The 72,089-nt window shown below is 44.1% G+C and overlaps 2 protein-coding genes across 7 annotated transcripts; both read left to right on the top strand.

The window, feature by feature from the left end:
- LOC8072907 (pentatricopeptide repeat-containing protein At2g13600) lies at positions 16,591–24,427 on the top strand. 6 transcript variants are annotated; one of them, XM_021448646.1, is made up of 5 exons: positions 16,591–19,008; positions 19,321–21,893; positions 22,083–22,634; positions 23,237–23,383; positions 24,007–24,427. In XM_021448646.1, the coding sequence occupies exon 1, from the start codon at positions 16,602–16,604 to the stop codon at positions 18,795–18,797; it is 2,196 nt and encodes a 731-aa protein (XP_021304321.1). In that variant the 5' UTR covers positions 16,591–16,601; the 3' UTR covers positions 18,798–19,008; positions 19,321–21,893; positions 22,083–22,634; positions 23,237–23,383; positions 24,007–24,427. The 6 variants fall into 6 exon arrangements, with proteins under 6 accessions (XP_021304321.1, XP_021304318.1, XP_021304320.1 ...); XM_021448643.1 differs by having other exon boundaries at positions 23,237–23,370; XM_021448645.1 differs by having other exon boundaries at positions 19,321–19,390; positions 19,576–21,893; positions 23,237–24,427.
- On the top strand, positions 52,165–55,728 carry LOC8072909 (70 kDa peptidyl-prolyl isomerase). The gene is made up of 11 exons (XM_002436928.2): positions 52,165–52,653; positions 52,949–53,035; positions 53,128–53,388; positions 53,478–53,552; positions 53,636–53,716; positions 53,818–54,012; positions 54,121–54,386; positions 54,478–54,603; positions 54,688–54,834; positions 54,907–55,034; positions 55,210–55,728. The coding sequence occupies exons 1-11, from the start codon at positions 52,410–52,412 to the stop codon at positions 55,376–55,378; spliced, it is 1,779 nt and encodes a 592-aa protein (XP_002436973.1). The 5' UTR covers positions 52,165–52,409; the 3' UTR covers positions 55,379–55,728.

Below are 72,089 nucleotides of genomic sequence, written 5' to 3' on the forward strand. Positions count from 1 at the left end.
TTAGGAGACCTTACTTCGTGTCTACTGTAGACGTCCTCAGGACTCCACATAGGCAGGTAGTCCTCCTTCCGCTCCAATTCATCGCTCAGGACGTGCTTGTGTCAAATCCGACAGCGATGATGAGTGATTTCTCTTTTCTTCTCTTTCTTTTTGGTGCTTGATGCCAAAGGGAGAGAAAATTAGATGGGTCAATCAATCAATTTTCGATGCCTTATCACTACGCTTCGTATCTTATCCGTTTGTGAGTAGGTCATTAGCATGAGAGTTAGAGGGACGTTGAAAGCTCTATTTTATGTGTATGGCTACTTATTCACCTCTATATGCTTCGCATATGAACATGTATTTGAGGTTACTTGTTTAGTTAATTTTATCTATGCTAGATATTGTGTTACCTGCTTAGTTTCTGCTGTGTAAACCTGATTATGTTCTGACTGGTGGGAGTAGGGTGGCAGTGCCACCCTTCTAGGCTGATAGTGCCACCCTATGCCCCAATAGCCAGACTTTGTGTTGTTTGACCTATCATGTGCATCATGTTTATTCCTGTGACACCTTGCCCGGCACCCCACAACAGGCATGGATGTAGGAGGAGGCCCCATCACACCTAAAAATGTGAAAATTGGCTTCAAGAGCCAATTATGAGAATTCAAACCTCCATTCACATTTTCACGTGGAGGTTCCTACACCCATAACTCGAAAATCTCAGTTTTCGTTTATATCTTTTGTGAGCTCTAATTGGGTTATCATCAATCACCAAAAAGGGGGAGATTGTAAAGTGAAATCAAGCCCTATTGTGGGTTTTGGTGTTAATGACCACCGAATTAGAGGACTAATGAGATTTATCAAGATGACAAGCAGGGAGACAAAAATTAAGGATGATATACAGGTTGCAGGTACCCCCAATTACAAAAGTTGGCTTGTCTCAACTCAAGGAGGTTTAATTTCTTTTATTTTACATATTGAGTTTAGGAAAAGTTGTACTATTAAGAGGGACTCGAGAATAGTTGGTCAACTGTGCAACCAGATGCTCATTCTCCTGAAATAACATCCTCTTTCCTAGCCCAAACCGCCAATAAAATATCTCTTCACCTTTCCTATTTTGGCTAGGGCGGTAGTGCCACCCTCTAAGGGCGGCAGTGTCACCCATTATTGACCGTTGGGACCCAAGGGGCACTTATACCTCTAAGTCTAGCCCATAACGGTCATCTGCTTCCTCAGTCGACACAACTCATAGACAGACAGATGAGAGCTCTCTCTTAACCTCTATTGTTGCTCCTCCATCCCTCAAGAAAATCCTTGATTCCAACCATCAAATCTTGAAAGAAAAGGCAGCGAAACTCATTTGGGGAGTAGATCCACTGATCCCCAAAGTATAAGAGCATTTGGTTTACGTTTGGCCAATGGTTCTAGGGTTTGTTACTCTTGGAGCTTGCTTCTAGCTAGCTAGGCATCGCCCTTGAGCTTTCCCTCTTGTGTGGCAGCCTTGTGAGATTTGTAACCTCATTCTTATAGCTAGGAAATCACCCCTTACCTCAAGAGTTCACTCTCTTGATGTGAGAACGAGGGTAGGACAAGCCTTTGTGGCAAGCCTAAGCCTTTTCTTGCTTCCTCAACAACATGGACTTAGGCAAACCTTGGTGGTGAGCTGAACAATGGGATAAATCACTATGTATTTTGTGTTCTTACAGATTGACTCTTGTGTCTAACCCTTCCTAGGGTTTGGAGGCTCTATCTATTGTGTGGCGAGTTTTCTATGGTATCTAGTCTTCGAGCTAGACTTTATCTTGGTTTTGCAGGATTGTGTAGTTGTTACATTCAGTTTACTTTCTGCAAAAATATCTTTCCAGTTTGAGCTTTATTTGAAGGCCGACAGTGCTGTACTATGACTTGACAGGATTTGGAGTTGAATTTTTATAGGCCTATTCACCCCCTCTCTAGGCCTCCTTTACCTTGTAGGAGATCCTACAACATACACCACTACAAAGAAGCACATTTGACAACTCATATTTGAGACAGTGGCATATATCTACCGAAAAAATGCCACTGCAAATGGCCTTCACGAATCAGAACTCTACATTTTCACTAGGGTTAATACTAGGCTCATGTGCAACATATACAAAATTAGTGCCAGGCAACCATGCACTTAGCAAACTGTAGCACACAATGCAATCCGTAGTTGCACATCCACCTTCAACCTTCCTACCAGTCCTATACTCAGTACAAGTGTCAAACAAACAACATATTGGAGCTATGTAATTTCAATTGCAATACCCAAGTACTTGAGTTGTTCACCTCTCCTTAGTCAGTAGTTTGCCCATAGGAATGTGTCTATCCACTCCCTGACTACTAAAAACTCACTACCACTATTGAGGGCCACCAAATCTGACGGAGTATACCCCCATGGCACACATGGCTCTGAAGTCACAAGTAATTATCAAGAGCAAAACATTATATGATGATTTGGGATTGCTTCTCCCTTCTAAAATATGGCACTTTGTCCAAAACATGCCACTTTTCTTCAACACCCCAAATATGTGTTCCATGATATTGCGAAGCTACACATGAATTCTGTTAAATGTTTCCTCATGCCCTAAACTCATCATGTCTGCCCCCTTAAACTGCTCCATGGTACCTTGTGTTCCGGTAAGGCATCATGTAACCAACCTCCAACTTGTATCTGGCGTCTCCCAAGTAGTAGCGCCCAACATCAATTCACGACATTACATAGCAATACAATCAAACACCCATATGTTTATTGTCTATTTAATTTCCAATTGTTGCTTCATGTGGAGGGGGATGTGGGAACCATGGACATGTCTAGCAGTCTAGCAGAACCGCCACGTCATGACACACCCCCGCCTTACCGGCACCAACAAATGTAAAACGACTATCCATATCAACAATGGCACACACATTAATTGTAACATCACCACTCCTATTAAAAAAGTCCCTCTTTGCGTCCTAGTTCACCTCAACTTCTATATGAGTTCCATTGATTGCACCAATGCACCCATCAAACCATGGGGTATACTATCTAAGTTTTTGGCTCACTAAACAAAAATTACTATCTGCTGGTGCTAATATTGCTTGTACCCAGCAGAACATCACTTCTGCAACTTGGCTAATCTTCCTACTAATAGTATATAATGACCGTTCAAATCTGTATTTGCAATTTCTAGTTGCGGATTGGTGGGCACAAAAACATACCTAAAGTTTCAATGGAATCACAATTCTTTGTACTAGGTAGCCTATATGGAATTAATATGTTATGCAAATTCATGAAAGCATCAGGGGACATGCGAAAGTTCTCATGGCAAGCGACAATGTTATGCAGCATCTAGGCCATCCATTGTTTGCCTGTAAGCTTAGGTATTGGGCAATGAAGGTGTATCGAACTACTCTCTTGCCCTAGGATGAACTTCATTTTAGTGAGCATTGCCACTGCTAATACCCAATCCATTAGCTACGCTTCCTCACCCAAACTGTCCGTTGACGAAGAGTCCTCTGAACTGCTCGTCTGCATGTACACATAGCAGAAAGAGTGCAAACAAATGAGTCATTACATGTTGAAGCAGTGCATTGAAATGACAAGGCTTATGTGAAGCGTGAGGTACGTACATCATTAGAAGACAATGGAAGCCTGGTTGCTGATGGTCCTACTAACCTGTGTAACAAATATATGAATTGTAAGAATGTGCAATGCAAACTGAGCAAGATGGCAATGTTAACAAACATCAAGCAGGAACAGGAATCTAGATTGAAGTATAGGAAAAAAGTAGTTCTCACCTTTAACATGTGTTCCAGCAAGCATATTTGCACAGGCTATATTTTGACAGTTTAATTCACAAGCAAACAATGATGGATATACGAGTTCTCAACAAATGTACTTATTAACAAACATTACACATCTGATGCTGATAAATAAACAAGCTCAAGTGAGGGGCAAACTACAAAGTAAACATGCTCATGTTGACAAATACATAACCAAAAAAGCTCATGCATGGAAAATAAAGAAGTAAACATGCTCATGACAGAAAATAAGACAAACTTCAGCGACAATAGGCCAACTGATGCGCCTGGTCACTTCGTTTTCATTGCAAAGTTCCATGACACCTTCACCCATTGCTTATGGCCCTCTTTAGTTTTCAAACCAAGAAAAGCACGCCGGTGGCTAGTGATATGACCATGCCAGCAAGCAAGATGTCACAAGCTCCAAGTCAAGCTACAACCATTCAAGTTTTACCTACACCGACACCAGCCCAAGTCATCGATGGACCGGTTACACGTAGTCGTGCAAAGAAGCTACAACAAGAGGTCCACGCGCTACTTTGTGAGATTCATTTTAACATTAATGAGAATTATATACTACCTAAGTGTTCTACCTTGATTGTACTCAGGTATATAGAAGAAGAGAAGGATGAATCGGACCCTGAAGAACGAACCAGTGCAAGTCCTAGAAGACACATCAAAAACGGACCAGTGGAAGTCAAAAACGGACCAGTCCAAAGAAATCTTCATAACTTTTTAATCACAAAAGATATGAAGGCTCATGAGGACTTGTTGAAAAGCTTGTCGAGTCTACTTTCCAATGAATCTAGTGGCGACCAGTTTGGATGCCCCATATTGCCTGCAGACTAAAATTAGTACAGACTGCTCAGAAGGTCAACAGTCTGCCGTGACAGAATGTTGGTGCAACTTGCCATGCAAAACTGTACCAATCTACAACGTTTCGAGGTACATGGCATACATTGCTGGAAAGCCCTTCGAGTCTAGTTTCACAACCAAGAAACGGTTTGTCATTTGGACTTCCCAATAAAAAGTTATGGTCAGTTTATTGGAAACTGCTCTGGAGGCCAACAGTCACGCGAAGCCAGTTCGGGAATCCATTCCGAGGGGTCCTTTCACATTGCCGTCACCCAGAAACTCTATTTCGTTTTCATACCTATCTAGGAGGGTTGTTCCTAGTATAAATATCCCCTACCTCTAAGCTATCAGGAACCTTTGATCATTTGATAAACTACATGATATTGCAGCCACGCTGCTGAGTGCCTTACTCAACCTTTGTTCTTCCTTGTTCTTCTTGGACTTGTGAAGTGAATCCTCTCGGTTCCCCTACTTCGTGCTCTACGGCTTCCGTTCGGCTGCGCCGTATTGTGTTGATTAGTTCTGGATTGTGGTTCTGCGGTCGTTCGGAGATCGAGTCGAAGTCTTCGTGGTTTCGGTGCCTCTCTCCCCGTCGCTTGGTTGCATCCAACCTTTGTCAGGTATAAAGCTAGTTACCCGCTGTTCGCAGTAAGTTATCCTTGTTCTTTTGATCTACTGTCGTGAAGATCGGGCCACACTCGTGCCGTTTCATATTGGTAACCTATCAACTGGAATCAAAGCTTTCGTTGTCACGGTAGGTCTCACAATCATCCACATATCTACCTTTAGTTTATCTATCGTTTGCTACTGTTTTGTTCATCACCTATAGTCCACTGAAAAAGCCACAAAAAAAATCATAGAGCCCTTTGAACGGTACTGTTATCTTGTGTTTTTTTTTGTGTTCATCAAGTTGCTAGTCACCCTCTTTACATATATTGTGTCATGTTTCATTTGTTATCCGCACCCCTGTTAGTATAAAAAAAGAGTCCAAAAAATCAGAAAAAAAAAATCAGAGAAAGAGACAAAAAAAAGAAGAACAGAAAGATCCGAAAAAAAAGTAAAAGAAGAGGAGAGGGTAGTATTGCGGTTTGCTCACTGAAAATTCAGTTTACACATTCAGATTCTTGGTGATTTATATTCCAGCAACATTACATCTTGTGAGCACATCAAATCATTTGATTTTCAGTACCGTGGCCTCCCTTGTTTAGCCACCTATAGCTCCACCTAAAACTGAAACCAGGACATTCGACTCGTAATCCTTGCGACCTCGGAATCACTTCTGTTGAGCCGCTACACTAGCACAATTCACTGTCCTTGAGAACAGGAAAGAGCATTGGTAAGTAAGAGGTGAGGTTGTGTGATTCCACAAATTTACCCATTCCACTATATTTTGCCTTAAGTGCTAACATGACAGGATCCAACTCAAGTATTTATGGTAATCGTCATGGAGAAGAACCCCCTGTTGCACGGGCTGAGTTGCGCCAAATGGCAGACTCACTCTTGCAGACCATGGAGAGAATGCTTGATGCACGCATACCTCCGGATGGGCAGAGGGCTCCTCGGCATCAATCTGATGAATCTGGTGCTGAAAATTCTAATGGAGGACATGACCGTTTCAGAGATGGTCGTGGTGGTGGTAGGCGGGCTGGTCATCATGGCCAAAATGGAGGACGAGCTCATGGACGTGGTCGTGGCCATCGAGTTCATTTTGATGATGAAGAATTTGATAACTTTGGTCACGAAGAGGGGTCTGATGAGAATCCCTTTGCAAATGATGGGCTGCATAGGCGGCACCATTATCATCGGCGGCATGCTGATCATGGAGATAGAGAGCATCATCATGGACGTCGTAATAGGGAAGAACCGGACAGCATTGCTCGTGTCAAGTTGAGTATCCCAAAATTCACTGGAAGAGAGGATGCAAATGCATATCTTGAGTGGGCTGAGCAGTGTGATCAAATTTTTAGAGTGTATAATCTCTCTGATCAAAGGTGTGTCAATCTTGCTTCAGTGGAGTTCTCTGGTTATGCTCTGACTTGGTGGAATCAGATACAAGAGAATCAACTTGTGTTGGGCCGTGAACATATCAACACATGGGAAGAGATGAAACCAGTGATGAGAAGGCGATTTGTACCATCAAGCTATCAGCGTGACCTTCGCAATAGGTAACAAATGTTGAAGCAAGGAAAAAGATCGGTTGATGAGTACTATAAGGAGATGGAGCTGCTGTTAGTGCGGACTGGAATTAGAGAGGATCCAGAGTCAAAAATGGCAAGATTTTTGGGTGGTTTCAATGAGGAAATTGCTGGTTTTGTTGAGATGTTTCCATACCATACTTTGCAAGACCTTGTTGATCAAGCTATGCGTACTGAAAGAAAAAATCAGCAAGAGACACATGGAAAATCTTATGCAAGTCATTCTATTGCAGCCCCATGGCGCAAGCAGCAGTCCAGCACTTCTTTTGGTGGGGGACGGTCCCAAGGTGCTGCAGCTCGGCCCTCTTCATCTAATGCTCCTTCAAAGATGGTGGTTTCTACAGCATCATCCCCTGTATATCAGCAGCGACCTACTACAAGTGTAGCAGCCCCAACTGTTGTTTCCTCAGCTACTACTTCCTCTGCACGTAGTAGAGAAATTGTGTGCCACAAGTGCCATGGTCGTGGACATATTGCTGCACAATGTCCTAGTAGGAGGACCATGATTGTGAATGAGAATGGTGAATGGGAATCTGAAAGTGATCGAGAGGAAGAAGGTCCAAGATATGATGAGGATCATGAGAACCATGATAATGAGATCCAACTCGATGAAGGTGATAACAACTGCTTTATTTCTCTTCGTGTGCTTAGTGTTACTGCTGCAAAGGAAGAGAATGGGCAGCGACACAATCTTTTCCACACTCGAGGCATGATCAAAGAGAAGTTGTGTAGAATTATTGTTGACAATGGCAGCTGCAACAATATTGCTAGCCAAGAATTGGTTGATAGAATGGAGCTAAAACAAAGGCGTCATCCTAATCCATACAAGATGCAGTGGCTGAATGATTGTGGTGCGCTGCGTGTGAGCCATGTTGTGACAGTTCCTTTCTCTATTGGGAGGTATAATGATCATGTGGAGTGTGATGTGGTGCCTATGCAAGCATGCCAGCTGCTGCTAGGTAGACCATGGTTATATGATCGTGATGTTCAGATCTTTGGAAGAACCAACAAGCTGGTTTTCATGTACAAAGGAGAGCGAATTTCTTTGCTCCCTTTGACACCGGAGGAGATTTTGAATGATGATCTAAAAAGAAAACAGCGAGAGAGCGAGAACCACTTGCGAGTGACCCACAAAAATAGTGAGAGAGTGTTTCCAAAGCCAAATAAAACCCCACAGCCACAAATGACCAAGACAAAGGGAAAAGAGGGATTAGTTATGATGGTTAGGAAAGGGGATTGAAAAGAATTGAGTGAACCCAATGCCACATTCGTTGTACTCCTGTACAAGAAAAATTTTCTTTCCCCTAACGACTTATCCTCTACTTTGCCAAGTGTTATTTTTAATGTGTTACAGGAATATGAGGATGTCTTTCCAGAGGAGGTACCACCAGGGCTGCCACCCAAGAGAGGAATTGAACATCAAATTGACCTTGTTTCCGGTGCTTCACTTCCAAACCGAGCTGCATACCGCGCCAATCCGGAGGAAACAAGAGAAATTCAGCAACAAGTGGAAGAATTGATGAGAAAAGGGTATGTGCAGGAAAGTCTTTCACCTTGTGCAGTCCCTGTTCTTTTAGTTCCAAAAAAAGATGGTTCATGGAGAATGTGTGTTGACTGTAGAGCTATTAATAACATCACAGTAAGATATAGGCATCCCATTCCTAGACTTGATGATATGCTTGATGAACTTAGTGGTGCAACAATTTTCACTAAAATTGACTTGAGAAGTGGCTATCACCAAATAAGAATGAGAGAAGGAGATGAGTGGAAGACAGCTTTTAAAACCAAGTTTGGGTTGTATGAATGGTTGGTAATGCCCTTTGGATTGACTAATGCACCAAGTACCTTTATGAGATTGATGAATCATGTGCTTAGATCTTTCATTGGCAAGTTTGTTGTGGTTTACTTTGATGATATATTAATTTACAGCAAGTCTCTTGATGAACATGTTGAGCATATCCAAAGTGTGCTTGCTGTCCTACGTGAGCAAAAATTGTATGCTAACCTTGACAAGTGCACATTTTGCACCGACAAGGTAGTCTTTCTTGGTTTTGTTGTTTCAGGACATGGTGTGGAGGTGGATGAGGATAAGATCAAAGCTGTTCGTGAGTGGATGCCTCCACAGAATGCAAGTCAAGTGTGTAGCTTCCTTGGACTTGCTGGTTTCTACCGGCGATTTGTGAAAGATTTCAGCACCATTGCTGCTCCAATCAATGAGTTGACAAAGAAAGGAGTGCCTTTTAATTGGGGAGAAGCACAAGAGAAGGCATTTGAAGAACTGAAGATGAAGTTGACAACAGCCCCACTTCTTGCACTTCCAGATTTCGGTAAGACATTTGAAATTGAATGTGATGCAAGTGGTATAGGAATTGGTGGCGTTCTCATGCAAGAAAGGAGGCCGATTGCATACTTCAGTGAAAAGCTAAGTGGTCCAACTCTGAATTACTCAGTTTATGATAAAGAATTATATGCTCTTGTTAGAAGCTTGGAAACTTGGCAACACTACCTTTTGCCTAAAGAATTTGTGATACATTCAGACCATGAATCTTTGAAACATCTTAAAGGCCAGCTAAAACTGAACCGAAGACATGCAAAATGGAGTGAGTTCATTGAGTCCTTTCCTTATGTTGTCAAGTACAAGAAAGGGAAAGATAACATTGTAGCTGATGCTTTGTCTCGATGTCATACTTTGCTTTCACGACTTGATACTAGAATTCTTGGATTAGAAAGTATAAAAGAACTATATGTTAAGGATTCATATTTTGCTGAACCATATTCCAAGTGTTGTGGCAGCAAGGGATGGGAAAAATTCCATTTGCATGAGGGTTTCTTATTTCGAGCTAATAAACTTTGCATTCCAGATTGCTCTGTTCGCATTTTGCTATTGCAGGAAGCTCATGCAGGAGGACTTATGGGCCATTTTGGTGCAAAGAAAACAGAACAAGTGCTGACTGACCATTTCTTTTGGCCTAAGATGAGAAGAGATGTGGAGAGGCATGTTCTTCGCTGTGAAACCTGCCATAAAGCTAAGTCCCGTTTGAATCCTCATGGTTTATACACTCCTCTACCTATCCCTAGTGTCCCTTGGGAGGACATTTCTATGGACTTTGTCCTTGGTTTACCACGAACCAAGAGGGGAAAGGATTCCATATTTGTTGTGGTTGATAGATTTAGCAAAATGGCACACTTTATTCCCTGTCATAAGAGCGATGATGCTTCACACATTGCTGAATTGTTTTTCAGAGAAATTGTGCGTCTACATGGAGTGCCACGTACCATCGTGTCTGATCGTGACACCAAGTTTTTGAGTTACTTTTGGAAAACCTTGTGGGGAAAACTGGGGACAAGGCTGCTGTTCTCCACAACGTGTCATCCTCAAACGGATGGACAAACTGAAGTTGTGAACCGCACATTATCAACATTGCTGCGAGCTATCCTAAAGAAGAATCTGAAATTGTGGGAAGAAAGCTTGCCTCATGTGGAGTTTGCATACAACAGGGCAGTACATTCGACCACAAAATTTTGTCCATTTGAGATTGTCTATGGGTTCAAACCTACTGCTCCCATCGATCTTTTGCCTTTGCCTATGCAGGAACGTGTGAACTTTGATGCAAGCAAGCGAGCAGAATTTGTCAAGAAGCTTCATGATCAAGCTAAAGCAAACATTGAGAAGATGACCAAGTTATATGAGAAGCACGCCAACAAGGGTCGTAAGAAGATGTTATTTGAACCGGGAGACTTGGTTTGGGTACACCTGCGCAAGGATCGCTTTCCTGAACAACGCAAGAGCAAGCTGCAACCCCGAGCCGATGGTCCATTCAAAGTGCTTCGCAAGATCAATGACAATGCTTATGAAATTGATCTTCCAAGTACTTATGGTGTGAGTACAAGTTTCAATGTCTCCGACCTTTCTCCATTCTTTGGATTGGAAGAGTCGAGGACGACTCTTTTTGAAGGGGGGAGGATGATATGACCATGCCAGCAAGCAAGATGTCACAAGCTCCAAGTCAAGCTACAACCACTCAAGTTTTACCTACACCGACACCAGCCCAAGTCATCGATGGACCGGTTACACGTAGTCGTGCAAAGAAGCTACAACAAGAGGTCCACGCGCTACTTTGTGAGATTCATTTTAACATTAATGAGAATTATATACTACCTAAGTGTTCTACCTTGATTGTACTCAGGTATATAGAAGAAGAGAAGGATGAATCGGACCCTGAAGAACGAACCAGTGCAAGTCCTAGAAGACACATCAAAAACGGACCAGTGGAAGTCAAAAACGGACCAGTGCGAAGAAATCTTTATAACTTTTTAATCACAAAAGATATGAAGGCTCATGAGGACTTGTTGGAAAGCTTGTCGAGTCTACTTTCCAATGAACCTAGTGGCGACCAGTTTGGATGCTCCATATTGCCTGCAGACCAAAATTAGTACAGACTGCTCAGAAGGTCAACAGTCTGCCGTGACAGAATGTTGGTGCAACTTGCCGTGCAAAACTGTACCAATCTACAACGTTTCGAGGTACATGGCATACATTGCTGGAAAGCCCTTCGAGTCTAGTTTCACAACCAAGAAACGGTTTGTCATTTGGACTTCCCAATAAAAAGTTATGGTCAGTTTATTGGAAACTGCTCTGGAGGCCAACAGTCACGCGAAGCCAGTTCGGGAATCCATTCCGAGGGGTCCTTTCACATTGCCTTCACCTAGAAACTCTATTTCGTTTTCATACCTATCTAGGAGGGTTGTTCCTAGTATAAATATCCCCTACCTCTAAGCTATCAGGAACCTTTGATCATTTGATAAACTACATGATATTGCAGCCGCGCTGCTGAGTGCCTTACTCAACCTTTGTTCTTCCTTGTTCTTCTTGGACTTGTGAAGTGAATCCTCTGGGTTCCCCTACTTCGTGCTCTACGGCTTCCGTTCGGCTGCGCCGTATTATGTGGATTAGTTCCGAATTGTGGTTCTGCGGTCGTTCGGAGATCGAGTCGAAGTCTTCGTGGTTTCGGTGCCTCTCTCCCCGTCGCTTGGTCGCATCCAACCTTTGTCAGGTATAAAGCTAGTTACCCGCTGTTCGCAGTAAGTTATCCTTGTTCTTTTGATCTACTGTCGTGAAGATCGGGCCACCCTCGTGCCGTTTCATATCGGTAACCTATCAGCTAGGGTCTAGGGTTAGATTGAACGCTTGCATGTACACCTCATCTTCCTCGTCGTAACCATCTTGCTCCAAAAGCTAGTTCACTTTGGAATCCTCTTCATCATTGTCCTTCTCCTGCCGCTTTTGGATGCGTTGTTCTGATCTCTGGATGACGTTATTTATACTCTCAATGGTTTCATCAATCGAAAGAACCCTGCTGCTCTTCTTGCGGGGACTATTGATGGAAGTGTCGCGAGCAGTTCTCTTCGATGATGGACCACCGCTACATTGACCTACAGGATTTGCTGATATGTCATCAGGAGTGCGAGGACTACCACTAGGGGTTGTATCAGCGTGATCAAGGCCCCCAGCAGCTACCAACTCGCCTCTGTCACGTGGGGTGTGTCCTAGAAGTTAGACAAGGAGCTCACAACACTATGGATCTTTGAACCTCTCTGTTCCCTTTTGGCTACTTTCTTGCACGTGATACAGTGGGGGCATGTTAGTAATGAATGTGTGGGAGAACCTATGTGCTTAGACACGAGACTACAAAGAGGTTCGAGTTAGTACTCCTCGTCCTTGTGCAAGCCAAGCGGTATCAGCGGCCACCTCACTGGTTAAAGGGTCATGACCTAGGCCAGTATGGGTCTGACCGTCGCACCAATTGAAGTATGACCTTTTTGGGTCATGGTATTTTGTTTTGCAGCACTTCTTATGATACCTGCATTGTGCGGCATTGTTGAACTCATGCACAATGTTAGCCCAATCGATACTTGTGGGGGTGTTATGTTGCCAGTGGCATAGGTCTTTCTGTTTTTGGACTAGGTCTAGCATGAGGCTGGTGGTACGGTCATCCCAATGACCATCTGATCCAAAGTACAACAGAGTTGAAATGGATGAGTAGATAAAGGGGGCAACTATAGTAGTACTAGTAGAACAGGAGTTGCCTTTGCAAAACGCCACGGACGTTTTAAACGGAGGTCGGACTGCCGACTTCAAGAGGAGACCACGATGATGAGGATGACACTACCAGCGTGGGCAATTGTCAGCGGCTAAAGGCTCGACTAAAAACTCAAAACTCGTTAGCACGCTCGGCTCAGCTCAGCTCGGCTCATTATCATAATGAGCTGAGCTGAGCCAAGAATTTAGCTCATTAGTTATAACGAGCCAATTCGAGCTAGCTCGCGAGCCGCTCACGAGTCAAATGAGTTACAATTTCAGAGAAAAAGTCATTAGAACTTATATTAGTTTTATATTACTTTATACCTTACACTTTGCAAATGATTGATATGTTAACTCATGAATATTTTGTTCGACATAAGATTATTGGATATATTATTTTTGTATTACTACTATTTTTAAGCTTTAGGTAAATGTAAATAATATATTTTATGTACTTTTTATACCAGACTCGCGAGCTTAATGAGCCGAGCCGAGCTAGCTTTCTGGCTCGTTAAGATAACAAGCCTCGTTAGGATAACGAGCCAGCTCGGCTCATTATCCAGCCATGTATTGTATTTTTTGTTGTTACAAGGGGTGCCTTCAGCCTATCTTTATATCGATCGAGACTGTCGTGAGGTGAGATGTGGTTAGGTAGTCTAGTCTAGTCTGCCAATTTAGGGAGCTCTATACTCCGTTATATAATTTAGGGGACATGATTTCTAGTCGGTTACAAGTTATGAATCATAATAGAATTACAGGATAACAATAGTACTAGGATTACATATGAGGAATCAAGATAGATCTTCTCCCTTTGTTGCGGAGTATCCTAGGTATTATGTACCGACAATGAGAAACTTTGAGAGTTCTTGAGTACCTTTCTTGCCAACTAATTTAATGTTTTTAGTCTAAAATCAGTCAAAGCGCAAGGTTAGCGAAATAAACATTTTCCTAGTTATTAAAAAATAAATTTGGTTTAAAATAAAGGAAAAAGTCCAAATTACTCCCCTCAAGTTTGGCATATGTTTAGATTACCCCTAAACTTACATGTGGTTTAATTTACTCCCTCCAACTATTTCAATTGGTATAGTTTACCCCTTAACATGATTTGTTATTTCTGTTTCTCCATGTATTGGTTGAGTTTCAATATCAACTTTTGTGATATGATGGAGAACATCATAAGTTATGTTAGAAAAAATATATCTTAACCTTTTACCAAAATTTTGATAGCTTACGAAGTTTTAAAACAAATTAATAGTAGAGATACAATATCATATAAAACATAATAATGAAAAAATTATAGTGCATTTTTCTAACACAAAATACAATGTCCTCTATCACCCCACAAAATTTGAAACTAAAATATAATTTGTGCATAGAGACACAAAAAAGAAAAGTCTTTTTAAGGTGTTAGTTGGACCAACTTAAATAGTTGGAGGGAGTAAATTGAACCAAATGTTAGTTTAGGGGTTGTTTGGACATAGGCCAAACTTGAAGGGAGTAATATGTAATAGTATGGACAACAGAATAGTGTGAACTGTGAAGTCCCACCCTGTCGCCCTAAAACTGTGATAGTTCAGTTCGACATGCTTCCGAAGCCGATCCGCACCTGGAATTTGCTTGTGGACCAATTCAGGTTGACCCGGAGCAAAAGAGGAGCACAAGGGTCGTGACCCTATCGACCCTCAGTGAACCTCGAGTCTAGGCTGGTCCTGAGAAATTGTGGATCTGAAGCCCAACCAAAACTTAGGACCCTCTAGAAACATTATAAAAAATATCAATATGTACATATTTTTTTTGACACTCAACATGTACCAAAGCAAAATTCATACGAAATAATTTTACAAATTAAATTTACCTTAAAAAATTTATCCATATTCCCTCTTTGTGATTCTATCAACTCATCTACTCATTTTCTCTTTTTTCCTTTAGTCACTTCTAGAAGCATACTCTCATACTGCTGAATCTAGAAAGAAAATAATTAGTCAGTAAAACTGAAAAAGTAGCACATATAAAATAATATGATCTATTAAAAACAAAATTATTCATGTATGATTAGTGTATGCTGATGAATGAATTTGAGTATCAATTGACAGAGTAAAAAAGAAGCGAAGAGAACCTACTAATTCAGCAGGCGGCAAAAGCATCGGGTGCGGTGAGCCGGGCGGTCGGCGATGGGAACTGGCGGCGGTCCATAGTCGACGGCTCGTCGAAATTCAGAATTAGAAAGAATTTGTACGCACACGTAATTGTTGAAGCCGAAGCGTTCATAGTACCGTTGCTGCGCATCATAGGAGGCCTCTTGGGCTGGGCTGTAAGCCTAGTAGGCTAGTAGCCTTAGGCCCTGTTTAGTTCCTCACCCAAAAAATTTTTATTCATCTCATCGAATCTTTAGACACATGCACGAAATATTAAATGTAGATAAAAACAAACTAATTACACAGTTTGGTTAAAAATCGCGAGATGAATCTTTTAAGCCTAGTTAGTCTATGATTAGCCTTAAGTGCTACAGTAATCCATATGTGTTAATGACAGATTAATTATGCTTAATAGATTTGTCCACATGTGCTAATGACAGATTAATTATGCTTAATAGATTTGTCTTGCGGTTTCCAGATAAGCTATGTAATTTGTTCTTTTATTAGTTTTCTAAAAACCCCTCCCTACATTATTCCGACACATTCGATGTGACATCCAAAATTTTCATCTCCAATCTAAACAGGGCCTTATTCTCAACTTACGAAACTGTATGTCAATCATTTGTCAATTGTTTGGTAGTCAATAGAGTGCCACTCAACAAGTGTCCTATAAAATGTGAGAAAATAATCTGTTATCGTTCATGCCTCATCTATGGCATTAAGACTATTTGTGCACTGAATGTTTTGGTGCCTGTTTCTCTTGCACGACAACTCTCCTTTTATAGTCAGTTAGGCCTTGTTTAGATACATCTAAAAACTTAAAACTTTACAAAATTCTTCGCCAGATCAAATCTTGCGGCACATGCATGGAACATTAAATATAGATAAAAAAGATAACTAATTGCACAGTTTACTTGTAAATCACGAGACGAATCTTTTAAGCCTAATTGCTCCATAATTGGATAATGTTTGTCAAATAAAAACGAAAGTGCTACAATGTCAAAATGCAAAAAGTTTTTGGATCTAAACAAGGCCTTAGTCACTCTTAAAATATACAATCACTGAATTCAGTGCAAATGTGTACAATGTAACAAGTGTGGCTAGTGGGAAGCACAATTAGCCATTCTACAGAATAAAGTTTATTTTTATAAGCTCCAAATCAAGCATCTTGTTCAAATAAAGTTGAATCAGATCTAAGCTAGGTAATTAAGACTTTAGGAGACAAAAATTTGAAAATTTCAGAAAATAGATTTGAGAAAAGGAAGCACTGCATTTTGCCCTCCCCTGTATTTTGATCTGTTCGTAATCTGATAGAGCTATAACTAGATGTGCCTGTCTTGTTGTTGAAAATCAGTTCTGAATTAAAAAAAACTGCTACATCAGTTGGGCCAATCTTTTTGTCACGCTACCATATTCTGCAGGCATATGTATAGTACATTTAAGGATTTTACTAAATATAATCTAAAATTTGGTTAATATTGGTGCTAGATTTATATGGTTCAGATTCAGAAGTCGGGGACGTTACCGCACCGTCCCATTTGCAGTTTGATGTCGCCCGCTGCATGTATGCTCCGCGAGCCGCGCCTGTCCCTTGCTTTCTGGAGGCTGCGGCCGCAGGCCAACCATGCGGGCCGGAACCTGGCCGCGCGGCTCCCACTACAGCCTCGTTCCCACACCTCATCGGCAGTACCAGACCGCGCCGCGCAGCAGCGAGCCACGCCAACCGAGGTCTCCTTCCCTTGCGGCCGCACCCGCTACTTGTTCGACGGAACGCGGCACCGGGATGCGGTCTCCTGGAACGCCATGGTCTCTGGCCACGCCAGGCGGGGTAACGTCCCCGACGCGCTGGGTACCGCAGCGCGGATGCATAGCTCGGGACAACCGTTCACGGAGGCCACCTTCGCGTCGGTGGTCGGCGCCTGCGCACGGGGGCGGATGTTCCGTGCGGGGACGCAGGCGCACGGCCAAGTGATCAAGTCCGGGTGTGAGGGCTCCGCGGTCATCGGGGCGTCCCTCCTCGACTTCTACTCCTCGTGCTTCGACCTCCGTGCAACTCGTGCTCTCTTTGAGTCTCTGCACCAGAGGAACGAGCTGCTGTGGAGCCCGATGGTGGTTGCGCTTGTGAGGTTCGGCTTGCTGGCTGAGGCCTTGGACTTGCTTCAAATTACACCAGCGCGACGTGATGTGTTTGCATGGACTGCAGTCATATCTGGCTATGCTAAGGGCACAGATCAGTGCTGTGGCAAGGCGCTGCAGCTGTTTGTGAAGTTATTGGCTGATGATGGTGCCATGCCGAATGAGTACACTTATGACTGTGTTTTGAGGGCATGTGTGAGGCTGGGAGCATTGGATTTTGGGCGATCCGTTCATGGATGTTTGATCAGATGTGGGTTTTGGTGTGAGCAGTTAATCACTAGTGCTCTTGTTGATCTTTACTGCACTTCTGATGCTTTGGATGATGCACTACTGGTCTATAATGACTTGGATAGGCCACCCTTGATCACATCCAATACACTGATTGCAGGACTTATATCCATTGGTAGGACAGAGGATGCTAAGATGGTATTCTCACAGATGCCAGAGCAGGACTCAGGTTCCTACAATTTGATGATTAAAGCATATGCTATGGAGGGAAAGCTTGAACATTGCCGAAGGATGTTTGAGAAGATGCCTAAGAGAAACATGGTCTCCTTAAACTCCATGATGTCAGTATTGCTCCAGAATGGAAGGTTGGAAGAGGGGTTGAAGCTATTTAAACAGATTAAGGACGAGAGAGACACAGTAACATGGAATTCTATGATTTCAGGTTACATTCAGAATGACGAACCTTCAGAAGCTCTGAAGCTATTTGTGGTCATGTGCCGGCTGTATATTGGATGCAGCCCGTCTACATTCTCTGCTCTATTGCATGCCTGTGCAACTATTGGAACTCTTGAGCAAGGCAGAATGATACATGCTCACCTCTGCAAGACTTCGTTTGACTCCAATGGTCATGTTGGAACAGCCCTTGCTGATATGTATTTTAAATGTGGTTGCGTGATTGATGCACGATCTGCATTTACTTATGTCACATCGCCTAATGTTGCTTCATGGACATGTCTTGTCAATGGTCTTGCACAGAATGGTCTATGGTTGGAGGCTCTGTTACAATTTGGGAGGATGCTGAAGCATCATGTCAGTCCCAATGAAATCACTTTTCTGGGTCTCCTTATGGCTAGTGCTCGTGCTGGTTTGGTTAACAAGGGGATGAAAATCTTTTACTCCATGGAAAACTTTGGACTAGTTCCAACTGTGCAGCACTACACTTGTGCTGTCGATCTCCTTGGTCGGACTGGGCATACCAGAGAAGCAGAGAAGTTCATCTATGAAATGCCTTTGCCAGCGGATGGTATAATCTGGGAAGCCCTACTTACTGCCTGCTGGTACTCAGTGGACCTAGAGATGGGTGAGAAAGTTGCCCAGAGGCTGTTTTTGATGGGCACAAAACATAGGTCTGCTTATGTCGCGATGTCTAACATCTATGCTAAATTGGGGAAATGGGAAGATGTTGTGAAGGTAAGGACACAGATGAGGAGTCTAAATGAGAAAAAGGAACCAGGCTGCAGTTGGATTGAGATCAAGGACATAGTTCATATATTCCTTGTGGACGACCAGAATCATCCTGAGAGAGATCATGTATATTCCATGCTAGAAGGTTTAGTATCTCATATATCATTACATTCAGAATGGTTATTCAAAGCCTGAATTCTTGATTTACTCCTTTATTGAAAGAATGGCTTCAATGGTTATGGATAATTACTCCTTTATTCAAAACACTGGAGATGGTGTTTGTGCCTTTGTGATCACCAATTGTTATGGATAATTAGGCCTTTACTGGGTTACTGGAAGGCTGAAAACTAGGAATGACCTTGAATGCACACAGCTGATATATTTGCTGCTTCCTACATTCCTGGATGTAAGTTCTGCATCTCCCAAAGTGGATTAGATATATAGTTCATTAAAGATCTATCTATATACAAGTTACTGTTGGAGATGGGATAATAAGCCAGAACACTAGTGCACTATTAGTTAAATTACATTAGGACTAAACCCATCCTAGTTCCAAACTCAAAGTAATCGAGCCTTTTAACTGACATTGTTAAACTATTCACACCTTTTAAAGTAATGCTTGTGATATGGTTCATTGAATGTCTAGTGGAAACATTCTGTTTTATTTATTTACTTGGTGAGACATTTATTTTTTCTAATATATTGTGCCCTAACTCAGGTATTTGGTGATGAAAGCAAAGAACACAAGGGGAGTAATTTTGATATTACTTGAAACATCAAAGGAAAAGGTCTGTCTAACTTTATATTTTCCTGAATGCTTTTGCCCTCCTTGATGTTTACTCTTTATTTTTTCTTCTCGAATACGAAGGAGAGCTTCATATCTTTGTATTATAGAGAGAAAGAACCGACCCCTTACAATCACTACCACCTCACTCCGAGCCAAGCCATGAGTGCTTGAATTTTACATGAACAGGACTTGCTCTAAAGAAACACGTGAGAGACAAGACCTGACCCAGAAAGAGCGAGGAAACAGAACTAGGACAGCCGCAGCTCGTCTCCCTGACCTTGACCCAACGCTCCCAGACTTCGAGCTCCAGCAAGTCACTAGAGGTGTTGCTCTTCAGAACATCCGCGCGCCACATGAATTACGGTCCCAGGCACCCAAAATGATGTTTACTCTTTATTACTGCAGAGTACATGCAGCCTAAGTCAGGTTCAACACATTTGCTTACATATGTTTAGGAAGGGCAAAATATGTGTGTTTAGGTCCATAATTTTGGTTTAGGCCAATGTTGATCCAAAATAGTATGTACTTATATTCCAAAATTTTCTAATTGCCGGTAAATAGTACTGCAACTTATAAATTAACAACTCACAAGGTTGTTTCCATTCCAATACCAGTTATGCTATAACTGCTACTGAATTTTGATCATTTAAGCTCCCATCAATGTGGTTAAGTTGTACTCAGTTGCGTATTTTCATGATTGGGACCTTTACTTGCCATGGATTAACAACTTGAGTGACAGCTGAATGGTCATGTCCCAGTAAACTGCAAAATGTTGAAGTTAACTGATAGATACGGATGCTATGGATTAAAAAGATCTTTTGGGGCTTCTAGAATTATTAGAAGGCACAATCATCGACACAACAGATGACTTTTATCGAAGCTCTGCTGTTCCTGAAGTTCTTGAAGCATGGCAAGTTAGCCATCAGCACTTAACATGTGATTGGACAACTTTTATGGTCTGTTTGGTAGAACTCCACTCCTTAATTCTTAGCTCCAGCTCCTTTATTTTTTGATGGAGTGATTCTAGTTAATTTCTATGAGGGAGCAGGGTGGGGAGTAGATGAGAATTCATTGTGGTGGGTTTTGAATAGGGAGCAGCGAGGAGAAGGTTTTTTAGTTCCTAAGCTCCTAGTGTAAATAGAGAAGTGATTCTTGTCTACTTCCCACCTGATTCTGTGTGAGATTTAGCTATTTAGTTGTGGAGAAGCGATTCTCATGGAGAATCTGCTCCATGGAGCCTTGCCAAACGGCCCCTTAGGATTACGTCCTGGAGATAAATTTGGTTTCATCATTGGAGCCTATGAAATTTTAGAAGAGTGTGGCATATGTACAACCTCAGTCCTGGAGATAAATTTGGTTTCATTCTACAACACATTGCTGATGATGTACCTATTGATTCTTGTATGGCTTAAAGTTATTTTTGCTGTAATCCGAAATATGTTACGAAATACTGCAGCTCTTCTAATCTACTCCCACCGTCCACAAATAAATACACGTCTCATTTTCTGAGGAGTCAAACATTATTAAGTTTGACTAAATATATACAAAAATATACTAATGTTTATCTCTACTATAATTGACCACTTTGAATTATTTTAGATCCACTAATCAAACGTCCCCGCTGAGTAGTCTAACCATTGTGTACCCAGGAAATTGTACACAGAAATTTGCCTCCATCAAAATCAATAGCTAATAAATCATTTATCCCAAAACCTATGGTCATAATTGAATGTTTGAAGCGAGGCTTCTCACCCCACGCCCTCCGCCTCATCGCGTGAGGCTTTCCCTCCCCACCCAGCCTCCCACGAGGCCACAACCACACTCTTCCCTCCAGGGTTCGATTCCCCTTGCACCCTATTATTTTTTCTCGGGGAAAAAATGAAACATCGAACTCCTCTCCGCTTGAGCGACAAAAGCCGCGTGCCTCTCAACATCTGCCGCCACCATCTTGTTCATATGCCGGCGGCAACCTCCAACACGCCGGCCAGTGATGGGCGGATCTGGTTCCCCTCTACTTCCCCGCCCTCTTCTTCTTCCTAAAACCTCTAGAGGTGCGCGCGCAAGGAGCCAACACTACTGCTAGGGTTTCAGCGACGAAGAAGCGGCTGCGTGCTATTGGAGGTGAGCGGGAAGTTGGCCACGACGTCACCGGTGGCCATAACGAGGGCATCACATGGATGGGGATCTTCGATTGAGGAGCCGCGGCGGCGGTGGTCAATGGGTGGCATGCAGAAGCTGGAATAGCGAGAGGCTCGAATTCACGTACTGCGACATCTCCGGCGGTCGACGCTGCTCTCCCCCAGCTGCACCCCCGATCTGCGATCATGCACGCGCTCTGCACGCTCCACTGCCGCACGACGCCGGTGGAGCATCAGAGCAGGACGCTGGTGTTGGTCCGCATTTCTGAATTTTTTGTGTTTTTATTCAGGGATTTCACAATACCAGACATGTGAAGGGAGAAGGAAGAAGGGAAATCCAATTTGGAGGTCTTAACAGTTACAGAGGTGAACGTACTTTGTGCTTGTTTTGTTATCCTTTCATGTTATTGTTGCATACGAGATTTATGTGCACTTTCTGCAAGTCTCTGTGATGTGGTTCCAGAGCTCGATTTCTTGTCAGTAAGATGTAGCCTTACAGATTTGCATGTGCTGCTATGCACTTCGACAGAGTCTAATATATTTTTCTTTAACCAGATCAGCTCAATATATCATTATATGTATGGACGTCCGCACTTGCAAAAAAAAAAAGTAAGTGCAGCTAGCTGAGTCTAATAAGACCTTCTGAATCTGAATTGATAATGAAAAAATGAAGTGGTTGATTGGTTTACCCGAAAGATGCATAAATCACAAACGTTTCTCTTGGTGCCTAAATATGAATATTTGTATAATACATTAACTTCATGGGAATTTATTCCAAATTTGCTTCAACTATTAGTTCACAGCCTGGAAATTTTAATGATCCCTTGCCCTCAATGTATCGAAGAGTTATGCAGGTTTTTCTTGTCGGTAATCATGACACGGTATTTGTTAAGATCATTCCTTAACACAATATCAGGTCCATGCATCTCAATCCTAAACTCAGGACTGCTTTTGTAGATTAGAGAGGATGTTAGAAACTCAGAGCTTCCTGTGTTTTCATCCTTTAAAGAAAGGCAAAGTGTTGTTTTTTACTATGAAGGATGTGCCCCTTGCCATTGTTTTACTATTATTGGCTTCCCGTATTTTCATCGTTTAAAGAAAGCTGAGGTAGGCAACACAAATTTATTCTTTGCTCTTCCCTGAAAAATTAACAGTTGTCTTTCTTCCCTTCATTGTTTAAGGTTACTATATTGCAAATATGAAATGCTTGGTGAACTGTAAATGGTCTAAATGTCATATGAAGATATTCCCTGACAGATGGCCTAACAGGCTAACACATACTATTATTTAGTTGGCCCTGACATATTTTTTTTTCTCGAACAACGCAGGAGAGCTGCGTGTCATTTCATTAAGAAGACGGAAAAACCGGTAGGAACCGGCCCAAGTACAAAAAACTCCACCCACCCACCCACCCACCCACCCACACACACACACACACACACACACACACTTCTAACAGGAGACAAGGCAATTGGCCCTTAACTTGTGGCTATCTGAACCTTAATGTGAAACTTTTGGCTGGACCAAAAGATAGGGTTGGAACTATAGCTTTTTATTCCATAGAAATATAACCAATGTGAATTGGCCAAATTTTTTGTTCCAATTAATAAACAAGTATGTGCGAATCAGAATGGATGCTCTATTGTTCCATTTAGGTAGCACTAGGAGTAAAAAATAGAAAAGTATATGTAATATAGATCGCCTTACAGGAGCGAGGAGCCAGGATGTGTTGTTGTGGCAGATGCCGGTGTCGAGAATCGGTGTTGTGCGGACAAGCTGGAATTGAGAGTCATGGTCGTGTGGTGGACAAGAGCTAGAAGACATCATCATGCATTGATTTCAGGTAGGAGGACCAGGTGATGCTCTCTCACCCACTCTCCTGATGGTAGATATGGTTCGCAATTTTAATTTTGAAGGGGATCTTCAAGTCTAGAGAATATGTGAAATGGGGGTTGACTGCAAAGGTTTGTAGTGGAACTAATGTGCTCTTCTGGAAGAGGTTTGGGTGTTAGCTGTTCCACTAAGATTAGAGTTTCCTACTCTGTTTAATCTCTATAAAAAAAAGGACTGGTAAGTGATTTTTGGGCAGGGGATGGATGGAGGATTGAATGGGAAAGACTTATGGATCTATTAGACAAGGCTGCTATCTTGGAGGGGGATGATTCCTTCTCCGGGATCTTGAAAAAATCTGGAGATTTGGAAAATGAAGATCACATCTTTTTTGGTTGTATCATGGCTAGATGCCTAGATCAGGCTTGCTTCAAGGAAGCCCTGGGGTGGGACAGAGTCCCATACAATTTACAAGATTTCTTTGATGAATGGTTGCCTCTGAAGATGCAACAAGTATCATGTCAAGTTGTTTTGTTTTGCTATGGTTTTGTGGTCTATATGGAATGCCAGAAATAAAATGGGGATAGAGAAGAGGTTTCCGAGATTAAAGAACAAAGTCTTTCATAAAACTTTTTCATTTTCTTTACAGAAATGGAAAGTGCTGCTGAGAAGAGGGGGTGTAAAGTACATAGAAGACATTATTACTATCATGAAGCAGTGGCTGGAGATGTTCTGGAGCGAACCGACAAAATGGAAATTGAAGGCGTGCTTTATTATTTAAGCACATATATCTTTAGCTTGTGTGTTATTTTAGGTGTTTCTTGATGGTTTGCTGTAGCTTCAGAGTCTCTCATGATGGAAGTTTGCTGAAGACCCGCTTCAGTTTTCTGTTTAGGCGCCACTTCATAAATTGGGATCCCCAGTCTTTACTTTCAGTTTCTCCTATTCTCACGATGGAGGTTAGTATATATATTTTCAGTTTATATGTGGTTGTATGGTAATCAGTGGAATTGCAATGTAATCATTCATGATGAAAAATATTGGAATGTAATTAGAGTACTGGTTTGTGAGATCTTTTGGTGGTTCTAATTTGCACGTCCAAATATTACCGTAGCGTTAGCACGGGCACGGTACTGGTATCATTAGGTTGAGCATGAAATATGCTTTCATAATATACTTATTTGTAGATACAAATATTAATATTATTTGATATATTTCTACTCAAACTTAAAAAACTTTTTGGGAAGCGAGATGTGTATTTATTTATGGACGGAGGGAGTACACACTATTATTGCTGGCAATGTTGAGATGTATTATTGCTGGCAATGTTGAGATGTAAGCCAGTTCTACAACTGAATCCAATCCATTGATTTTGTCATGTGGCTTAGCTTTAAGTTTCACTGTATTGCCAACTATATTAGAACTTTCGTTGTACTAAACTTCACTGTATGTATTTCTTTACTAATATGGAAGATATTTACCTACTGCAAATTTTTACTAAACGCCCTTTAGAGAACACACCCCTCCCCCACCACATACCACACAAAGATTTTTGCTTGTTTAAAGAATGTCAATGGTGTAATAATTGGTTACGGTAAGAGTCATCGTTATTAAGCCTTTCAATGGAAGTTGCTCAAAGCTATTGAAGGGCACTAAAGATTTGTCTCTTTTCCACAGTTTTCCCGTATATATGTGGGATATTTTTAAAAAATAAACATCTTTTTTTACAAGAAATGAACGTCTTTATTTTCTAGTGGGACCAGGGGAAGAATAGGAAAAATAATTTCACTATATTTTACCGGGAATTGGCCCTATCACAAGGAGAATATTTTTTATTGGGACGATAACTCTAAAAAGAGAAATTTCATACCTTTTCTTTCAACTCTGCAAAACTATGGTCGGGTGGCGCTAATTCCAATCACTCAGGCAAAATAAAAACAACACCCACATCAAACCCTCCCTTTTTAGAGTCAAAGTCAGCCTTTGCTTGTGTTTCAAAATTCTTGCGAAATTCGCCCTTTTTTCAAGAAAAAAAATTCTCGAGGCATTTTAGTAAAGAAAGTAATTTTTTTGTTGAGACTATCTCATGAATATAGATGGAGAGAGGTCTCCTATTCACCATTCTTGGCATCTTTCGGAGAACCAATTTACTTTGTTAAAGCTAACCTCCTGTCATGATCGCATAGCTCTTAGTAGTATCTGGCGATGCCTCTCCCCATTCTACCCTAAAATCATAGATCTCTTGCTGAAATCCATTCCAATCCTCATATATGTTGATTCAATCGTCGCTCTACTTTCGATCCTCTTAGTTTTGGAAGCTTTCGTAGCTTCAATCGGTGGGAACCACGGTGCCTGTTTGACCTCCCCCAGTGACGACAACTGCTCCCCTACTGCCACCACCACTCTTCACTACCACGCGTCGATCACCGGATTCACTTCAAACCACCTGCCATCTGCACGGTGATTCTCCTCTCCTAGTCATGCTGTATCAACGGGAGCCGAATTCACCTTTCACCTCTCTTGCCCCTATTGTTCGCTTCCTCTTGCCGATTCCGGCCATGGAAGGCGACAACCCCCATGCTCTAGTCCCCTCCTCCAATGAAAACATCCCACTAATCCACCTCTTAGAATCCTCCTGATCCTCTTGGATCTAACCCCATCTTGACCTCTCCGGCCATCCTACCGAGTTTCAATCCACTTATCACCACACCACCTCCCACCCTCACTGCCACACGACCCCTACCACCTCTGGGAGCTGCTCAGCCACATGGGAATGGAGGCGTCCTAGATCCAGAGGCTGCCCGTGTAGATACACCTAGAGGCGTCCAGGATCAGGGGCCACTCATCGTCATGCCGTCCCTGACATGCTAGGGTCCCCTAGCCAATCCACTCCGACCCCGCAACCACATCGCAATAGGCGCATTAGGAACAACCTCGACACCAACTCTACCATCTCTAGTGACTCCAATCGCTCCAGATCTAGATCCCCTCCTACACGAGACCGAGCTTGCGGTCGGCATATGTTGACGGTAGATAAGTCCTCTTTTTAACCGTCAACATAACATAAGAAAGGACTAAAACAAGAATATCATCTAGCTACAGGGGTTCACACTAACAGAATTTCACGAGTTCTGGTGATTGTCTATTTCTGTAGGGGATTATTCGAAAAAGAACAAAAGGAGATCCACATGTCGGATTTACATAGGGAGAAGACCATGTCGGTGACTCAGGAATACTCTAGAAGACTCTAGGAGGCAACCATGCAAAATAGGGCCCACCTGGCAGCCAGCCAGGGGCGATAGCCCATAGGGCAGGAGCGCCGCCCCACCCCCTGAACCAATGAGGGTGAGTCTCACGGACCCTGCCTCCACTGCCTTTGAGGAGTAATCTTGGCCATCTATCAAGGCCGGTTTGATCCGAGGGTTGTGGTGCTTCCTAGAGGGTTATATATTTAGGGCCCCTCCCCCTAGTAGAAACCCTAATTCATTGAGGAATTCAGTATCTCATTTCATCAGGAGAATTTAGAGAAGCCTTAGAGCCACCATCTCAATTAGAGCTCCATAGTTCTTTAGCATAGCTACATAAGAATAGATCTAGAAGGAGTCAAGCCTAGCTTGGAGTCTGGATCTATCTTCGTTCTTGGTAATTTTTTATTCTTCATTATAGTGTTCATTCTAGTTCTTGCTATTATGAATATGACTTTGATCAATTTGATTATATCATAATTGACTTTATTCTGTTTGTTTATGTTCTCAATTATGTTGTTCTTAGTTTACTTTGATTATATGCTTAGCGTAGTTAGATTAGAATTATGTTTATGCATAGAATCGTATAGCGCTTACTCATTGGGCCAATGTGTGGTGGTAGATATTATGTAGGTGAGGTGCCTAGACTTTATTTATCTGTGATTACCCCTTATAGTCTGGATCATGTGGTAGATCATGGGAGTGACAGTCTTGTTGAGTCCTTCGTAGTCCTCCTCCCGAGCATAAGGACTACAGAACACCACTATTATAGGAAAGTGATTGCTCTGTTCATGATTTTTCTTGGTAATATCACTATGCATAAGCATATCCTTTTCTGATGATGATGCTAGGTATAATTGCACTAATCATTGTATGCTTTGACATTATAGTTAGAATAATTAGGATTTATTCTTGTAGATCGTCCTAGTCCATGCTAGTGTTATAGACTTAGAGTACTCTATTGAGATGATTATCATATTTATATGTGGCTATGTCCTCTCATTTATCTTTTGTCACTTATCATTCATATTCATATTATTTATCTTACGTGACACTTACCATGCATGAGAGATAGATAAAGACATGGTTAAGCTTTCCATCGTCACATGCAGTGCTCATTATCCAATGCATTCCCTTCCTAGTGGTAAAAATGATACCTGGATTACTCCCGGTTAAAATGCTTCGTCGGTATTATCTGTGCGCTTGCAGATCCCTTATTTATTTTCAAGAAAAGCATATACATTTAATACCAACATCTCTGCTCCATGCTAGGGATGACAACCTAGCTTAAGTGGTATTAGAGGTGTTAACAAGTATATTTTTGGTGCCGTTACTGGGGATAGATATAAAAGTCTATTCGTAGTAGTGACGCTAAGAAATACCAACAGCATAGTTACTAGGACATGGGGGACCCCTCAAGCCCTAGAGATCTTTGCGCTAGTCCTAGGAGGTTGGTTCCAGTTAGGGAACAAAATCAAAGCAGACAACATTCGCCTCTAGCCTCTCTGAACCATTACTGCACTTCTGCTAGCTTCTATGTTGCCAATCCTCTAGGAGAGGTACTACACAACCGTTCATAGTCGGCTATTGTGAGACAGGGAGCTCACTCTGCTGATGGCTTCATCAACCTGTAGTTTCATACTGGCGGTACTGCTCCTTGATAGCTACTAAGGCTCCAGCGTCGGCCAACAGTGTGCCACCGATGCCATGACGCACCTCGCCTAGAACTACTAAGGCTCAAGCGGGAGTTTCCTCAGTTCCATCATGGTGTACCTCACCCACTTACTTTGTTTGACTAAAGCCTAGGTATGCTTCATATCAGAGACTCTCGTAATTCAACAATCACTAAAACTTCTTTTAAAAACCATTTCAATCTCAATGACACTTTTGTTGTCCTAGCTCAAGGCCATTCTGGTGACCTTTGGTTGATGTGGACTGATGAAGTTGATGTTACAATCTTAGACCACAACCACCACTTCATCTTTTCCTTGTGTATAAATAAGATGAGCATGCAGCAGTATGGTCTAGTTTGTATGTATGGTGATCCCCGTCATCGTTCAACCTCTATTATCTGGGAAAATGTGCTAAACTTTGTTGTTTTTAATAGTAATCTACCTATGTTCTGCATGGGGGATTTTAATGAACTTATGCATGCTAATGAGAAGCTAGGTCCTAACTATGCTGATGTGAATCGTATACATGAGTTTTGCATGTATGTTAAGCAATGTAGATTCATTGATCTCGATTATAGTGGCCCTACGTATACATGGACTAATAAGCGTTTTTCATCTGTTCCTACTTATGAAAGGCTTGATCGATGTTTAGGCAATGCAGAATGGAGTTTGACATACCCTGCTATTATCATCTACCACCTCCCTATGATGTATAGTGACCACGCTCCAATGCTTGTAGTGTTGAACATGCAACGGCCTCGTACTAACAAACCTTTTAGATTTAAAAATTGGTGGTTGATGGAACAGGAATACCATGATATTGCCAAGCAAAGCTAGATGAAATCTTCTTCTTGCAATTTCTCTCAAAGAACAAGGTATCTTGCTACTGACCTATGCAAACGGAGAAGAGCCATGCTCAAATTTGGACCTTCTTGATCAAATTGAAACCAAAATCATGGATGAGCAATCGAAACCTCTTGCCCATCAAAACCACAACCTCTAGCACTGAGCAGCATCATGATCTCCTTGCTAAAGAGGAGGCATATCATATCCAATGTGCCAAAAAGAGGTGGGCCATTCTTGGTGACAGGAACACCTCCTTTTTCAGAGCTATTATCCTGAGGAACCGCAAGAATCACATCACCCATCTGACCAACCTAGATGGCTCCCACTCTACCACTCCTGATCAAATCACAAGTACCCTAGCCCAGTATTTTAAATCCATTTTCTCCACCCAAAGCCCTTCGCCTATTGCTGCTCAACAGGTTCACTATTCAGCCTCTGCTATTCCTCCTTCCAATTACTCCTCTGGTCATCATGTTGATACTGCTATTGATTCTAATTCTCAATTTACTCATCTTGACAATGATGATCATGACAACCAGGATAACAAACTGTATACATATACTTATTCTATGCATGATATAAATGAAATTCACTCTATTGTTAGATAGATGAGAAGCAATGATGCCCTAGCCCAGATGGCCTCAATGTTGTGTTTTATAAATCAGCATGGACATGGATTAAACAGGACATACACAAGGTAATTATAGATTTTTATGCTCATGCTTATATTCCTTCGGACATTAATAAAACTTACATAATGATCATCCCTAAAAAATCCAACCTACTGTCCCTCAAGACTATAGATCTATTAGTCTTTGCAATGTTGTCTGTAAATTATTTCCACGTCGCTAGCAAATAGATTAAAACTTCACCTTCCTGAGAAGATTAATCATGCTTAGTCTATGTTTGTTGCTCAATGTCACATTTCCTCTAACATCATTATCACCCAGGAGATTGTTCACTTCTTTCAGTTAGAGTTGGAAAGAATAGGCTTTTATTCTTAAAATAGACCTTGCTAAGGCTTTCGATAGGTTGGAATAGCACTTTATTTCAGTAGCTCACCATAGGAAAGGGTTCAATGATAACTTTATTAACCTTGTACAAGCTTGTATTTTCTCCCCCCACTTTCGCTGTTTTAGACAATGATGAACCTTCCGAGACCTTTAATTCACAAGAGGTCTAAGGCAAGGTTGCCCCTTGTCCCCATATCTTTTTGTTATGGTAATCAATGAACTTTCTATTAGGCTGCAAGAAGCTCTTCACTGCAGTAACCTAGATGGCATCAAGCTAGGCCCAAACTGTCGAGCCATCCATTCTGTTCTTTTTGTAGATGACTTAATACTTTGTAGAAAGGCCACTGTATTGGAAGCACAAACTATCAAGAACATCCTTAATGAATTCTGCCAACAATCAAGTTAGTGCCCCAACTATCAAAAGTCCTCCATCCTCTTTAGTAAGAATGTTCCTGTTAACATTAGGCATCATACCAAAGCTTTGTTCCCTATTCCTGATTTAAATCCTAATAATATGCATCTTGGACATCCGATGATTTTTAGTCACAGGGATAAAAATAAGGCCTATGACTTCACCTACAACAAGTATATGGCTAAATTTGGTACAATTAAAGCTAGTAAACTGAACCATGTTGGTCGCCTTCAATACATTAAGTCTGTCCTTTCTTCCATTCCCATTTACTACATGTCTATAGTGTTATTCTCTAAAACTTTTATTGAGAAAAATAATTCTATCATCAGAAGGTTTTGGTGGGCAGGTGTATAGGAAGAAGACAGCTCCAGTCCTATTTCTTATCGTTCATGGGATGATATTTGCTAATCTACAGATCTTGGTGGTCTAGGAATTAGAGACATACAGACATTAAACAAAAGTTAAATTATGCAATCCACTTGGAATATTGCCACTAACAAAAATCCCTTTCTTACCAATGTTCTTAGGGCTAAATATTTCCCCATAGAATCCTTTTGGAATGCAACTAATTATGGTCGTAGATCTATTTTTTGGTCTTCCATTTTGTAGGTTCGGGAGGACCTTTCCAAAAATTCCATTCATCAAATTCATGCTGGCAATACCTCCATATGGTCAGCCCCTAGAACCCTATATGGAATACCATTCATGACCATCTCACCCTGCCTGTTACCACTTCACCTTTGCCTGCTACTGTGTCTGATCTTTGGCATCCTGGCACCCGCTCCTGGAACCTTCAGTTGCTCAATAATATTTTGAGCAACCATGCTACCCAAACAATTATCTCCACTCAGCCTATTCATAGTGACCAACAGTGTTAGAATTAATATTTCACTTATTATAATCCCTTGGCTCCTGTGCCATTGCTTAGTCTCCTGTGCCATGCGCCAGGTTGGACTAGCCCCTTGGGCTGTCCCTCTCCTCTCTATATATGTAAACTCTCTGTGTTTCCTATTCACTTAATCAATCTAGCCTGTTGGCTTTTCTCCAATATGGTATCTACCGCTTAAGTTCCTCTGCTTCGGCTTTCCCCGTGCGCGCCTCGGGTCGCGCCCGCCTCCTCGTGGTCGCGCGTCCGTCGCCGTCGCCGCGGTCTCTCTCCTCCTCCGCCGCCGCCCCTCTCTCCTGCCGGCGCGGCCCCTTCCCTCGCGCGCCCACCCCGTCGTGGCCGCGCGTCCGCCGCCGCCCTTCTCTCCCGCGGCGTGGCTTCATCCCCTCGCGCGCCCCGTGTCTAGGCTGCTGCGCCCGATGGCCACCTCCTCTGGCGCCGACTCCACCGCGGCTATCGTAGCCAAGCTGCGTGATGAGGCCACCACCGCCGCCCAGAAACTCGAGGAGGAGGCCGCCGCCCTGCAATCCATCAACGCCGAGCGCAGCCAACAACTCCAGTCGGAGGCCGACCTCCTCAAGTCTGCTGCTGCCGCTCAAGATCGTGTCCGTGCCGCGGCTGACGACCTTGAGAAGGAGCGCTCGCTGGCCGACGCCTTGGAGCAGCAGGCGGCTGCTCTCCGGGAGTGCCTCCGCCCGAACTTCATCCCCGACGACGACTCCCTGGCCGGCGACGATCACTCCATCTCCGACGCTGTGGCTGTTGCTCACCTGCACAGCCAGGCCGCCGCCGTCCAGAACATCAGGAACTTGATTCCGATCGTTCTGGACCTCCAAGCGTCCAACTACTCCAAGTGGAGAGGCTATGTGCTCCTCATCCTCGGCCGGTTCATGCTCCAGGATCACGTCCTCAGCGACGCCTCTAACCTCAACGACCCAGCCTGGTCGCGCATGGACTGCGTGGTCGTGTCATGGATTTTCAACACCATCTCTCCTGACCTCCTGGACGTCATCCATGAGCGTAACGGCGTCTCCGCTCGGTCTGCTTGGCTCGGCCTTGAGCAGCAATTCTTCAACAATCGCGAGTCTCGCGCCATGCTGCTTGACGTCGAGTTTCGCACCCTCACCCAGGGCACTCTCTCCGTCGATGAGTTCTGTCGCAAGATGAAGGGCATGGCTGATTCCCTCGCCGACCTCGGCGAGCCCGTTCAGGATCGCACCCTTGTGCTCAACATCCTGCGTGGGCTCAATGAGCGTTTTCAGTTTATGGCACAACTCATCACTCAACAAAAACCTTTCCCGTCCTTCGCTGATGTGCGTGCTGATCTTCGCCTGGCAGAACTCAACATGACTCCAGCCTCCGGCCCTCCCACGGCCCTCGACGCCAAGCAAGACACCTGCCCCGGCACAGCCGTCCGTTCCTGCCTCCCCTCGCCCTCACCAGGTCGCCGGGGGGGCTCCTCTGGCAACGGCCGTGGGCGCCGACGTCGCGGCGGACGCGGCCAGGGTGGCACACAGGGCAGTGCGCAAGGCAGCACCCAGGGCAGTGCGCAAGCTGGCGCGCCTGGTGGTGTTCAGGGTGGCGCGCAGTAGCCCTCCTTCCTCAATCCGTGGACCGGGTCCATCCACATGTGGCCCAGCTCCACCTCTGGCGGCCCACGCGGACCTCCACCACGCGCCCCTCCGCCTCAGCATGCCCTGGTAGCCTACTATGCCAACCCTCCGACTCCAGGGACTTACTACTCGGCACCTCCGGCGGCGTCTCCGACATGGTCACCGTGGACTCCCAAGTCCTTGGCAAGCGCGTTCAGCACCGTCTCCCTCACCCCGCCACCTAACTCCTCCGAGTGGATCTTTGACTCCGGCGCTTCCTCTCACATTACTGGTAATCCTGGTATGGTCACTTTGACACCGTCTATGAAACGACCTAGATTTTTCCAAAAAGGGAAAAATCCACAGATTCGAATTATAATGTGATAATTCAAAATTTGAACCATCTCATTATCATATATCAGTCGTTATCATAGTCATACATCGTGAGAAACAAAATTACAACACATTTACTTTACAAATCTTGGTCAACAAGCCTATTACATTGTTTTTCTAGCGGAAACACACACGGGTCTTTATCAGAGTCGATGTAGCGCGTCAGCGGTGAAGGCTCCTCCTTCATGGGCAATCATCAGAGTCGGCGTAGTTTATCAACGGGCGTAGTCTTCATCTTTGAACCAAACTTGAGCGCAGGAGCGAGACCACCTAATCCTTCTATTCTCCGTAGTTATCGTCATGGGCCACGTGCAAAACCTGCTAAACAATTTTCAGTACGATTTGTACTGGCCACTGGCTCCCACCCTATGCTTTTGCGTAAGGTTTGTGGTAAGTGGAATGCAAAGGGTAGATCAAGAGGCCGATATATATGGCTGTAGTTTTTCCTATGCAGGTTCATCAATATTTTATAATAATAATTCATCAGGTTTTAATCCATCTCAAACACACGTCCATCCATCCATCACATCACACACATCTCACCACACTCTCACTCTCTAGGCGGCAAGTACGACTCCCGCTCGTGCCTTGCCTCAACGGCCAACGCCGGATCCAACACAAACCCAGGGGAAGGTAGAAGGGACTCCTCTCTCTAGTCAAGTGAAGCTGTACTTAGGAAAGGTCCATAGCCGACGAATCGGCATATGTATCGATCGATCAACCAAAACTCTACAGAGGTTTGCACTAACCACAAGATCACCATCATTGACGAAGGCCCTCGTCTAGGCTGATTCCGGGCTGCCTTCCAACTAAACACGATGCCACCCTACCACTCAGAGCTAGGACTATACCGGAGTACCACCGGTACGCTGAGACTGTGAGGCGTAGTACCGGGCCCCAAAGGTCACTACGCTGTCTTAGGAGGGTGTGGGTCCTCATGCCCGTACCTCCCTACACTATCCGCTAACAACCTAGTAGTAGTGGCACCGCCCTAGCTGGTCGTACATCCGTCTCCTCCCCATAAGAGCGAGTGGGGTGCAAGGCTTTCTAAGACCCGGTCCACAGAACATATCACTCCTTAGGGTGACCAAACAGGACATCTTCACAAGGGGCCAACCGATGCCCCGCTCGACGGGACATCCGGCTACCCCGTGCTAAACAGCACCTCCCATCCCGGTGCTTCGTCCCACGAAGACACTCCACTCCGGGACCTCTCCTTGTCTCATGTACCCGCCACATGTATCTCTCATGGAGAACGCTCAGGTAGCATTCCCCGGCAAGACTTGTCCCAAGCCTCGTCGTAGATCCTGCTCGGTCGACTCAACCCTCACCACACACCCAAGACACACGCCAAGATCTCCCCAAATCTATTACCATATCATTATCCAGTTATTGGCACCTCGTGCCTTATCCACTCACATCCAATCTCCCACATTGCATCACATCACAGATATAATGCGTAGTAGAAGCAGTAGCAAGTAGTACGCAAGCATCTAACCTAACAGCGGGTGTGCAGGGTTATAGGTTGCAACAAGGGAATGGCTCACAAGCATTTCTACCATGCAACCTATCACAGTTCATTTGCATAAAAGTAAAGCACTAGCATCTACATTATTGCATGTCTAATAGGATTCTACGAGGTTGGGTGGGACGTGGCACCTGTTGAATGACATTTCCAAGATCCTCAGTTCACTTGTAGTTGTACTCATCCAAGATCCTCCTTTCCGCATGTCTTTTCTTCCACGGGTCCCGATTCGATCAACGCTAACCGAAGCAACTACCTCGTAAACGACAATCAAGGCGAAACAATCAAACCACTAGACCTCGAAAGACTGCGAAAAGAGATGACAGAACACTGAGGAACAACTACACTAAAAGAGCAACGAAAGGAAAACGGCTTAGCCCTCTCGGGGGATGTCCGATCTCTAGGCTAAAAGAAATGGGAATAGTTGTTCACTAAGTACAAGCTGGAGTCTTAGCCTAGCCGGTACTTCTTGGGTTGACTAAGTCAACCTGTATGACTTTAATAAATGGCTTAGGCCCTAACTTATCATAAGCAAACACCATAGCTAGTGGCCCTTCGATCCAAGCGTCACGGAGATCGACAGGGATGAAAAGGCTATGAGCATGAGAAGTTTCGGTCTCTCTTAACCCATACACCATGGTAGTTGGCGAGAGCCAAGAGAGGGTGGAACAAAGAGAGAAGAAAGGGAAAGTGGTCTACTCCTTCCAATCCACTCGCCATGGTAAGAGACGGGGAATCTGAAAGAGTGACACACAAGAACACGAGTGCTCAAACTACTTGTAGGGTACCACAACCTAGGTGCACTAAATGCACTAAGACATCACCAGGGTTCTTAGCGGTGCGGCTGTCACCAAGAGAACCAAAGAAATGCTACGGTCGAATAGGTACAAGCATACAAGAGTTTAAACACGAAGAACCAAAAAGACAAGAAAAGACACGGGCTTCACTTTCCATTGATCCACTTGCCATAGCAACGGCGGAAATCATGAAATTGGAACAAAACATCAAACAAGCAAAAAGGAGCTCAATCCACATCTTACTGGATCGACGGGGATTGAGAACAAGAGAGAAGGAGAAGAATGGAGTCCATGTTCTTTCGACCCAACTCATCATGGAACGAATGACGGTTGGATAAAAAGTGATAAGACCCCACGATCTACTCCAACTCATAACGCTTCACGACCTAGGTACTTCTGACTCGACACAAGGTCATTCCTATAGTTCTAGGCGATGCGGTTGTCATCGCGAGAACTAGGGGAAATGCCTAGGTCTAGGTGGCACAAGCATATGAGACGGATAAGATAAACATGCGAGAAGCAAGGTAAAGCCCGATGACCATGGCGAGGCAACTCGCAGCCATGAGCTCCACTTAACGAGTTGGTCTCCGACAATTCAATGAAGGTTGTCCCCTAATTCGTATCCCACTCGACTAGGCCACCTAGGTATCGAGTGTGCGGGTAAGAACCGCGTCGATAAGGACATCAAGTCCATGGTGACCACGTCTGAGGGACGAGAACAAGAGCTAACGACCGTGGCACGACGAAGCCAACTAAACACGGGGAAACGAGTGATGCTCGACATCGCGATCACGGCGGGACGTACCCACGATCGAAATGATCAAACGTACCACGATTTCCCCGACCGGCTCGAAGGCACGGTCCATAGACGATAGCACACACACACACATTCAAGAACCAACGCACAAAGAACCATATTGCCACGACCAACACAAAGACAAAATGGAGTAGCACATTTCGATAGCGACCAACAGAGATAGATAGAGAGATAGATAAATAGACCGGCACGAAGGCACGACACAGGCATGGATATAGATAAAGATAGATCGTGTATTAAACAAGATAGGAGACGTATGAACATGTACAACTGATAGATAACGAAATGATGTATGAACAGATATGAATTAGCATGGAGTTCCGTCCACGTCAACTAGGGTTTAGGGGGTTTCAACCCTGCCGATCGCGAGGAAGGTAGCGGAGGCCTGCTGCTGTACAGATGGTGACCGAGGCGATGCGGAAGATCACAGCGGCCGACGTTATCATGGTCGGCCAGGGTAGAGCTGGTCATGGCAATGGTGCCCCCAAGTCATGATCGGCGAAAAGGGGCTCCGACGAGTGGCACAAACTGGCTGCAGCATCCCTGCACAGTGAGGTTCACGGCACGAAGGCCAGTCTCTGCGAGGCGAACGCAAGAAGGGGAAAACTTTGGTCTTGGCGAGGCTCACCGGTGCTGACGGCGCCACGGGCTTGGCGAGATCGACGCGGCAAGGTCGTGGTTGTCACTACCGGTGCGGCGTCCGCGCGCGACGTCGGGGTTCGGGGCAGAGGTGCTTGACGCGGTGGCGAATGCGCGCTCCCGGCCACGGCGGAGTCCGTGCGTGTCGAGACGGGCGCTCGGGCTTGGCACAGTCGACCTCGCGATGAGGTGATCGTGGACAGCACGACATCATGGACGACGTCGGGGTGGTCCTCTGCTCACGGTGCTGTGCTCGAAGGCGAGGACGGGGCTGTGGACGCCGCGTGCAGCACTGCGTCGGGGTCGCGGGCACGTTAAAGGCGAGGCCGACACGGCGTCGCGGTGGCTCAGCTCGACGGGCATCAGCAGGGCGAGGCCGGTGGTGGTGCGGGCGCGGACGTCGTGGGCTCCTGGTTACCGTGGCGAGGACGTGGACGCGGTCGAAGCTCGGCGCGGCGGGCGGCTCCGATGCGGCATGGGATGGAGCTCCGGGTCATGGCCGAGGCGAGGGCGAGGCGTGTCGCGGCCACGGCATGCGGACGACGGCGTCGCGGGGTCGGGGCTCGGCGCGGCGAGGGCGCAGAGCTCCTGCTCGACGGCGAGGGTCGCGGGGCGATGGGGCACGAGCACGGCGCCGGGGTCGTGGGTGCGGCTCGGCGGTGGTCGTCGTGGTTGGCAAGGTTGTGTGCGCGGGCGACCGGCGAGGCCGGCACGGCGCCGTCGCGGCTCTAGTGCGGCGGCTGCGGATGAGGGACAGGGAAAGGATGGCGGCGGCTAACCATTTTATAGTGCGAGTAGCTAGGGCTAGGGAGAGCTCCGGCAATCCTCGGCGTCCGTGTCGAAGACGGGACACGCGGCGCGAATCACGGGCACGCACGCCAAGGGGAGAGGGCAGGCGCGCGTGCGGCTTGCGGCTTGCCATCGGGGCGGCGGCGGCGGCTCTGGCTGGGAGCGCTGGCCGTGCGCTAGAGCTAGGGAGACAGGGCAGGCGCGGCTCTGGGCCTGGTGGGCCGCGCGGTGGAAAAGACCAGGGAGGGGCGCTGGGCTAGGAGCGTGATGTGGCCCGCGGTGTCGCCTGCTGGGCCGAGGCAAGGAGGGGATAGGGAGCAGGCCAGCTGGGCCACCGGAGAGAGGAGGCAAGGTCAGGTTGGGCCAGCAGGAAGAGAAAAGAATGGAGAGAAAGAGAGAGATTCGGCCCAAGAGAATAGAAAAGGGGTTTTCCACTTCATAAAATGATTGGGAGGGAGGGGAAAAGAGATAGAGATGAGTTACCACGAATTTAAGATAATGGGATTTTGAGAAGAGAATTTCGACAAGAGCTCGGAAGAATCAAAGGAGTTTGAGATGTACTCCAACGAAAAGGTTGAGAAGGGATTCGCTTAGCCTTTGAGATAGGCTCAACGAAGACTTGGGAATACTTGCTACGGATTTGTGCACTCCAAAAGAAACTCAAAACCCTATACAAGACCCAACTCAAGACGACTCACGAATAGAAGCACTTGCCTACAAACAAATCTATATGTATGCCACGATTTGTTCGCGGGTTAGGATCGAGTTAGACCTAAAAACTATATGATTCACACGATTACAGGAAAAATTTTAAAAATCTCGTATTTTTGGTTTACGTAAAAATTTGGGATGTTACAGTCCACCCACCTAACAGGAATCTCGTCCGCGAGATTTAGGCGTTGCTTGGCTGGCGAAGAAGCAAGGATGCTATTCCCGAAGTTCTTATTTCTGAGTTGTTTCGCTTTTAGTATGATCACTCCACAGACCTTTTCCAAAATTGGGAGTGAGTCATGTTTTGGGTGTATCCAAGGTTTAGTCGCTGGTGTTGGGTATCCAAATTCTTACACCGAGGTGATGGGTATCCAAGAATTGCATCAGGTTTATGAACATTTATGAACATCCGGCTCTCGAAGTTGAGACTATTGTTAGTTGGCCTAGATCATCGTGCTCGAACCTTCCTGTTCGCTTGCTTGATACTCTTCCAAGGAGTGACATCCGGTCAACAAAGGGTAGGGCAGGCTCAAGTTAGCTAGGGTTGTTGGCTTTCACCAGCTGTTTTTCATGCATCACTCCTTGCAAAAAGCTTTTGAAAGGAAGGTTTTTCAGAAAAACAGGTTTCATAAATGGAGTGAAAGCAGGTTTTACAAGGTCAAAGGGGTTTTAAAGAGAGCTCAAACTGAAAAGAGCCTTTGGAAAGGGTTGAAATCAACGCAAATTTTGAAAACCAAATTCATTTATTTTATTATTATTATTTTCTTTTTATTATTATTATTATATATATATATATTTAAGATTTTTGTTGTAAAAGATTTCAAATCAAGAGTCTTTGAAACTCTTTTAGTTTTCTAAATGAGGTGTTGCTCTCTTTTATTTGAATTATACAAACTAGTTTTGAAAATGGTTAGAAATCATTTTTCTTTTTTTTTTAAGATAGAGCTTTCGCAAACAAAACACTTTTGAAACTTGAAAGTTTTTTTTTTGCCAAATTTTTTTTGAAAGGTTGCAAAACAGAATCCTTTCACAATGGTTTTGTTTAATAAATCACTGGCATTTTTTTTCCTTTTAAGACAAGGTTGACTTTTGAAAGGAATTTGGCTCTCGAGTTGGAATCAAAGGCCTTTAAAACAAAACTGAGCCAAAGATCTTTGGTTTGAAAACCACTTTGTTGGTTGAAGGTAAAACTTTTGACTTTCAGAAGAGGATTGGTAACACCTTTTGAAAGATAACTTGTTTTTAAATCATTTCATAAACTGAGCTTGAATAAAGTTGAGTTGAGAAAGGGGTTAAAATTCCTTTCTTTGTGAAAATGAAAGATACTGAGAGAGTTTTGAAACACTTTTCCTTTTAAAACCAAGATGTTTTTTGTAAAAGAGGGGACATTTTCAATCAAAAGGAGGGAAACTTTTTCAACCAAATGGGGCAATTTTGAAGCCAAGTTTAGTTGGAAGCCAAAAACAGTTTTAAAATAGGCGGGCAACACATGATGCAATAGCTTTACCTTACTTTTAACTTCGTTATTCAGGGCCACCTATCTTGTCTCGTGACGGTCTTAGGTTTAGTCGGCTATGTTGGACAGAATCCAGAGTCTTTCTCGCATAAAACTTGTTCTATGACCTACACTCAGACAACAAGAAGCCAAAGAAACACAACAACATAAGATCCAAGCACTCAAACAACATTACAACTCCTAATGCATAGTGTTGACTTGAGGCGACTCACAGACCTTCAAAGTCTCACACGACTATCGATCTAGCGTGGGCGATAATGGGGAAAAGATTCCAATGGTCAACTTTATGAAACAGGGTGGTCAGTTAGAAGCAGAATTCAAGGCGGAGGGGGAAACAAGTGTTAGCATCTATAACTCTACAAAAGATGGAATGTTTGTCTTCTAAACTAGTGTTTGGTGCTAAGGGTCTCGTCCTAGGGTCAAGTATGGCTCTGATACCAACTGAAACGATCTAGATTTTTCCAAAAAGGGAAAAATCCACATATTCAAATTATAATATGATAATTCAAAAATTGAACCATCTCATTATCATATATCAGTCGTTATCATAGTCATACATCGTGAGAAACAAAATTACAACACATTTACTTTACAAATCTTGGTCAACAAGCCTATTACATCGTTTTTCTAGCGGAAACACACACGGGTCTTTATCAGAGTCGATGTAGCGCGTCAGCGGTGAAGGCTCCTCCTTCACGGGCAATCATCAGAGTCGGCGTAGTTTATCAACGGGCGTAGTCTTCATCTTTGAACCAAACTTGAGCGTAGGAGCGAGACCACCTAATCCTTCTATTCTCCGTAGTTATCGTCATGGGCCACGTGCAAAACCTGCTAAACAATTTTCAGTACGATTTGTACTGGCCACTGGCTCCCACCCTATGCTTTTGCGTAAGCTTTGTGGTAAGTGGAATGCAAAGGGTAGATCAAGAGGCCTATATATATGGCTGTAGTTTTTCCTATGCAGGTTCATCAATATTATAATAATAATTCATCAGGTTTTAATCCATCTCAACCACACGTCCATCCATCCATCACATCACACACATCTCACCACACTCTCACTCTCTAGGCGGCAAGTACGACTCCCGCTCATGCCTTGCCTCAACGGCCAATGCCGGATCCAACACAAACCCAGGGGAAGGTAGAAGGGACTCCTCTCTCTAGTCAAGTGAAGTTGTACTTAGGAAAGGTCCATAGCCGACGAATCGGCATATGTATCGATCGATCAACCAAAACTCTGCAGAGGTTTGCACTAACCACAAGGTCACCATCATTGACGAAGGCCCTCGTCTAGGCTGATTCCGGGCTGCCTTCCAACTAAACACGATGCCACCCTACCACTCAGAGCAGGGACTATACCGGAGTACCACCGGTACGCTGAGACTATGAGGCGTAGTACCGGGCCCCAAAGGTCACTACACTGTCTTAGGAGGGTGTGGGTCCTCATGCCCGTACCTCCCTACACTATCTGCTAACAACCTAGTAGTAGTGGCACCGCCCTAGCTGGTCGTACATCCGTCTCCTCCCCATAAGAGCGAGTGGGGTGCAAGGCTTCCTAAGACCCGGTCCACAGAACATATCAGTCCTTAGGGTGACCAAATAGGACATCTTCACAAGGGGCCAACCGATACCCCGCTCGACGGGACATCCGGCTACCCCGTGCTAAACAACACCTCCCATCCCGGTGCTTCGTCCCACGAAGACACTCCACTCCGGGACCTCTCCCTGTCTCATGTACCCGCCACATGTATCTCTCATGGAGAACGCCCAGGTAGCATTCCCTGGCAAGACTTGTCCCAAGACTCGTCGTAGATCCTGCTCGGTCGACTCAACCCTCACCACACACCCAAGACACACGCCAAGATCTCCCCAAATCTATTACCATCTCATTATCCAGTTATTGGCACCTCGTGCCTTATCCACTCACATCCAATCTCCCACATTGCATCACATCACAGATATAATGCGTAGTAGAAGCAGTAGCAAGTAGTACGCAAGCATCTAACCTAGCAGCGGGTGTGCAAGGGTTATAGGTTGCAACAAGGCAATGGCTCACAAGCATTTCTACCATGCAACCTATCACAGTTCATTTGCATAAAAGTAAAGCACTAGCATCTACATTATTGCATGTCTAATAGGATTCTACGAGGTTGGGTGAGACGTGGCACCTGTTGAATGACATTTCCAAGATCCTCAGTTCACTTGTAGTTGTACTGATCCAAGATCCTCCTTTCCGCATGTCTTTTCTTCCACGGGTCCCGATCCGATCAACGCTAACCGAAGCAACTAACTCGTAAACGACAATCAAGGCAAAACAATCAAACCACTAGACCTCGAAAGACTGCGAAAAGAGATGACAGAACACTGAGGAACAACTACACTAAAAGAGCAACGAAAGGAAAATGGCTTAGCCCTCTCGGCGGATGTCCGATCTCTGGGCTAAAAGAAACGGGAATAGTTGTTCACTAAGTACAAGCTGGAGTCAGCCTAGCCGGTACTTCCTGGGTTGACTAAGTCAACCTGTACGACTTTAATAAATGGCTTAGACCCTAACTTATCATAAGCAAACACCATAGCTAGTGGCCCTTCGATCCAAGCGTCACGGAGATCGACGGGGATGAAAAGGCTACGAGCACGAGAAGTTTCGGTCTCTCTTAACCCATACACCATGGTAGTTGGCGAGAGCCAAGAGAGGGTGGAACAAAGAGAGAAGAAAGGGAAAGTGGTCTACTCCTTCCAATCCACTCGCCATGGTAAGAGACGGGGTATCTGAAAGAGTGACACACAAGAACACGAGTGCTCAAACTACTTGTAGTGTACCACAACCTAGGTGCACTAAATGCACTAAGACATCACCAGGGTTCTTAGCGGTGCGGCTGTCACCAAGAGAACCAAAGAAATGCTACGGTCGAATAGGTACAAGCATACAAGAGTTTAAACACGAAGAACCAAAAAGACAAGAAAAGACACGGGCTTCACTTTCCATTGATCCACTTGCCATAGCAACGGCGGAAATCACGAAATTGGAACAAAACATCAAACAAGCAAAAAGGAGCTCAATCCACATCTTACTGGATCGACGGGGATTGAGAACAAGAGAGAAGGAGAAGAATGGAGTCCATGTTCTTTCGACCCAACTCATCATGGAACGAACGACGGTTGGATAAAAAGTGATACGACCCCACGATCTACTCCAACTCATAATGCTTCACGACCTAGGTACTTCTGACTCGGCACAAGGTCATTCCTATAGTTCTAGGCGATGCGGCTGTCATCGCGGGAACTAGGGGAAATGCCCAGGTCTAGGTGGCACAAGCATATGAGACAGATAAGATAAACATGCGAGAAGCAAGGTAAAGCCCGATGACCATGGCGAGGCGACTCGCGGCCATGAGCTCCACTTAACGAGTTGGTCTCCGACAATTCCACGAAGGTTGTCCCCTAATTCATATCCCACTCGACTAGGCCACCTAGGTATCGAGTGTGCGGGTAAGAACTGCGTCGATAACGACATCAAGCCCATGGTGACCACGTCTGAGGGACGAGAACAAGAGCTATCGACCGTGGCACGACAAAGCCAACTAAACACGAGGAAACGAGTGATGCTCGACATCGCGATCACGGCGGGACGTACCCACGATCGAAATGATCAAACGTACCACGATTTCCCCGACCGGCTCGAAGGCACGGTCCACAGACGACAGCACACACACACACACATTCAAGAACCAATGCACAAAGAACCATATTGCCATGACTAACACAAAGACAAAATGGAGTAGCACATTTCCATAGCGACCAACAGAGATAGATAGGGAGATAGATAAATAGACCGGCACGAAGGAACGGCACAAGCATGGATATAGATAAAGATAGATCGTGTATTAAACAAGATAGGAGACGTATGAACACGTACAACTGATAGATAACAAAATGATGTATGAACAGATATGAATTAGCATGGAGTTCCGTCCACGTCAACTAGGGTTTAGGGGGTTTCAACCTTGCCGATCGCGAGGAAGGTAGCGGAGGCCTGCTGCTGTACAGATGGTGACCGAGGCGATGGGGATGATCACAGCGGCCGACGTTATCATGGTCGGCCAGGGTAGAGCTGGTCACGGCAATGGTGCTCCCAAGTCACAATCGGTGAAAAGGGGACACAGGGCTCCGACGAGTGGCACAAACTGGCTGCAGCATCCCTGCACAGTGAGGTTCACGGCACGAAGGCCGGTCTCAGCGAGGCGAACGCAAGAAGGGGAAAACTTCGGTCTTGGCGAGGCTCACCGGTGCTGACGGCGCCACGGGCTTAGCGAGATCGACGTGGCAAGGTCGTGGTTGTCACTACCGGTGCGGCGTCCGCGCGCGACGTCGGGGTTCGGGGCAGAGGTGCTTGACGCGGTGGCGAACGCGCGCTCCCGGCCACGGCGGAGTTCGTGCGTGTCGAGACGGGCGCTCGGGCTTGGCACAGTCGACCTCGCGACGAGGTGATCGCGGACAGCACGGCATCTTGGACGAGGCGGTGCTGTGCTCGAAGGCGAGGACGGGGCCGTGGACGCCACGTGCAGCACTGTGTCGGGGTCGCGGGCGCGTTGAAGGCGAGGCCGACACGGCGTCGCGGTGGCTCAGCTCGACGGGCATCAGCAGGGCGAGGCCGGTGGTGGCGCGGGCGCGGACGTCGTGGGCTCCTGGTGACCGTGGCGAGGACGTGGACGCGGTCGAAGCTCAGCGCGTCGGGCGGCTCCGATGCGGCGTGGGATGGAGCTCCGGGTCGTGGCCGAGGCGAGGGCGAGGCGTGTCGCGGCCACGGCGTGCGGACGACGGCGTCGCGGGGTCGGGGCTCGGCGCGGCGAGGGCGTAGAGCTCCTGCTCGACGGCGAGGGTCGCGGGGCGATGGGGCACGAGCACGGCGCCAGGGTCGTGGGTGCGGCTCGGCGGTGGTCGTCGTGGTTGGCAAGGTTGTGGGCGCGGGCGACCGGCGAGGCCGACACGGTGCGGTCGCGGCTCTGGTGTGGCGGCTGCGGATGAGGGACAGGGAAAGGATAGCGGTGGCTAACCATTTTATAGTGCGAGTAGCTAGGGCTAGGGAGAGCTCCGGCAATCCTCGGTGTCCGTGTCGAAGACGGGACACGCGACGCGAATCACGGGCACGCACGCCAAGGGGAGAGGGCAGGCGCGCGTGCGGCTTGCGGCTTGCCATCGGGGCGGCGGCGGCGGCTCTGCCTGGGAGCGCTGGGCGTGCGCTAGGGTTAGGGAGACAGGGCAGGCGCGGTTCTGGGCCTAGTGGACCGTGCGGTGGAAAAGGCCAGGGAGGGGCGCTGGGCTAGGAGCGCGATGTGGCCCGCGGTGTCGCCTGCTGGGCCGAGGCAAGGAGGGGATAGGGAGCAGGCCAGCTGGGCCGCCGGAGAGAGGAGGCAAGGTCAGGTTGGGCCAGCAGGAAGAGAAAAGAATGGAGAGAAAGAGAGAGATTCGGCCCAAGAGAATAGAAAAGGGGTTTTCCACTTCATAAAATGATTGGGAGGGAGGGGAAAAGAGATAGAGATGAGTTACCACGAATTTAAGATAATGGGATTTTGAGAAGAGAATTTCGACAAGAGCTCGGAAGAATCAAAGAAGTTTGAGATGTACTCCAACGAAAAGGTTGAGAAGGGATTCGCTTAGCCTTTGAGATAGGCTCAACGAAGACTTGGGAATACTTGCTACGGATTTGTGCACTCCAAAAGAAACTCAAAACCCTATACAAGACCCAACTCAAGACGACTCACGAATAGAAGCACTTGCCTACAAACAAATCTATATGTATGCCACGATTTGTTCGCGGGTTAGGATCGAGTTAGACCTAAAAACTATATGATTCACACGATTACAGGAAAAATTTTAAAAATCTCGTATTTTTGGTTTACGTAAAAATCTGGGATGTTACAGTCCCCCTCTTTCCCTTCATCCATTGTTGTCGGGAATGGTGTCACCGTTCCGGTTGTTGGCTCCGGCTACTCAACACTTACTGGCCCATTCCGTCTCAACAATGTTCTCCTTGCCCCCGACATTATTAAAAACCTTCTGTCCATTCGCCAATTCACCACTGATAATCTTGTTTCGGTTGAATTTGACCCGCTTGGTGTCTCTGTGAAGGATCTTCGTACCAGGAACCTCCTCCTTCGCTGTGACAGTCCGGGACCTCTCTACACCTTGCAGCTCCCGTCGACCTCCTCCAGCTCCTGCGCTCTTGTGGCCACCCCTTCCTCGGCCACTTGGCATCGTCGCCTCGGACACCCTAGGAAGGCCACTCTTCAGACTCTCGCCAAGTCTTCCTCCATCATTCACAGCAAGCCCGACGATGACTCCCTTTGCCACGCTTGTCAGCTTGGGCGTCATGTCCGCTTACCATTTTCAAGTTCCATGTTGCGTGCTACCAAGAATTTTGACTTGATACATTGTGATTTGTGGACATCCCCGATTATCAGTGTATCCGGCTTCAAATATTATCTTGCTGTTATTGATGATTGCTCGCATTTTCTTTGGACTTTCCCTCTTAAACTCAAGTCTGATACCTTTGCTGTTCTTTCCAATTTTTTTGCTTATGTCCTCACCCAGCTTGGTTGCACCATCAAGTCTGTGCAATGTGACAATGGGTGTGAGTTTGATAACTCTATGTCTCGCACTTTCTTTGCTGCCAAGGGTGTTTCCCTTCGCATGTCATGCCCCTACACTTCACAGCAAAACGGCAAAGCCGAACACATGCTGCGCACTGTCAACAATGTTGCCCGCACCTTGCTGTTCCAAGCATCCATGCCCCCCATCTACTGGGCTGATGCTCTTGCCACCACCACCCTCCTCATCAACTGCCTTCCAACCAAAACCTTAAACATGAGCACTCCCTTTTTCGCCCTCCATGGCACCCTCCCCTCCTACCATGACCTTCGGGTTTTTGGATACACATGTTACCCCAACCTTAGAGCCACCACCCCTCACAAACTTGCTCCGCGCTCTTCCTTGTGCTCCCTGCTCGGTTACTCTCCCGACAAGGGCTACAGGTGCCTCGATCTCGCCACGAATTGCATCATCATCTCCCGGCATGTTGTTTTCGATGAAACAACATTTCCTTTTTCCCTCCGTCGCCCCTCACCACCTACTCATGAGCTCGACTTTCTAACTGATGATTATTCCCCAGTTTCTCTTCCACCTGTAGGTCCCTCAAGGTCTATCCTACCCTTACCGATGGTGCCTACTTTGGGCACACCAGCGGTCAGGTCGCCTCCACCAGGTTTCTCCACGCCCCAGCGGCTGGACACCTCCCAGGCGCCCCCTGTACAGGCGCCCATGGCGCCCACTGTCCAGCCCACTTCGTCGGCGCTTGCAAGCCCCTTTGTCTCGACTACACAGGCGCCCATGGCTGCGTCCCAGGCTGCTCAGGCGCCCATGGAGCGCCCCAGGCTTCTCAGGCGCCCATGGCAGCGCCCCAGGCTATACAGGCGCCCATGGCTGCGCCCTCTGTACAGCCCCCTCCGGCGTTCCACTTCAACAAACCTCCGATTGTTCATGTCTACTCCCGGCGGCCTCCCAGCTCGCCACCATGAACCCCTACTGGACCTCCCCGCCGGTCTCGCATGATTCCGTCTCCACCACGCTACGTCAAGACCGACCCTCCTCTTCCAACAGGAGCGGTCACCATCCTGCCGGTTGCCAACACTCATGGCATGGCAACCCGTGGGAAATCCGGCTATCGTCAGCCCCGCCTCGCTCTACACGCTGCGGCACTATCACCCATCCCGCGCTCCTACCGGGATGCCCTTGCCAACCTTCACTGGCGTCAGGCTATGCAAGAAGAGCATGCTGCCCTCCTGGACAACAACACTTGGGATCTTGTCCCTCGTCCTCCCAAGGCGAATGTGGTCACCGGGAAATGGATTTTCAAGCACAAGTTTCATGCTGATGGTTCTCTGGACAGATACAAAGCTCGTTGGGTACTCCGTGGGTTCACCCAACAGCCCGACATCGACTATGACGAGACTTTCAGCCCCGTTGTCAAGCCTGCCACTGTTCGTACTGTCATTACCTTGGCTCATTCCCGGGACTGGCCTATTCACCAACTTGATGTGAAGAACGCCTTCCTCCATGGCACCCTGTCAGAAACGGTGTATTGCTCTCAACCTACAGGTTTTGCAGATCCTACTCTCCCTGAACATGTTTGCAAGCTCAACAAATCACTCTATGGACTCAAACAGGCTCCACGGGCATGGTACAGCCGGTTTGCCTCTTATCTGGTCTCCTTCGGTTTCAGTGAAGCAAAGTCAGACACCTCCCTCTTCATATATCGCCGCAACAATGAGACAGTCTACTTGCTTCTCTATGTCGACGATATTGTTCTCACTGCCTCCTCCGAGCAGCTCTTACACTGTGTGATTGCAGCCCTCAAGAAAGAGTTCGCCATGAAGGACCTTGGCTCTCTACATCACTTCCTGGGTGTGGCTGTTCAGCGCCATGAGGACCATCTCTCTTTGTCACAAAGGCAGTACATTCTGGACATTCTTGCTCGTCACGGGATGAGCGACTGCAAGCCTTGTACCACTCCTGTCGATACATGTGCCAAAGTTCCTGCTGATGTCGGTCCTCCCGTCAGTGGCGGAGGACAGGTAAAAAACAAGGTGTGGCAAAGAGTGACAAAGATTGATTACTTGCACAAAAATTAAGAACTAACATATGACACAACCTGGATAAAGAAGAATGAATCAAATTTGAGGTATGGCAGCTGCCACACCTAGCCCTACCGAGTGCTCCGCCACTGCCTCCCGTTGCTGACCCCACTGCATACCGCAGCCTTGCCGGTGCTCTTCAATACTTGACATTCACCCGACCTGACATTGCATATGCTGTCCAGCAAATCTGCCTTCACATGCATGATCTCTGGGAAGTTCATCTTATGCCTGCCAAACAGATTCTTAGGTATCTTCAGGCCACCCTTAACTTCGGGCTGATCATTCCCAGGACTGCCCCAACTCAGCTTGTTGTCTACACTGATGCCGACTGGGCTGGTTGCCCTGACACTCGACGCTCCACCTCCGGCTATGCTGTATTTCTCGGTGGCAGCCTCATCTCCTGGTCATCGAAGCGGCAACCTACCGTCTCCCGGTCCAGCGCTGAAGCCGAGTATCGGGCTGTTGCTAATGGCGTTGCTGAAGCTTCCTGGTTGCAGCAGCTTCTCCAAGAGCTGCATCACCCTCTGAAGTCTGCCACCCTCGTCTACTGTGACAATGTCAGCGCCGTCTACCTCTCCTCCAACCCAATTCAGCACCAGCGCACCAAGCACGTGGAAATCGACCTCCACTTCATCCGTGAGCGTGTCGCTCTTGGTGCTGTCCGTGTTCTTCACGTCCCCACCACCTCACAGTTCGCTGATGTCTTCACCAATGGGCTTCCTTCTACTGTGTTCATGGAATTTCGCTCCAATCTGAACGTCCGCTCCACCGACGCTCCGATTGCGGGGGGGTGTTAGAATTAATATTTCACTTATTATAATCCCTTGGCTCCTGTGCCATTGCTTAGTCTCCTGTGCCATGCGCCAGGTTGGACTAGCCCCTTGGGCTGTCCCTCTCCTCTCTATATATGTAAACTCTCTGTGTTTCCTATTCACTTAATCAATCTAGCCTGGTGGCTTTTCTCCAATAAACAGGACATTCTCAGGTGGACTCCTGCCAAAGATGGTCGCTTGTCTACCAAAGCCATTTACTCCCACTTATCTTACCAATGTATCATCCCTTTACCAACCCAGGGTTCTAGAAGTATCTCCCATGATGCCAATCGGATCTTGCAAAAAGCCTGGAAGAGCAAGGTACTCCCCCTACTCCTTAAAACCTTCACTTGGAGACTTATCAGATTTGCTCTTGCCACTGGGGAGAGAGTGGTTAGGTACTCAGTGCACATTGATCAACACTGCTCATACTGTGGTGCCACTGAAAATGATTCCCACCTTTTCTTCTAATGTCAACTGCCTAAATCAGTTTGGTCTACTGTTAATCATGCATTTCCAGTAGACACCATACCTCCTGAACATGATGGTGTGCAGTCTACTCTCTCTACTCTACTCACACCTAACCCAAATGAGGATCTTTTATGTCAATCTTTATTCATTCTATGGTATATATGGAAGGCAAGGAATGATCATAGGTTCCGGAGGAAGACTTAGACCTCTTGGCAGATCCACCACGCGACAACTGCTCACTCCAACACTCACTTGTAGGCCCTAAATGAAATATCAATAGGCAGAGAAAGAGGCGATAGCCCTGAAGGGGCTCTTCTTTTTGCAGGGACGGATCGACACCACCACATGGAACAACATTAGCAACAAGAAATCCACAACTAAGGTATAAACGTTACATATGTAGGTACAGGCATGCATCTACAACAAATAATAGAACCCTCCACATGCATCATCTGCTATACTGACGCCTCCCTCGCCCCAGATTTCCCTGTACAAAACCTCCAAGAGGCTAGTTCAGGAATTATGTTTGTGAACATACAGGTGCATCCATCTAACACACTTTATATTAAGGCGATCATGAAGGATGTATCATTAGTCATGGCTGAACCTGGAGCGCTTGCTGTGGCAACAAGGATTGCTAACAACATGAGATATACACAGATCTCCTTTCTAACAAATAACAGCCAGTTGGTGCACTTCCTCTCTTCTTCAGATTATAGCCATCCACTAGATTGGAGAATGAAGACCTATACACAAGTATATGATACTTGTAGCGACTTTACTCATCCCCATTTGTACAAGATCAGTCGTTCAGAGAACTTAGCCACAAATTATCTAGCTAGAGAAACTCGTTAAGCAGCAGGAACAGTTCATCAGCCATTCTTGATTGAATGTTTCTATGGAGCTCACACATCTCAATGCTCGCTGTTTCAGGCACTTAGTTCTGTATCGATGCACTATGTTTGGTTACTAGCAGCTTCATGCTGCTGAAATGAATAAAATGCTTGTAGTAAAAAAATGACTTTGTGTTTCAAAATATACACAAAGGAGTTTACTCTCCATCCGTTAATTTTTTTAAAACTCCACTCCTAAGCTCAAATAATTTCAAATTAAACTAAGGTTTATAAAAAATATATTATTGTATCTTTAAATATATCATTATGAAAATATAGAGCCTGTTCACATGAGCTTATCTGCTGAATCTGTCAATCATTCAACAGTGTTGTTCTCTTACAATAAATGAGCGAACAATTCTCTCAGCAACGGGTTTTCAACTAAGCGAATAGACCATTACATGATTAATCTAGCAGTACTTGCTATGTACTCCGTCTATCCTTGAGAGTTGCTAGAATTATCCTAAGTCAAATTTTAAAACTTTGACCGAATTTTAAGATTTATAGTATCAAACTAATATCATTAGATTTATCATAGAATATATTTTTATAAAAAACTTATTTTATGTCGTAGATATTAATGTTTTTTTCTATAAAGTTAGTTAAATAAAAAAAATAATTGACATGAATTCTAAGAGTTAAAGCTTGCAGGGACGATGAGAGTATCATTAATATTTTATACTTCCTCCGTCTCAAAAAGACCGTTGTTGTTGACTTTGACCAATCATGTTTGACCGCTCGTCTTATTCAATTTTTTTTTGCAAATTATAAAATAGATAAATCATTATGAAAGTATCTCTAATGATCAAATAAGTCATATCAAAGTAGATGATATTTATATAAAAGGTTTTAATAAGACAAATGATCAAATAAGATGTCTAAAAATCAACCACAATGATTTTTTTTGCGAAGGAGGGAGTATGCTTGATCATTTTTTTTTTTAAATGAGAGGGCACCTAAAAGATCGTATGTGAGCTTAGCTCGATGGACGGGCCTTTGGGTGCACGCAGGTTAACATAGGAATAAAAGTCTCTGGAAGCATCCACGGCCTTCGAAACCTTTCCCGCCTCGCAACGAGCGACTCGTCTCCGGAAGCATCCACCAAACACCTGCCCCCCGATCCCCGAGGTCGCGCAATCCACTCCCAGAAGAAGTCTCCAGAACCGCATGCGCCCTTATAAAATGGTGATCTCGATCGGCCTCGCTCGAGTTGCGAGTGATTAGCAGAGTGAAAAAGAACTCACAATCACATCAGCAGGGGTACGAACAGGCGCGCTAATCTACAGCATTCTTGGGCTGATTGGTTGATCTCTGACGGCGGGGGAACCGATGGCGGACGACGCGTTCGACCTCCCCATCTCTGGCGAGGGGGAGGAGGAGGTGATGGGAGGCCTGGAGGAGGAGGAGGAGGCCATAAAGGACCTCGACGCTGGGGTGGACGCCGATGAGGACTATTTCCCTCCGACGATGAAGGCCGGGGAGGAGAGGGAGATTGGGAAGGAGGGGCTCAAGAAGAAGCTCGTCAAGGAGGGCCAGGGGTGGGATCGCCCCGAGACCGGCGACGAGGTCGAAGGTACGTACGTGTTTGCGGATTTGCGCACAAGCCTAACTCTTCTTCCGATAGTTTGTTCAGTCGCGTACAGGTTGCTCGCTCGCCGGACGGAATTGGCCGGCGTAAGAACAGAGTAGGAAAATGGAATCAGTACAGTAGCCATGATAATGATAATTTTTTAAAGCGCATCAATTCTCGTGGTTTTCGGGACCGAATCACCCAAATGATGACAAAGAGCGATTGTTTCAATTGACATGTTTGATCAGTTCAGTCTATACAGAAGTAATAATTTTTTGAATCTGTTCTCTCGCTGCAGTGCATTACACTGGCACTCTTTTGGACGGAACAAAGTTCGATTCGAGCCGTGACCGTGGAACCCCGTTCAAATTCAAACTTGGACAAGGTGCGTGCAAGCAGCTTCAACAAGTACGATATGATGACATCGGTGATCAGTTCTGTGGTAATTTGTTGCCAATGTATGTTATTTTGCTGCAGGGCAAGTGATTAAGGGATGGGACCTGGGCATCAAGACCATGAAGAAGGGTGAGAACGCAATCTTTACTATTCCTCCGGGGCTTGCCTACGGCGAGACGGGTTCGTCGTGCACCATCCCGCCCAATGCCACACTCCAGTTTGACGTTGAGCTCCTGTCATGGGCCAGCGTCAAGGATATATGCAAGGATGGTGGAATCTTTAAGAAGATCCTCGTCGAAGGCGAGAAGTGGGAGAACCCCAAGGACCTTGACGAAGTTTTTGGTATGATGTTGTTTGATCTACAGTAGTGCCTTAGTGCTGATAGTTTGAGATGTGGGTTTTGACATTTCTTGCTCAATTGATTCCTGCAGTCAAGTACGAGGCAAGACTCGAGGATGGAACTGTTGTGTCAAAGTCTGATGGTGTTGAGTTTGCCGTCAAAGATGGTTTGCATCGTGGAACCCTTAATGTATGATTGTGCTATGACTGTGAAATCTTCATTCTGTAATTAACAAAATTGACACTGCAGGTTACTTCTGCCCGGCACTTGCCAAGGCTGTGAAGACCATGAAGAAGGGCGAAAAGGTCCTCCTCACTGTCAAGCCACAATGTAAGTCTTAAGGAAATTGTAGTTAGGCTCTTTTGTTTCATTTTGGAATCGACAACAACCCTTGATGTAGTTAATAAGTATGTGCCCATTGTGATGATCAGATGGCTTCGGGGAACAAGGAAAACAAGCTTCTGGAGATGAAGCAGCAGTGCCCCCAAATGCTATGCTGCATATAGACCTTGAGCTGGTCACTTGGAAGACTGTGACGCTAATCGGAGATCGCAAGAGGATCTTGAAGAAAGTCCTTAAGGAAGGCGAAGGCTATGAGCGTCCTAATGATGGAGCAGTAGTGGGAGGTGCGTAGTACATAGCTACCAAGTAATTCATGCACTCATTGTCACCCTCCCTTCTGGTTGTGGGAGGAATGTTCTGCAAGGCTAACATATGTTCTTGCCCTCAAATAGTGAGACTTATTGGAAAATTGGAGGATGGTACTGTCTTTGTACGAAAAGGGCACGATGGTGAAGAGCCTTTTGAGTTCAAGACGGATGAGGAGCAGGTTATTGAAGGGCTTGACATAACGGTGGTTAATATGAAGAAAGGAGAGGTTGCATTGGTCAGAGTACCACCTGAACATGCATTTGGATCTGTTGAAACAAAGCAAGATCTTGCTATTGTTCCTCCTAATTCTACTGTCTTTTATGAAGTGGAGCTTGTTTCCTTTGAGAAGGTAAGGCTGAAATTGCTTTTACTCATCTGTTCATCATGGTTGCTGTTGCTGACCACATTGTAATGATAATTTATGCCTTTTCTTTCTTTAGGAGAAAGAATCTTGGGACCTGAAAACCAATACTGAGAAGATTGAAGCAGCTGCCAAGAAGAAAGATGAAGGGAATGTGTGGTTTAAGATGGGCAAGTACGCCAAGGCCTCTAAGAGATACGAGAAGGTAAAATGGCAGCGTACTCTCCATACAAAACATCTGTTACTTTTATCGGTCGGACCACTACTAAGTATGTTTCCCCTTAACCAGGCTGCAAAATACATTGAGTATGACAACTCTTTCAGTGAGGATGAGAAGAAGCAATCAAAATCTCTGAAAATCAGTTCCAAGCTCAACAACGCAGCCTGCAAGCTGAAACTGAAAGAATACAGAGAAGCAGAGAAACTCTGCACAAAGGTATTGTAGGTTCTCCCTTTGCCATCATATGTTGTATAAAGCATCGATACTGACTATGAGCTCTGCATTCAGGTTCTGGATCTCGAGAGCACAAGTGTTAAGGCCTTGTACAGAAGGGCGCAAGCATACATCGAGCTTGTTGACCTAGAGCTGGCAGAGTTGGATGTGAAGAAAGCTCTGGAAATCGATCCCGACAACAGGTACGATTTGTGTCTACTGGACTTCAGCCAAGTTCTTCGATGCTTAATCTAGCAAGGATCACTGGATCATCGGATCAGCATTGTTAAAATAACGCCTGACTGCTTAATCTAGCAAGGATCACTGGATCATCGGATCAGCATTGTTAAAATAACGCCTGACTGTTTTCCCGATCAGGGATGTGAAGCTGGTGTACAAGACCCTGAAGGAGAGAATGAGAGAGTACAACAGACGGGATGCCAAGTTCTACGGCAACATGTTTGCGAAATGGAGGAAGCTTGAACAGCTGCAGAAGGTGCCCGGGAAGCAAGAGCTGCAACCGATGGCCATCGACAGTGCTGCATAAGATCTTTGCGCCAGTTTGCCATGCTTTATTACTTATACTGTGGGATCAGAGGACAATCTCCTTAACCATTTTTATCGTTTGTCAGTGTTTGTGTTCTTTTCTTCTTTGCTGCTGCTACCCATATGTGTTCAGCCGCATGCGTGAAATTTGGTCATCTGCTGCTGTGATCTATTTTGTTTTGGTGTGAGTGGTAGAGAGACTCACAAGAGACTGTATGCTGCCTCTAAGCTATGGGATCAATCTTTAGAGGCACACATAAGTTGTTGTCGTCACGCGCCTGTCCATTTCCATGTCCCAAACTAAATAAGGCCTTGTTTAGTTTCGAAAAAATTTCAGATTTCGTTATTGTAGTACTTTTGTTTTTATTTGACAAATATTGTTCAATCATGAACTAACTAAGATCAAAACATTCGTCTCGCGATTTACAGACAAACTGTGTAATTAGTTTTTGTTTTTGTCTATATTTAATGCTTCATGCATGTGCCGCAAGATTCAATGTGACGGAGAATCTTGAAAACTTTTTGGATTTCGGGATGAACTAAACAAGGCCTAACCTATACGCTGATGGTGCTGAGTCCGAAATGTCAAGATATGTGGTTGAGAAGTTGCACTATGAGGTGGATCCAATAGTCACACCAAAAAAAAACGAAAAAAAAAAGCTGGATCCAATTTGTACTCCCTCCGTGCTAAAACTAATCTACAATTTGATAAAAAAATCTCCATCATATGTTTTTATAGTTAACTTATTTGAAATAGAACTGTTGAAATACTTTGACTTTTTGAAATAAAGGAAAGAAAAGTCCATTTGACCTTTTCCCTTCAAGCCGATTCTTGTTTCAAAGGCCTTGCTTAGGCCTTGTTTCCAAAATTTTTCAAAACTTCCCATCACATCGAATCTTGCGGCACATGCATGAAACATTAAATATAGACGAAAACAAAAACTAATTACGCAGTTTACCTGTAAATCGCGAGACGAATCTTTTGATCCTAGTTAGTCTATGATTGGATAATATTTGCCACAAACAAACGAAAGTGCTACAGTAGCGAAATCTAAAATTTTTCTCAAACTAAACAAGGCCTTAGTTCATCCAAAAATCAAAAATTTTTCAAGATTTTCTATTATATTAAATCTTAAGACATATGCATGAAACATTAGATATAGACGAAAATGAAAACTAATTGCATAATTTGTTTGTAAATTATGAGATGAATTTTTAAGACTAGTTAGTCCATGATTGGATAATATTTGTCAAATAAAAACGAAAATGCTGTAGTATCAATTTCCAAAATCTTTTTAGAACTAAACGTGGACAAAATTTATCTTCTTAGCGGGATTTTATGGATCCTTAATAACTCTTTAGGACTACAACTAGGGCCTTGTTTAGTTCCCAAAAATTTTGCAAAATTTTTCAGCTCCGTCACATCGAATGTTTAGATGTATGCATGAAGTACTAAATATAGATGAAAATAAAAACTAATTGCACAGTTTGGTCGGAATTGATGAGACAAATCTTTTGAGTCTAGTTATTTCATAATTAGATAATATTTAACAAATACAAACGAAAGTGTTACTATTTTTATTTTACAAAATTTTTTAGAAGTAAACAAGGCCTAGAGTAAAAAATCTTCCATTTTGCCAGGCCCTGACATGTTTCTCTCCTATGCCACCACTAGTACTCCCTCCGTCCCTGAAAGAATAGATTTCTAGCAAGTTTCAGACAGATTAGCATAGCTGCCAAATGACCAAGTTACCCTTAATTAATATGAGTTTCACCATTAAGATGCACAGAAATCACTGCTTTGGGCTACGAGCTGTTCACGTCATTTACTCATCCAGCCAACTGTCCACCACTAAATGAAGGAGAGAGAGACGAGGCGTGTGCGTCTTGGATGCCACGATGAATACGAGGCGAGCAGTGGGGACCATATATCCTAGAAATTGATTTATTTGGGGACAAATTTTTAGACCAGAAATCTATTCTTTCAGGGACGGAGGGAGTACTCTCAGCTCACTATCACTTTGTCCTTCTCCTCACTTCTATTTCCTTTGTTGTCTTCCGCTCATCTCTAAGAAGCTGTTTGGGTTTTAACTCAGCGCTTTAATGTTATCCGGGGTTAAATTCTCATTTGGGACAAACAACGAGAAGCTTTCCAGCCATATTAAGGCCCTGTTTAGTTTCCCACCCAAAATTTTTTCATCCATCCAATCGAATCTTTAGACACATGTATGGAACATTAAATGTACATAAAAAAATAAACTAATTACACAGATTGGTTGAAAATCACGAGACGAATCTTTTAAACCTAGTTACTTCATGATTAGCCTTAAGTGCTACAGTAACCCATATGTGCTAATGACAGATTAATTATGCTTAATAGATTTGTTTGCAGTTTCCTCGTGAGCTATGTAATTTGTTTTTTTATTAGTTTTTAAAAACCCCTTCCGGCATCCTTCCGACATATCCGATGTGACACCCAAAAATTTTCAGCAGCAATCTAAACAGGGCCTAAGGGGGTCCTTCCGGTGGAGAAATATCTAAGGTGATCTATTGAAAGGTATGGCTCTGGTATCTATGACAAAATTATTAATGATGGGTATGGCTCTAGTATCTATGCACAATTATTAATGATTAATGATGGCAAATGGCACGTAGCCTAGTGGTTACAAGAGCCTTAGGTCATCCGCAATGGTTATTAAATAGTTAGCTAGGAGAAATTTTATTGGCTCTCAATAGCACTTTACAAATAGCTAGCGAGATGATATATAAAAATAATAAAAAAGTAGTACTCTCATTGGCTATCGAGGAGAGAGATCAAATAGCTAGCGACTTTCTAATAGCTAGCAACTCATAAATAACTAATCTAGCACAATCTTCTAGAAATAACTCTCTCACAATACTCTTCACAATAGCTAGCGACTTTCTAATAGCTAGCGACTTTCTAAGCTAGCTATTTATAAATTGCCATTAAGAACCAATAATATTCTTTCTATAGATCAAATAGCTAGCGATTTGAACACCATTGCGGACGCCCTTAGGTCTTGTTCAGTTTTCAAAAAATTTTGTCATCGGGTACTATAGCATTTTCGTTTTTATTTGATAAACATTGTCCAATCGTGGACTAACTAGGCTCAAAAGATTCATCTCGCGATTTACAGGTAAACTGTGCAATTAGTTTTGTTTTTATCTATATTTAATATTCCATGCATGTGCCGTAAGTTTCGATGTGACGGAGAATCTTAAAAAATTTTGGGTAGTTTTTGGGAACTAAACAAGACCTTAGTAGGAAGTGTTTTTTTATTTAATAGCATTCTGCTTTCAATGGTAGGCAACGTTCCCTCGATAGCGAGGTGTCTGTAGTGACTTCGTGTTTGCTAGTGTGCGTGGATAGGGGTGAGTGTGCATGTTGTGAGTGTCTGCATTGTAGTGTGTTATTTGAAAAAAATTGAAAGGTCATATGACTAGAGGAGAGGGATGAATAGCCTAATTTAAGATATACAAACTCACTATATCAAATGGTTAGCAATACAAACGGCATAAGCAAATTCGCGCTAGCTTTACTAGAGATGTAAGCCACATAGCCAAGCAATTTTAGTTATTATGATCACTGGGCACACAATTTCATGGTCACTACTACTAAACTAGTTGAGCAACACTAGCAGGACAAACTATACAAGCGAAAGCTAAGAGCTAGTTACTCAACTACTTTGTGGGAATGTAAATGAAAGAATGTGAATATACCACCGTGTTGAGGTAATGATCCAATCAAGATATGAGATGACCAATCACCTGGAGAATACCAATCACATAGAGACACAAGATTTTTCTCCTAAGATTCATGTGCTTTCCAGAACGCTAGTCCTCGTTGTGTTGACTATCACTTGTTGGTTCGGTGGCTAAGAGGTATTGCACAAACTTCACCCATATGTTAGGTACTGCAAGAACCTATCCACAAGTGAGGTAGCTCAATGACACGAGCAAATTACTAGAGTTCCCTTTAGCGCTCCGCCGAGGAAGACACAAGACCCCTCACAAGCAACCGATCGAGGGAGGCAATCACCAACTCTGCTCAACGATCCTCCAATCATCGAGCCATCTAGGCGTCGGCAAACGCCAAGAGTAACAAGATCACAACCAGCCCAAAGCTTCCACCTAGTGCCACAAGACGCTGTTAGCATTTCTTAGCACCTCTACTAAGTATGGAGCACAAATCCATCCTCAGCAATGGTGCCAGATATTGGGTATTCTTAACATCACTACCAAAAGTAGACTTAGTTTTCTAATTCTGATAACGATACCAAAAAGGCCAAACCTATCCCTCATACCACTTAAGCCAAGTTGTCATCCCCAACATGACATGAGAGACGCGGTATTAAAATATCCAATTGCTCATCTAAATAAATAATGAATGGGATCTGCAAGCGCACAGATTAATACCGATGTAGCATTTTAAGTGGGAAGTATTCCAAGTATCGTTATTTATATTTTTACCACTGGGAAGGGATTAGTAATCATCAATGTTGATTATAGAATAGAATAGAGAATTGAGTATCTATCATTGCATGTATAATTGAGAACATTTATCTAACTCTCTCATACAGGGTTAAGCGTCACATAAAGGATATATATAAAGTATGAATAGTGACAAAGATAATTAATCTGATCAGCATAACTAGCCACATAATAAATATGATAAGCACCTCAATTAGATACTCTAGAAAGTCATTAGCATGGAATTAGGACGAACTACAAGAATATTTCCTAAGTTATTCTTAACTATACTGTCTAGCATATCATAGTTAGTGCAATTATACTTAGCAATCATTGTGAGACAAGATTACGCCCATGCATAGTGATATTATCAAGGTAAATGAGAAACATAGCAATCACTCCCCTGTAATAATGTTGCTCTGCCAGCCCTATACACGAGTGGGGGACTATATAAGAATCAATGAAGCTGTCACTATCACGAACTACCCCGCGATCTGGCATATAGGGTACAATCGCAGATAAATACGGTATAAGCACCTCGTCTACACAATATCTATCATTTACCCATGGATCCGATGGATAAACGCTATATGATCCTAAACATGTATATAATTCCAATCTAACTAAGCCAAGTACATAACTGTGATAAACTAAGAACAATATAATCTTGAATATAAACAAGTAGAGCAAAGTCATAAGCAATATATTGAAGTAGAACAAAGTCATATTCATAATATTAAAGAACAAAGATGATTAGAAGAACAATTAGAAGAACAATTAGAGAATTACCAAGAATCCTCTTGACAGATCCGGAAACCAATCGAAGATTGACTCCTTCTAGTTCTAATCCTATGTAGCTATGCTAATCTAGATGTCTAATTGATGTGGTGGCTCTAGGCTTGATCAGAGGCTTCTTCTCCCTTGAGAATAATGAATTAGGGTTGAGAGGCTCTCTCCTCCAGGGGCCAGGGGATCTGGTTTTATAGTCCCTCCAAGTGAATATGGGCCGTTGGATTAAACCGACATTGATTGAACGGTTATCCTTGATCCTTTAGGTCGGTGGAGATTGATCCCGAAAGAGAGTCCTGATTGGACTCAGCAGGTGGGCCGGCGCCCAGGGCCAGGCCCTGTTCGGCCTCCGCTTCGTTCCTGTGGCTTCTGGAGTCTTCTAGATGTAAGATAATTGCGCGGCTCGTTGATATCTCTATGTAATCCCGACGTGTGGGCCTTTCTTCCATATTTCCTGATAACCCCCTACAGAAATAGACAAACACCAAAACCCGTGGAATTCTATCAAATAAGACCCTAAGTCTGGATGTTGATTTCATTTGGATTCTTTTCTTTGTTTATTTGATAATTAAATTTGATACTTAAGGACCGTCAACAAACTCAGCTTACCTCTTGCTCGTCCCTGAGCAAGGATAGTCTCAGTGATGGATCAGAAGTTGTTGTAATGCCTTTAAAAATTGACGGTACACATGCTTTTAAATAAGATCTCATCTCTGAGTTAGAGTAAACTGTCAAGACTTAAAACTTACTTACTTTACCTTTCACCAATGGACTTGCAACCGTTACTTCTGACTTGAGTAGTTAAAAGATAGAACAGTCTAGCCAAGTGCCATGTCTCTTATTCTTGATCAGCTATAGATCTGGAGTTTTTGCAGATTTTCAAATAAAACTCAGAGATTCCTTGTATGACTCTCTCAAATCTCTCTTTTATGGTATTTCTGGATCCTTACCAAGGCAGTGATGGTATATGCCTTCTCTCAAAGTATGTAGTATTTGTGGTATATGGCATAGTGACATTACCTTCTCTCTCACCCTACTCTAATAAGGCTTGATATCTGGAGCTCATAGGTGGAAGATAAAATATACATACTTACTTACAAGACATTTATTGTATAGTCAAACCATGGATCCAAAGAAACAAGCCAATAAGTCAAATCAAGATGTGCATGTGTGGCGAATGAATGGTGTATGGTGATGATGGTGAAAGTCTAATTCTACTTGTGCTCTTTTGAGGGGATACATACCTTTCTTGCTCTTTTGAAACTTTGAGGAGAATGAGATGCTCTTCTTTTTTTTTCTTTTTCTTTCCTCTCAGGTTGGTATCTTGTACCCCTAATTCTACTGTCGGACACTTGTCCATTTTTACCTCTCGTCTCACTCTTTCTTTTCTTTCGAGGTTCCGGTCACTTGCCGCTTTTTATTTCCTCGTATCTTTCTTTTTTTAGAGCTCTCATCTCATGAGATAATATAGCAAGTGGTAGTAACCAAGATAACTTGAGCATTTATTTCACAAGGAAAAACAGAAATATTTTTGGCTATTCTCTCCCAGATTAGGAGTAGAATATTTTTGGGTGGTTCTGGAGATGGAAATGGTTGGATATATGTGGATGGTACTTCCAGAGTAGAAGTAGCATATGTGAGTAAACGTGCAAGTGAATCTTGATTTAACCACATGACAAGCTCCTAAGGGTCTACACAGCTTGACCACACTCAATGCTCATAAGCAGTAAATAGTAAATGTGTGGCTCAAAATCTAGCAAGCATGTATATACGGCTGTGGTAGGAATTTAAACTCTCATCATACAGGAACTCATCATGTGCTATTTTAAAGATTTTAAAAGATAAAATTCTCCAGAATTTCTAGCATCTCTAGGAATAGATAAACAGCAACTCAACCTTCCCATATCATATCCGTTAACAACTTAGACTTTAGATCAAGTTTTCATCCCACAAGTTTAGGTTTGGAGCAAGCTTTAAATTATAATAGTTATATCTAAACTAGTGAGAGAACTTCAAATTTGCAAATTAGGCAGAGCAACTATTCATCATATCCATGCTAGAGTTTTATTTAGATACAGTTTAGCATAGCCACTTTATTTATTTATTAAACATACTAAGCAAAAACATATATAAGCACAAAATCTTTATTTGGTTTTTCCTGGTTTATGTATATTTATATTCTAATATAATATAAGTGTAAATACTTAGCGAGATAAATGGGGGTGCTCTCCCACAAGCTGAATTTTGACGTAATTTCTCTTGATATAGCTAGCAGGTGGCAGAGGTGTATTTGAAAGTCGGCAGTATCCTGACAGCGATTAGAATGTCCTCCGTCTGCTAGTCTTCTTGATTCTTAAATTCTGTGGAGCTCAAATAGACAACAAAGCTTGTGGAACTGATTAAGTGTTAGCATAAATATCTAGTCTTTATCATGTTGAGTCTCCTTAATATTACTCCCTATTTTTATATTTTCGTTTTATAAAGCAGAACATAAATATTTATTTTATTTTTATGCCACCACAATGAATGTACTTATGGGTTTTATGTCACTCGTATACTCACATGGGGCTTACTGTTTTTTAACATTTTTATTTTCTTTTTAGGATAGTATGAACATGATTAACTAAATGAACTATTTTAAATAATTGAAAGGGAAAGGATAACTACCAAGTTTACCTCTTGGCAAGGCGTTCGGTGTTTTTAAGTCCTCCGAATGGGACTCTCCGTTTTCTCAGTCGTCCTGGGATTCGTTGGGTAGCGTAGTCGGTACTTCCGGCGGCGCCTCTTCTTCATGTATGGTTATCTTTTCTCTCCACACCTGACTTGGTGTTTCGGTCTCCTCAGGATAATTCTATTTAAACTGTACGTCTTCTAACCTTACCACTTCTCCTTCATAGTCTGCCCATCCATCCTTGATTATTTGCCTCCTCTGGTTGCGGTTGCGTCGTTTCCTGACCTGCTTAGAGTCTTCAACGATATAGTTAGGGTCAGTGAAATAGCGGCGTACCTTCTCTGAGGGGAAGTGCATATGGACTTCTCCAGTTCCAATGTAGATGATTGCTTTAATGGTGCTGAGGAACAGTCTTCCAAGGATGATGGGTGGATCGTATTCGTCTTGTCCCATGTCAATAACCTGAAAGTCTGTGTAGACAAAATGATCGTCTATTTTGACAGAGACATCAGTTACTATACCTTTAACCTTTCGGAATGTCTGATCTGCCATCTGGAGCTGAATGTATGTTGGTCTTAGGGGCATGGTTCCGAACAAGAGCCAATAGGTGACTGCGGCCATTATGTTGACGCCCGATCCGGTGTCGCAAAACGTCTTATAGAAGTTGTATCCATTTATGGAGCAATAGATGCTTGGCGTTCCTAGATCGTCCTTCTTGGTCAGAAATGGTGACTTAAGTTGATCATCTTGACCTCCTTAAACTGCTGTGACCATCTTAGCTGACTCGGTCCACACTTGCTTGTTCCTATTCCTCCTGTTGGTCCTCTTCCTTGGTTCATGTCGAGATTGCTCTGGGATTTGTGTAGTCTTATTCTTGAAGAAAAATGTCTCCTTTCTCCTTTTGATGTAGAAACTGATCTTGGCAGCACTAGCGTAGATGACAACTCCCGAGGTGTTTAAGAATGGCCTCCCTAAGATGATGGATGCCCTCTCATCATTACCGGTCTCTATCACCACGAAGTCTGCTAGGACGTACAAAGTACCAACTCAAACACAAAGATTCTTCAATATTCCCTTTGGGAAAGTTAACGCCTGATCTGCAAACTGCAAACACATGGTTGTTTCTAATAAAGGATATGTAAAGAGTTTTTCATAGAGTACCCTGGGCATAATGTTGACACTAGAGCCAAAGTCGCAGAGTGCTTCTAGGACATCCACCATGCCGATGGATATCGGGATGACAGGGTGTCCTGGATCGCCTCTCTTGACCGGCAGAAGGTCAGTTAGTGAATTCAGTGACGGGGTTACTCCAGTTATTACCTGCATCAAACATGTCTACAAGATTTGCAGATTCTAATCCTTCCGGTTGTGATGGTATACCAGGGTTAGTAGCAGGAACAGCAGCAACTATTTGATTTAACCGGGATTCAATCATTTTATTAAAGCTAATTTGATTCTTGATGGCAGTAGAGAAATTATCCATTGTATTATTTATATTTTCTAGCATTTTATCATTAGATGCCAATTTCTTAGATAGGTTACACATTAGCTTTCCTTGATTAGACACTAACTCTCTCAGAGGTGGAAAATTATTATTATTGTTAGAATTGTTACCTTGATAATTACCTGAGTAGTTAGGCCTCTGTTGATTCCAACCTTGATTTTGCTGAGGATGGTTGTAGTAGTAGTAGTTGTTGTTGTTGATGTAGTTCACATCCTCAAGCATCTCAGGGCAGTGATTGCCTGAGTGTCCAGTGTCTCCACACTCTTCACAAGTCATGTGAGAGTTGTAGATGTGCATAATTTCTTTCTTATGTCCAGCTCTATCATCGAGCTTCTTCATGAGCAGGTCTAGCTTTGCAGACAACATGTCTACCTCCTTGAGCTGATGCATACCTCTACCTTTCTTGCGTGTCTGGGTCCTCTCTTCATTCCAGCTTTGGTTGGACGCCATCTTCTCAACAAGAGCTGTGGCTTATGATATGGTGAGTGATAAGAATGCTCCTCCAGCTGCAGCATCCATGGTCTCTTGGGCACTGTTGCCGAGCCCATGATAAAACGTCTGCATCAGTAGCCAACTCTCGATTCCATGATGGGGACATTCTAGGATATAGTCTTGGAAGCGCTCCCATGCTTCTGGAATCGATTCATCATGTTGTTGCTGAAAACTTGTAATCTTCCCACGGAGAGCATTGGTCTTGCCCATGGGAAAGAACTTAACCAGAAAGTTTGTAGAGCAGAGTGCCCACGTAGTATTCTTCTCCTTTGTAGCGTAGAACCACTGCTTCGCTCTTCCTAACAGTGAGAATGGGAAGAGGCGAAGTAGTATAGCATCTCTGGAGACTCCTGATATGGTAAATGTGCTACAAATCTCTAGAAAGTGTTGGAGATGAGCACTAGCATCTTCATGTGCCTTCCCACAGAACTGGTTGGATTGCACCATATTGATAAGTCCGGGCTTGAGCTCAAAGTTGCCATCGTTCTCTGCAGCAGGTCCAGTGTGGATGTTGTCCATAGTGGGAGCTGAGAACTCGCAGATTGATTTGTTCGCCATGACTTCAAACTCTGAAGACAAGTTCCGGTGATCTTCTTGATTGGATGAAGCTTCTTGCTGAAGTGTTGACGATCCCTTCTTGGCTCTAGTTTTTCTGAATAATGCTTCGGGATTGTCAACAAAATTTCCTGGAAGATGTCTTCTATTCATACATTCCCCTGCATAAGATAAAATAGAAAAATATCGGGGTAAAACTGTATGAGAGAATTGATAAGCTCAATCATATTAGTGATGCGAATGATGACTCGAAATCCTATATTCATTCCTGATTAGTAATCAACCTTCCACGGCAACGGCGCCAAAAATGCTTGTTGGGTATTCTTAACATCACTACCAAAAGTAGACTTAGTTTTCTAATTCTGATAACGGTATTAAAAATGCCAAACCTATCCCTCATACCACTTAAGCTAAGTTGTCATCCCCAGCATGACATGAGAGACGCGGTATTGAAATATGCAATTGCTCATCTAAATAAATAATGAATGGGTTCTGCAAGCGCACAGATTAATATCGATGTAACATTTTAACCGGGAAGTATTCCAGGTATCGTTATTTATATTTTTACCACTGGGAAGGGATTAGTAATCATCAATGTTGATTATAGAATAGAAAAGAGAATTGAGTATCTATCATTGCATGTATAATTGAGAACATTTATCTAACTCTCTCATACAGGGTTAAGTGTCACATAAAGGATATATATAAAGTATGAATAGTGACAAAGATAATTAATCTGATCAGCATAACTAGCCACATAATAAATATGATAAGCACCTCAATTAGATACTCTAAAAAGTCATTAGCATGGAATTAGGACGAACTACAAGAATATTTCCTAGGTTATTCTTAACTATACAGTCTAGCATATCGTAGTTAGTGCAATTATACTTAGCAATCATTGTGAGACAAGATTACGCCCATGCATAGTGATATTATCAAGGTAAATGAGAAACATAGCAATCACTCCTCTGTAATAATGTTGCTCTGCCATCCCTATACACGAGAGGGGGACTATATAAGAATCAATGAAGCTGTCACTATCACGAACTACCCCACGATCTGGCATATAGGGTACAATCGCAGATAAATACGGTATAAGCACCACGTCTACACAATATCTATCATTTACCCATGGATCCGATGGATAAACGCTATACGATCCTAAACATGTATATAATTCCAATCTAACTAAGCCAAGTACATAACTATGATAAACTAAGAACAATATAATCTTGAATATAAACAAGTAGAGCAATGTCATAAGCAATATATTGAAGTATAACAAAGTCATATTCATAATATTGAAGAACAAAGATGATTAGAAGAACAATTAGAGAATTACCAAGAATCCTCTTGACAGATGTGGAAACCAATCAAAGATTGACTCCTTCTAGTTCTAATCCTATGTAGCTATGCTAATCTAGATGTCTAATTGATGTGGTGGCTCTAGGCTTGATTAGAGGCTTCTTCTCCCTTGAGAATAATGAATTAGGGTTGAGAGACTCTCTCCTCTAGGGGCCAGGGGGTCTGGTTTTATAGTCCCTCCAAGTGAATATGGGCCGTTGGATCAAACCGACATTGATTGAACGGTTATCATTGATCCTTTAGGTCGGTGGAGATTGATCCCGAAAGAGAGTCCTGATTGGACTCAGCAGGTGGGCGGGCGCCCTGGTCACCTGGGCGGGCGTCCAGGGCCAGGCCCCGTTCGGCCTCCGCTTCGTTCTCGTGGCTTCTGGAGTCTTCTAGATGTAAGATAATTGCGCGGCTCGTTGATATCTCTATGTAATCCCAACGTGTGGGCCTTTCTTCCGTATTTCCTGATAACCCCCTGCAGAAATAGACAAACACCAAAACTCGTGGAATTCTGTTAGATAAAACCCTAAGTCTGGATGTTGATTTTATTTGGATCCTTTTCTTTGTTTATTTGATAATTAAATTTGATAGTGAAGGACCGTCAACACCAGAATGTCTGTTGGTATTTCTTAGCATCATTACTAATATTTAGTAAATCCACTAAGTCATAACCTTGATAGTTCCTTACTCATTTTAGATATTTATCCGCAAGGGCACAGAGCTATCATTATAGGATTTTACCTGGGAGTAAGAAAGGCCTAGTTTGGTTTTGGATAATTGATGAAACCTATGTGTACCAACCTTTGTCTTGAGTGATAGGTTGGTACACACAAAGTGATGGAGCTAGATGATGGTCATGATGATGGAGATGACCAAAAGATGATATTCAAGTGCTCCAACTTGGAAAATAATAAAGAGAAAAACAAAATGGGCTCAAGGCAAAGGTAAGCCACTTAAAACCGGTCATAGTCGGCAACTCCAAACCCTAAAATCATTTTCTCATACCCTCCACTCTCACACACACAGCGGCGGCGGCCACCAAGCGCTCCCAGATCCGCAACGTATGGAGGAGTGACATTGGCCCCAACGTTAAGGGCTCTGAGATCCGCAGCCATCTTCAGGCGGATACATGGTGGCTGAATCTGCCATAGTGGGCCATCGAGTGGAGCGCCGCCGTGACGCGGATCTGTAGGCGACGAGCATGGACGAGGCCTACGGGGGATTTGCACAGAGGAGCCACTTAGATCCACTACAACGACGTCTTCTTCGAGTGGATCTATGGCGACTTTACAAGGTTGGTATGTCCGGATCTCAGGCTCTCAGTGGCGTCCTAGTAGAGTATCTATCTTCTACGGCTTGATGCTCATCATGTCTGTGCTGGATGGGCTGTGCCGTTGGGAAGAAGCACCATGCCTGTAGTCGCTGCCACCACCACCATCTCTTGTGCTCTTAGGTGACGAGATGAAAACCTGCATGGTTTGGAAATTCTAGGGGTTCAAAGTTTTTCCAAAAAAAATTACTATAACTAGTGTACAGTTCAGGGTCTCAATTTTTATTGCAACATATAGAAGTTCAGGGGCAATGGTCTAGGACATTTAGAAGTTCAAAGGCTGGTCAGTTTGATCCAAACTCAGTTAAGTTATGAAATGTATGATATAACTGAAGTTGTTACTCTGTGCAAGACTGTACGAGTCATTGAGCATTCTTGCTAGTCTATGCATTCAGATTCTGGAAGCAAGATTGCATAGCTTGGACGTGGGAATTGCTTTCAGTCGGCAGTAATGCATAACTTGTAGTATTGTTTCCGACATCATTTTTAGTATGCCTCCATAAAAAATTCATCATGAGAATTAGTTGCTGCTGCTATCGGCTACCTACTGAGCTGTGACTTGTTCTGGTTCCCATGGTTGGAGTTGTGCTCTTTATTTTCCTACTTCTGAGTGTCCTGTACTACTACCGTTGTCGGTGTTTTCCCCCTGGGGGGTCACACCAACGAGTAAAACTTGTATGCGTGCTCCCTTTTCCATATGGTGATGCAGGAAAAGACAAAAAGATTTATCCTGGTTCAGGCAAGAGAAGGCCCTACGTCCAGCGGGGGGGGGGGGGGGAGTGTATGTATTATCTTGCACCTAAGTGCTTGTACAGGGGTGAATACAGGCATGGTATGAACTGAGATGGAGTGAGGTTGCTCTACTACGTATGTCTTGTGTTGTATCGCGTGTCCTGTATCCGCTCCCAGGCCTCCCCTTTTATAGTTCCAAGGAGAGGTCTAGGGTACACGTATAGGCGACAGAGTAGGGGTCGATAGAGGTATGGCGTGCTGACCCACCCGAGGCCTCCGTACCGGCGTGGCCTCGAGCCGTCCCATCTTGGTACCTTGATGATGATCATGCATGCCCCTGAATCCCGTTCCTGTGCGCCGTCCTGGACTGATTTATCTGTTGCATGCTCGTACGTCGCGGTAGCAGCTATGTCGGAGTGGTTGAAGTGTTATCATTCGTCACCCGACCCTTCACTAGGAAGGAAACGTGCCTACTCGAGGGTCGGGTGCCGCATAACGCCTTGCTAGCCAGAGCGCTGACCTTGGGCGTCTCGAGGGGCGTCTTGATTAGACACTCTGACCCATTCCCTGCGCCCTGCCACGCTCTGGCTTGTTTGGTGGGGAAGGCTGCAAAAAGAACGACAGGACGGGTGCTCGTTCCCTATCACGCTTCCCGTGACTGACGGGTTAGGTGAGAACGCGGCAGGCGCATTAAATGCCCTGGTTCCCGTGCCCGCGTCAGGCGGCGAACGGCGTCCTTGCGCTCGAGGCCTCTTGACTCGTATGAGCCTGTTTCCGTATTCGACGGTAGCCGGCGCTCGAGCCCTGGTCGATTCGCAGGACACTCTTTCCGTGTTCGAGGCTACGGTCGTCGAGGACCGTGCGTACAACTAGGCGTCGAGTTGGTGACCTCGACTTTCGTACGGATACTCTCGATATGCACATCAGTTAGGGTACCCCTTACTGATATCCTCGACAACCGTTAATGTATAAGACCATGCACTTGGGTTCTCTTAATCTCTATTGATCAGATGATCATCATGGTTAACAAATAGGCGTGAGGCTTTAGCTTATGATTTCATGCGCTGTTAGTACAATTTTCTGGCACATTGTTGGTGTTTGATTTGTATTTAGTTAGCTACATTACACTCAACAAAAATAAATGACCAAAACTAGATCTGAATATGGTTATGATTAGCGGAGGAGCAGCTGTTGTATACTACTTGCATTATCCACTGTCTCTTTAACTTTACAACATAACACTAAAATTGAATCCAATGCCTTTACTCTATCATTAGCTGCAGTAATCCAGTTAACTCTTTGCATTCTTTTAGTTATTTACTCTTCTATTTGTATGCCTTTACTCTATCATTAGCTGCTTGAGAAACGGAAGGTCACTGGAGAGCGAACATGGAAGATCGATGGGGGCTGCAGCTAAAGGTGAGATTGATTCGGTCTTCAAGCCACTTCCTTGGCTCTCTAGCGAGCAACCATATGGAACCAAAATCCTCTCTTTATACACTCAAGTATTGTGCTGATATATAGCTTTTGTTTTGTTTTTGGTAGATCTGGTAGTATAAGTGTTGATTTAGTGCAAAGTAGTGAGGAAACATAATTGTCAGTAGAGAGGGAAAAACATGATCTACAGTAGTAAGGGTATATCTGTTGGACGCTTGCAGGTGATTTTTCAATATGACCATTTAAGGTTAAGTTTATTGTAGCTTTCTTGTGATGATATTGCAGGCTATTAGGTTATCCATTGGTGCTGCTATGTATTGGGTTCTTGGAATACTTAGTTATCCAGTTTCTTATTTGTTTGTTAACCTAAGGTCAAGGTGTGTACTGGATCATCTCTCCCTCCGTCTCTGACAATTAGCAGTAAGATGTAGTATCTTCTTTTGCAGTTTGTTTGTTCTATCAAATGTGCTTGCCTGACCAAAGAATTTTTTTGATAATTTTATAATTTTGCTATCTACTATATAAATTGTGCAATTTTCTATAGATGTTTTGCCAGTTGTTATTTTTTAGACTTAGACTTCATGCAAGGGATCATAGTATTGTTTGGATAGCTGATCTATAACTGCAGATTGTGCAATTGTGTGGTTGAGTGTGCACATAAAAAATGATTTTGATTTTTTTCCAGCTTGGCTTTCACTGTCCTTGAGCATGTGGTCACTTGTTCGATTAATTTTGTTATTCATTTGGTTTCACTCTTTATATATGGGCAATGCTTTATTTACCATACTAGAACGATTGTAAAACAATTGTTTATTCATATATCACTAGGCTAATGAATACCATGTTGGTTGTAAGCATGTTATTGGTTCTGTGAGTTGCAGGGGTTGGTGTATGTTGTTGATAGTGGATTTTCCAAGTAGAAATGCTATAATCCGGTACTTCTTATTTCTGTTTGTATGACAAATAGTCCACTATTTCTTTGCAACTTGACTTTAGCACTGCATTCTGCCTGTCATCGGTATAGCTCTACTTTTTGTTTTCTTTTCTTAGAATATTTGAAGTGAACATTCTGCCAACTGGTGCAATCACCTTCATATTCTAACTTGTTTGTGCCCATTTACTTTGTATGCAAGCATATGAATTCTTGGATTTGAACATTGTATTATTATAATGTTTATGCATAAATATTTATGTGACATCCAGTAATACAAATAACTCTGAGTTATATCTTGCTGTGTGGTAAAATTTATCTTTTTCATGTCTTTAAAATCACTAGATTTTGAGTCTATATATTTTGTGAGAGATTTTTGAATAATTACAACTTATCCTTTACTGTATATTTGTAGGGTCTAAAC

The sequence above is a fragment of the Sorghum bicolor genome, chromosome 10, assembly GCF_000003195.3.
Source record: "Sorghum bicolor cultivar BTx623 chromosome 10, Sorghum_bicolor_NCBIv3, whole genome shotgun sequence".
Taxonomy (NCBI): Eukaryota; Viridiplantae; Streptophyta; class Magnoliopsida; order Poales; family Poaceae; genus Sorghum; species Sorghum bicolor.

Bases quoted from the DNA above. Each gene is read 5' to 3' on its own strand.
- LOC8072907 (XM_002436926.2), top strand. From the start codon at position 16,602: ATGTCGCCCGCTGCATGTATGCTCCGCGAGCCGCGCCTGTCCCTTGCT.
- LOC8072909 (XM_002436928.2), top strand. From the start codon at position 52,410: ATGGCGGACGACGCGTTCGACCTCCCCATCTCTGGCGAGGGGGAGGAG. The intron at 53,553-53,635 runs GTTTGCATCGTG...TTGACACTGCAG, and splicing joins TGAGTTTGCCGTCAAAGATG to GTTACTTCTGCCCGGCACTT. The intron at 53,717-53,817 runs GTAAGTCTTAAG...TGTGATGATCAG, and splicing joins CCTCACTGTCAAGCCACAAT to ATGGCTTCGGGGAACAAGGA.